Raw genomic sequence first — 71,939 nt, 5'->3', positions numbered from 1 at the left:
TCTTTAGATGCTGTTCAATGCTTTGAGCACATGAGCATGATGTTAAATCTGAAGGCTGGCTATAACCTAATTCTCAGTTATTTTATCCTTGAAGACCAAGAAAACTGGAGAAGGCTGTCCCATAGAACTCTATAAAGATGGGAAATACATTTCACCAAATGTAAGTGTGACAGAGTTGTAGTCTCTTTCCACTTATCTGTGTTTTCTGGTTCTGAGACAGTTGGAACTGGCCCCTTTGAGTTGCCCATAGGTCTAGCAATAATGTGTTTCATTGTTGACATATTTTATTTGCTACTTAATAGAGTATGAAATGCTATCTAAATAGGACTAGAGATTGTGTTGATGTTTAAGACAGCACAATTTTAGTCATAACTAAAAACCAGGCTCTCATTAACAATATAATTTACATGTCTTTCATATGAGGTATCATTTTTCTGGTTTTACTTTATTTTACTAAAAGATTCTTTTTTAAGATTTTTTTTTTCTTTTGGGCTCTCCTAGCAGAGATTTGCAGTAGAGCAAAACCTAGATACATAAGGCCAAACAGTATGACGCTAAATGAAAGGACCTCCAGGATATAGAAACAAAAGCCATATAATGAGTGATTGTTGTCCTTAATGTACTATGTTATCTCTCATCTCTTTTGCTGTCCCTTGGTTATCTCATATTGTTACAGTATCTCAGTTTATTATCTGATATATTGGATATATTTGTATTTGGTTATCTGAAATTGGATAGGGAAGGGGGGAAACAAGATGAGGGGTGGAGGTGGGGGAGGGAAATGGGACCAAGACATGAGAAAGGGTATCAATGTATGTGAAGTAATGCACCTTCTATCTGGTGAATATAATGTAACCCTCCTATTAATTACAATAAAAAATATGTGGAAAAAAGATTCTTTTTTTAAGATTTTTTTCTTTATTAAAGTTGATTTTTATATCATATTTTAAATGACAGGTTTAACAAACAAGTGTTCAAGAAGGGAATCTCTATTTACAATCACTGGGACTTAGTATTTAGAACTTAATCAAAATTAGGCTAAGGGTTTGTTGTCATAGAAACATATTAATTTTAGAAAATAAAACACTATGTCTATAGAGTCATAGGTTTTTATGTCTATATAGTTATGTTTATATTTCCATTACCATGTCCATAGCATTGGGTATGCAGATATTGAGTCCTTGCTCTGGTACTCTTTGGATTTCATAGCCACATATTAAGGATACCATGCGCCTTTTGTTCCTTAGGTCTTGACTTGTCTCACTCAACATGATTCACTCTAGATTCATCCATTTCCCTGCGAATGCCATTATTTTATCTTGTCTGTTGGCTATGTAGAATTCCATTGTGTATATATACCACATTTTCTGTATCCATTCATCTGGATTGTTTCCATCGCCTGGCTATTGCGAATAGTGCAGAGATGAACATAGCTGAGCAGGTGTCCTTATAATATCCTGGGTCATGCTGTTCAGGATAGATGCCCAGAAGTGGTATGGCGGGATCATAGGGAAGGTCTATTTTCAGTTCTTTAAGGAACCTCCACACTGCTTTCCAGAGTGGCTGAACTAGTTTATAATCCCACCAGCAGTGCAGTAGGGAATCCTTTTTCTCCACAACCCCGCCAGCAACTGTCATTGTCTGAGTTCAAAATCTTGGCCATTCTTGTTGGGGTAAGGTGGTATCTTAGGGTTGTTTTTATTTGCATTTCCTTTGTGACCATGGATGATGAACATTTTCTCATATGCTTTTCTGCCATTTTAATCTCTTCTTCTGATAAGTCTCTCTTTCGTTTCCTTGCCCATTTAGTGAATGGTTTATTGGGTTTGGGGGGGATTAGTTTCTTGAGTTCCCTGTAGATACTGGATATTAAGCATTTGTCAGATGTATTATTGGTGAATATCTTTCCCCAGTTGGTTGGCTGTCTCTCTACTTTTGCAACTATGTTTTTATCTGTACAGAAACTTTTTATTTTTTGGGAATCCCATTTATTAAGTCTCTCTCCTATCTGTTGTGACCCCGGGATTCTGTTCAGGAATCTTTTGCCTGTGCCTATGAGTTCCAGTGTCTCTCCTACTTTATCATGTAGCAGTTTCACGGTTTCCGGTCTGACGTTGAGGTCTTTGATCCACTGTGAGTTAATGCTTGTGCATGGCGAAAGGCGAGGGTCAATTTTTAGTTTTCTGCATGTGGCTGCCCAGTTTTGCCAGCACTAATAATTGAATAGACTGTGTTTGTTCCACTGTATATCTTTGGCTCCTTTGTCAAATACAAGTTGCCTATAGGTATGTGGTTCTATTTCTGGATCTTCTGTTCTGTTCCATTGATCTTCTGGTCTGTTTTTGTGCCAATACCAAGCAGTTTTTGTTATTATGGCTCTATAGTAGAGTTTGAAGTCTGGTTTGTAATACCTCCAGCATTGCTCTTTTTGCCTAGAATTGTTTTGGCTATTCTAGGTCTTTTCTTGTTCCATATGAATCTTTGAATTATATCTTCTATTTCCCTAAAGAATGTCTTTGGGATTTTGATAGGGATGCATTGAATTTGTATACCAATTTTGGCAGTATAGCCATTTTGTCGGAGATTAAGATTGCTACTCCTGCTTTTTTGCATGGTGCATTGGAGTGGAAAATTCATTTCCATCCTTTCACTTGGAATTTGTTTCTGTCTTTGGCAATGAGGTGGGTCTCTTGGAGGAAACATATGGATGGGTGGTGTTTCTTAATCCAGTCTGCTGCTCTGTGTCTTTTGATTGGATTGTTCAGTCCATTATGGAGAAGTGGTCAGTGTCCATTGTCATTATTTATTTTTACTTCTATGTTTCTTTCTCTCCCTTTTTTTTTTCTGTCCAAGGACAGTGCTCAGGCCCTGAGTTCAAGCCAAGACTGGCAAAAAAAAAAAAAAAAAAAAGATTCCTTTTGGTTTTTCAAGAAATATCTTGGACATGGAAGGTCAAGTATTCTCTTCTTTCTGACCTTTTTATGGTCACTGTTAATAAAAGGAGATTAACTGTTTCTACTAAATGTATTACATGTGAGAAACACAACCCTTTATTCTTTTTAATTTTCTTTTCGTTGGTCATGGGGCTTGAATTCTGGACCTGGGTGCTGTCCCTGAGCTCTTCAACTCAAGGCTACCGTTCTACCCCTGGGCCTGGGTGTTGCCCCTAAGCTCTTCAGCTCAAGACTACTGCCCTACACCTTGAGCCACAGACCCACCTCCTGTTTTCTAGTAGTTAATTGGAGATGAGAGTCTCATGGGCTTTAGTGCCTAGGCTGGCCTCGATCTCAGCCTCCTGAGTAGCTAGGGATCTGAGCCAATGCTCCTGGCTTCCTTTACCATTTTTTAGTAGAATGTCATATAGCTCTTGGGAGTCATATTTTTTAAATAGGGAGGAGTTATATAATGTAAGGAAAAAGTACAGGCTCACATTTTATTCTTGAACGAAACTGGGAGAATGTACACCAAAACCGAAGCCAAATGACTGAATATTTCTTGGCAGTGAAATGGTTTTTCTTGCCTAATGCTTTCAAAATGTTTTCTAGACTTTTAAATATGAATTCTTGGTATTTTTTGCAAGTCCTGGTGCTTGAACTCAGGGCCTGAGCACTGTCCTTAGACTTTCTCAATGCTAGAGCTCTACCACTTGAGCCATAGCACCACTTCTGGCTTTTTCTATATATGTGGTACCGAGGAATTGAACCCAGGTCTTTGTGCATGCTAGGCAAGCACACTACCACTAGGCTAAACTCCTGACCAGTATTTTCTCTATCTTAGACTTTTACATACAAATCCTTATCTTAAGTTGAATCAAAGTTGCCTATATAGTTCAAAATATCATATGTAATATGATAGAATAGAATTCAACTTAATAGATTGGGGTGTGTGTTTGCAGTGCTGAGGGTGGAACCCAGGACTTTTTACATTTGGGGTGTGTTCTACCACTTAGGTATACTCCCAGCCCAATAAATTTTCTTAGGTGAGAGTAAGGATGTTGTGCATAAAGAGTGTAGACTCTGAGACTCAATGCCTACCTGCGGTCTTTTTCTCCATATACTTCCCTTCCTTTATATAGAAAATGGGGCTTGGGAATATGGCTTGGTGGTAGCATGCTTGCCTAGAATGCATGAAGCCCTGGGTTCAATTCTTCAGTACCACATAAGCAGAAAAGGCCAGAAGTGGTACTGTGGCTCAAGGAGTAGAGTGCTAGCCTTAAGCAAAAGAAGCTCAAGGGCAATGCCTAGGCCCTAAGGTCAATCCTCAACACTGTCACAAAAAGAAAAAGCAGGGAGAGGAACATCATAATAATTTACCATATATGATTGTGAAGATTAAATGAATTAATGCATATGGAATGCAAGTGATACTTGGAAAATTCCAAATGCCCGTATATATTCATGGTTACATATTACTTCTTTATTGAGAAAGTGCTATGGTGAAAACAACCATCTGTATTCGATTTGGGTAACAGTGCTGGGCCTGGAACCCAGAACTTCAATGTGCCTAGCCTGGTGCCGTATTACTGAGTGACATCTCCAGCCCAGACCTATTCTTCACCGGGAGAAGAGATCTGGTTTATACTAAGCAACTGAGAGGCAGGAGAGCATTTATGTTTGCTTTTGGACCACAGCTCTTCTTTCTCTTTCTAGTATGACCCTTCTATTGGCTGCTCAGAATATGTGTTAGTTCAACATGATAGGGAATGAAAAAAAAGGAGACAAAGAAAGGAAGTAACCTACAAGGATTAATCAGTAGACTGTGGTATAGAACTTAGCAGTGGAGCACTTGAGTTGCACAGACAAGGCCCTGGGCTCTATCCCCAGCACTGCATATAAATTAATAACTAAATACATTCAGAAAGACTAAGTTACATTTTACCCAATCCACTGTTTGGTTTTTATTAGAAATAAACAATGTTTGGCCTTTAGCAGGCTTTTTTTTTCAATTTTCCCAGAATAATTCCCATACTAATTAACTGAATTGAGCTATAAAAACAATGATCATCTCAGGTACTAATAAAGTTTTAATTTGTATAGAAAGATTGCATTTTCTTTATTTCTTACAGAGCTTGTTATATTCAGTAAATATCATGACTAATACCATAATTTCTCCATTTCTGTTCACCATTTGCTAAGTTTTCTTCTCCTGTTCAAAATAATCTATCCTCGAGGCTGAGAGAATGGCCTAGTGGTAGAGTACTTGCCTAGCATGTATGAAGCTCTGGGTTCAATTCCTCAGTATCACATACACAGAAAAAAGCCAGAAGAGGTGCTGTGTCTCAAGTGGTAGAGCCTTAGCCTTGAGAAAGCTCAAGGAGCTGGCCGCGGTGGTTTATGCCTGCAATCCTAGCTGCTCAGGAGGCAGAGATCTGAGGACCAAGGTTCAAAGCCAGCCCTGGCGCAAAATGATCTGACTCTCATCTCCAGTTTTAACCTCTAGAAAATGGGAAGTGGGGTTTGGCTCAAGGGTAGGGCTTTGAGGTGAAGAGCTCAGGGACAGTGCCCAGGCCAAGTTCAAGCCCCACGACCAAAAAATAAATAAAAAGAAAGAAATGAAAGCTCAAACACAGTAGCTCAGTCCTTGAGTTCAGTCCCCAGAATTGGCAAAAAAAAAAAAAAACTTACCCTCATACTGCTTTCAGTTATTTTTATTAAATATTCTTACTATTTTTCTGTAACTCGTGCCTCCTACATTTGGTACAATACCAGAATCCTGTGTATATTATGTTTACTGCTCTCTTGAGTATTTTTGTTTTGACTCCCAATTAATCATCAAGTATTAGAGAAAAAAATGTGTTTTCTGTTTTCCTCTCTCTAATGTGATGCTAAAATCCATTTCTAATTCTGATATCAAATGGATGGATCATCCCACACTAGGACCAAATTATCAAGCTCTCTGGACATTGAATGTTGATTAATTGATTTAGCTGTGTTGAGCTAATCTTACATCCCTGGAAAGAAACCAACTTGATCACAGTGTATGATTTTTTTTTCAATGTGTTGTTGAATTTGATTTGTAAGCATTTTATTGAGAATTTTGAATCTCTAATTCAGCAAAATGTCTTGTCATTGTTTGGTCTGGGAACAAGGGTGATAATACTGGCTTCAGAAAATAACTCTGGTAGAGATTCATCCCTTTCTTGTTCAAGAAAATAAAGTTCAAGAAATAGTGCAGTCGGTTCATCTGCAAAAGTACAATGTGGCAGAGAATTGTTGTATCCTGGGATTTTCTTGGTTGAGATACTATTACTCCATCAGTCTCATTGCTTGTGATCTGTTTAGATGGATTAATTTTAGGTGATATGTATTTAGAAAGGAATCTATTGCTTTTAGATTTTCTCGTTCATTTTAGTGTTGATTTTCAAAGTATTTCCTCATGATCCGGATTTTGTTGGCATTTGTTGTGATACTGATCTTTTCTCTCTTCTTTAGCTAGATTGGTTAAGGTTTTATGAATCTTATTTACCTTTTCAAAGATCTACCTTTGTGTTCTGTCATTCCTTTTTTTTTTTTTTTTTTTTTTGGGTAGTCCTGGGGCTTGAACTCAGGGTATGAGGCACTGTCCTTGGGCCTTCTCAAGGGTATCACTCTACCACTGAGCCACAGCACCCATTCTGGCTTCTTCTGTGTATGTGGTACCAAGGAATCTAAGTCAGGGCTTCGTGTGTGCTAGACTAGCACTCATGAGGCCATGCTCCCGGCTGTGATTTGTCAATTCTTTCTATAGATTTTTTAGTTTCTCACTCAATCATTTCTGCCTCTATCTTTTTTCTTCTTTCTTTCTTTTCTTTTCTTTTTGATAGTCCTGGGACTTGAACACAGAGCACGCTGTCTCTGGTCTTTTCATTCATGGCTAGTGCTCTACCACTTTGAGCCACAGCACCACTCCAGCTTTTTGTTTTTTTTTTGAGATAAGAGTCTCAGGAACAGGGAAATGGGGACAAAAACATGAGAAAGAGTATCAATGTATGTGAAGTAATGCACCTTCTATCTGGTGAATGTAACAGTAACCCTTCTATTAATTACAATTTTAAAAAAAGAGGAAAAAAAGAGTCTCACTAACTCTTCTGCCTGAGCTGGCTTTGAAGCTCGGTCCTCAGATCTCAGCCTCTTGAGTAGCTAGGATTACAGGTGTGAGCCACCACACCCAGCTTTGCCTCTATCTTTAATATGTCTTTCCACCTGTTAGTTTGGAGGATATCTGGTTCATTTTTTCTAGTTCATTTCATTCTGTTAGGTTGTGTTTCCATTTTCATTACATTTTTTTTTTGCCAGTCCTGGGGCTTAAACTCAGGGCCTGAACACTATCCTTGGGCTTTCCTCAAGGCTAGAGCTCCACCCCTTGAGCCATAGCACCACTTCCAGCTTTTTCTATGTATGTGGTACCAAGGAATCGAACCCAGGTCTTTGGTAATGCTAGGCAAGCACTCTACTGCTAGGCCAAACTCCCGACCCATTTTCATTAGATTTTATGATTAGTTTTATATCCTTCCTATTTCTTTTTTTTTTTTTTTTGCCAGTCCTGGGCTTGAGCTCAGGGCCTGAGCACTGTCCTTGGACTTTCTCAAAGCTAGAGCTCTACCACTTGAGCCTCAGCACCACTTCCGGCTTTTTTCTATATATGTGGTACCGAGGAATCGAACCCGGGTCTTCATGCATGCTAGGCAAGCACTTTAACCACTAGGCCAAACTCCCGGCCCCTATCCTTCCTATTTCTTCAGTCATTCACTGAAGTGCTGCTCTGTCCTCTTGTGTTTGAATATATTTTGTGGTTTCTTTTATGGCTTAGTTCTAGTTTTATTCTGGTCAGGTAGAATACAGAGAGTTGATTTTAATGTAATGTTTGAATATGTGCTAGCTTATTTTGCATCCGAAAGCATATTGCTTTGGGGGAAAGTTCCATAGCTTCTGAGTTCTACAATATGTCTTTTAAGGCTGCTTGACAAAATACTCTGTAGATGTATGCTAAGTCCATTTTGTTATGTAGACCTGAGGTTTCCTTGATGCCTTTTACCTCTTTTTTGGTCTGGATGATTTATCTGTTGTTTAAAGTAGGGTATTAGCATTTCCCACTATGTGCTTTTAAGTCTAGAAGTATACATGCATAGTTTTCATGAAATAGGGTGCACTGATCCACAGCACACGAGTGTAATTTCCTCTTCATGGATTGTTCTATTTATCAACATGAAATGACCTTCTTTGTCTCTCCTGATTAATTTCGGTTCCGAAGGCTATTCTGTCAGATATGAATGTAGCTACTTCTGCCAGCTTTCACAGTCTATTTTCTTGGGAGCTCTTTTTACACACTTTCACACCAATTTGACATTTGCTGTCAGCAGGATATGTTTTTGTAGGCAACAAATGTTTAGGTCTTGCCTTTTAATTTAATTCTTTATTCTATGTCTTTTGATTAGAAAATTGAGAACATTAACATTTACAGATCTTATTAAAATGTATGTGATAGTGGAGCCTATAATCATAGTTCAAATCCAGCCTGAGCAGGATAACATATAAGAATCTTTTCTCTAGGCCAGGAGTTTGGCCTAGTGGTTAAAGTGTTTGCCTAGCATGCATGAAGACCCGGGTTAGATTTCTCGGTACCACATATAGAAAAAAAGCCAGAAGTGGTGCTGAGGCTCACGTAGTAGAGCTCTAGCCTTGAGAAAAATCCAAGGACAGTGCTCAGGCCCTGAGCTCAAGCCCAGGACCTGCAAAAAAAAAAAAAGAATCTTTTCTCTAACTAATCATCAAAAAAAAATGCTCCAAGTGAAGCTGTGGCACAAGTGGTAGAGTGCTAGCCTTGAGCCAAATAAAAGCACAGGGACAGCACCAAGGCTTTGAGTTCAAGCCCAAAGAACTGGTGCACACACATATACAAACACACAAAATGTACATTATAGAAGTTCCTGCCATTGTTAAAAATAATTTATTTACTTTATTGTTATTATAAAGGCACTGTTAGAAGCATTATAATTACTTGAGTCAGGTAATGAGGACATCTCCTTTCATACAGCATCTTCTGTCTGTCACTCTCTCCCAAGCTGCTCCTTCCTGTCTTCACCCACAATTTGTATAGTTCACTTTCTCCCAAGTCTAGCTAGCATCACTGCCACTTATTTTCAGCCCTTTTCCCTAGAGTTCTGTTCCCTCCCCAAAATATACACTTGAATATACCAGATATAAAGAAGCCAGAATCAGCAAGCATTAAAATTTAAAAAAGAGAGATCTCTTGTTTCCATATCTTGGAGTTTGTTTTGAGATGTGTGTCTCTATATAATTTTATAGAAATATAAAGAGGCATGTAGACATTGCACCTTTTTGTTTCTCTCCTAAGAGTATACTCTTTGGGTCTCCCTGTGTATGAATATCTAGAATCCTATATAATTGGTCATATCTCAGTGTGCCATTTTGTTTTATTTTGACATTCTCACTCTTTGGTGATTTATGCTCCTGAAGAGATGTATTTTCCTCTCCTGCTTTCATGGTGTGTGTGTGTGTGTGTGTGTGTGTGTGTGTGCATTCATGGTTTGTGTCTTCTGTGCTGGGTTTGAACTCAAGATTTAGGCCTGTCCCCGAGTCTTTTTGTACTCTACCAAGGCTTGTACTCTGCCACTTGAGCCATAGCTCCACTTCTCATCTTTTACTGGTTGTTTGGAGATAAAAGTCTCAGGGACCTTTTTGCTCGGGCTATTTTCAAGCTGCAATCCTCAGATCTCAGCCTCCTGAGTAGTTAGAATTATAGATATAAGTCAGCTTAAGCAGAAAAGTCTATTAAGCTCCATCTCCAAAACAACCAGTGAAAAGCAGGGCTGAAGATATGGTTCAAGTGGTAGAATACAGTGTAGCAAGCTGATCGAGCATAAGGCCCTGAGTTCAAACCACAGTAGCACCATGAAAAAAAAAGACAATAACTCAAAAAGTGGAAGAGATCGGAATAGACATATATGTAAATGTACAATTAGTACTTGAAAAAGATAGTCAACTTCAGTAGTTAGGGAAATAAAACTCAGAATTACAGTGACACCCACTAGTAGAGCTATAATTAAAAAGAGAAGTTTTGGTGAGAACGTGGAGGAAAATGGTATCTCCTCATGTGTGGATGATGAGAATATAAAATATTTTGGAATACAGTCTTTAAGTTCCTACAAAGGTTATACATAAATTTACCATATGACCCAGCAGTTTCATTTCAAGCTATGTACTCTGGAGAGTTGTATACTCTAAAGTTCCTATGACAGCATGGACACAAATGTCTCTTGTGGCATTATTTATATTACCCCCAAATTAGAACTTTACAAGTATCCAACTTAAGAATACATATATAAAATATGTTATGTTAGTACAATGGAATCCACGCTGTCATGCAGAAGTCCTCAAAACTTGATGAGGAGAAGACACCAGTCACTAAAGGCCATGTGACAGATATGAATCAGGCCAATCTTTAAAAATTGAAAATATGGATTAGTGGTTGGTCCAAAACAACACGGTGTGTGCTAGTGTGTACTGGGTTCTCTTAAGGGTGTTGAAAATGTCCTAACATGATTGTAGTGATTGTTCCCCAAATCCATAAATACATTTAAATTAGCGAGTCACAGACCTCATCGGATGAATTGTATGTTTATGGATTATATCATCCTGAAGCTATTTTTAGAGATATTTTTGGAAAGGGACAGGAAGTGGTATTGAGGGGTTGAAATTGATTAGTGTAAATGTGTGTGGAGAGGTAGCAATGAAATTCCACCCCTCCCATAAATTTTAAAAGATTTATTAGCATGCATGAATGTACAAAAGGTTTCAGAATCATTTCTACACACATGTATAATGTGTCCAGTCAAACTTCCTCCCTCCAGGTCTCTTTCTCTGCATTTCCTGCTTTTATAATTTTGTTCTGTACCAATACTGGTTCTTGAGCTCAGAACCTTGTACTCTTGTTTGACTTGTTCCACTCATAGCTAGGACTCTACCACTTGAGCCACAACAGCACATAAGGCTTTTTGCCTTAAGAATCTCGTGGGCTTGAAAGTGGCACTGTGGCTAACAGTGGAAGAGCTGAAGAGCTCAGGGATAGCGCCCAGCCCTAGCATTCAAGCCTCATAACTGATTTTTTTTAAAGAAAGTTAGAATCTCACTTCATGGACTTGTCTTCCTGGGTTGGCTTCATACCAGAATCCTTAGAGCTCAGCCTCCTGAGTAGCTAGGTGTGAGCCACGGTGCCTGGCAGCTCCTCCTCCTCCTCCTCCTCCTCCTCCTCCTCCTCCTCCTCCTCCTCCTTCTTGCTTCTTCTTCTTTTGCCAGTCCTGGGGCTTGAACTCAGGGTCTGACATTGTCCTTGAGCTTTCTCAAGCCTAGCACTCTACTACTTGAGCCACTGCACCACTTCCGGCGTTTTCTGTGTATGTGGTAGAAACCCAGGGCTCTTGCACGCTAGACAAGCACTCCACCACTAAGCTCCACTGCCAGCCTCATTCCTTGCTTCTGAACAGAGTTTTAACGTATTTTGTTCTGCTTTTATACGTGTATGTAAAGTATTTCAACCATGCTCACTTTCAGCCTTCTTTCCTCCTGCAGGTTCATCCTCCCCCACACAGCCTGTTTACTTTCCAGTCATTCACTCTTTTCTATTAATTATACAAAGCAATTTCACCATGGCAATTCATACTGTTGCTTTCTTAAATCAGGAACATGCTTTTAAAAAAATGTATTGTCAGGATAATGTATAGAGGGGTTACAGTTACATTAATCAGGTAATAGGTGCATTACTTCTTGCACATTAATACCCCTTCTCATGTTTTTGTCCTTGTTTCCCTCCCCTACCCTCTCCCAATCATCGTGTTTCCCACCTTCCCTTCCCTATTACAAATAAACAAACATATATACAATATACCAGGTAACAAAATCAGATACAGTAACAATATGAGATTAACCATAAAGGCAAAAAAAGAAGAAAAATAACATAGTACATCAAGAACAACAATCACAAAGATAAAGCTCTTGTTTCCATATCCTAGAGTTCATTTCATTTAGTCTCATCCTATATGACCTTATGTACATAGGTTTTGAGCTAGTATAACAGGAACATACTTTTAAAAATCATACCCCATGACTAAGTTGGGTTTATTCGGGTAATACAAGGTTGGCTCATTATTTGAAAAGTTCATCAGTTTAATCCACCATATTAGCAAGTTAAAGAAAATTATTACATTTAAACAAATCCAAACATTTCCCTCCATTCCTACTTTTACTTTTTGGGGGTGTACTTATTCTGAACATGTGTTAAATTTTGTTATTGCTTTTTTCTGCATCATTGATATGTCAAGTGGAATATTAGTCGGCAACAAAAAGGGATGAACTATTGATAGTAACAATTAATGTAGACCTGACTGAAATTGCCTAATGATTATAGTCATCCCCAAATACTATATGTGGCCCCCATTCACATTATATTAAGTTTGAGGGAGGGTTGTAGGGCTTGAATTCAGGGCCTGAGCATTGTTCCTGAACTTCTTTGCTCAAGGCTAGTGCTTTACTACTTTGAGCCACAGCATCACTTACATTTTCTGGTGGTTAATTGGAGATAAGAATCTCACAGACTTTCTTGCCTGCACTAGCTTGGAACCCAATCCTCAGGACTCAGACTCCTGGGTAGCTAGCATTACAGGTGTAAGCCCTCATGCTCAACTGCATATTATCACGAGGACAAGATTATAGAAATGGAGATTAGTTTGGTGGTGTCAGGAAGCCGAGAAAGGATTGAAGAGGTTGGAATCACACAGCCTATGATGATGCACTGGAGGTTGGGGAATTGAAGTGAAAGGTACAAACGCATGTGAATCTACAGTCTCAAAAGAAAAAGGCTCAATTATAAGAAAATTACCAAGTTAGTATTTTATGACTTGAAAAGATACTACTTCATATCAGTACAGCAAATTAAGTGTGAAGAACAGATTATAAAATACTTTGTACACTTGAATCCAGTTTAAGAACTACTATGTATGTAGTAAATCAGTTTTACTGTTTCATACCATTTATTTCCTTTTATATGTTTTTTAGATTTTTATCCTTGTATGGGGGGGGGCGGTTCAGTGTGAGATACCCTGATCAAATTCACTCCCTTGGTCCAGGAGTCTGGCCTAGGGATAGAGTGCATGAAGCCCTGGGTTCAATTCCTTGTTCCACATACACAGAAGACCTGAAAGTGGTGCTGTGGCTCAAGTCGTAGAGCTCTAGCCTGGAGAAAGCCCAAGGACAGTGCCCAGGTCCTGAGTTCAAGCCCTAGGACTGGCAAAACACCCTTTCTTAAGACAATTTCAGCTGGCTTTATTATTTTGTTTCCATACACGAACACAAAGCAACTGACTGTAGTCAACTTCATTCAGGCTCAGTGCTGCAGGGGCCGAGGAGAACATGGAGGACATGGAGTTTGGGCAGAGAACACAGAGCCACTCACTTCAAGACAGCATTATCATTCAAACCTGGAGACTGGAGAAGTCATTCACAAGAACTTCACTGGTTGCGCTTGGCAGTCAAAATGTTTTCTAGAAAGATCTTATCTGGCCAGGTACAGGAGGCTCATCCCTATAATCCTAGCTACTCAGGAGGCTGAGACCCTGAGGATCACAGTTCAAAGCCAGCCTGGGCACAAAAGTCCAAGAGACTCTTAGCTCCAATTAATCACCAGAAAACCAGAAGTGGTGCTGTGGCTCAAATGGTAGAGCACTAACCCTGAGGTGAAAAGCTCAGAGACACCACCCAGGCCCAGAGTTCAAGCCCCATGACCAAAATAAAATAAAATAAAACAGATCTTGTCTATTCATTGTGATCATCTTACAATGTCTGGTTAATATGGCTGCCATCTCAGGAAGACCTGCCAAAGTATTTTTTTTAATGAGGTCTTTTTTTATTTTATTTTTGCCAGTGGAGACTTTCTCAAGGCTAGAGCTCTACCACTTGAGCCTCAGCACCACTTTCCGCTTTTTTTCTATGTATGTGGTACCTAGCAATTGAACCTGGGTCTTTGTGCATGCTAGGCAAGCACTCTACCACTAGGCCAAACTCCCGGCCCCTGCCAAAGTATTTGATCAAAGTCTGTAGGGAACTTGGACTTTGTTTGGACTTTGCCTGAGTTGCCGTCTTCACTCTCAAAACAATAAGGGAGCCAGTTATTCTCACAAACCCTGTTTTGTCTCTGATTGTAACAATAGTATATAAGCTTTGTTTTCTGCAAATACCCCTGATGACCTTCCCTGTACTAAACCAAATAGATAAGCTTGCTTAGAGGAACCGGTGAGCCTTGGCCGGGTCCCTGCTGGGTCCCTGCTGCTTCTCTCTGTATGTTTTCCTCATTCTTCAGCTCTGGCATCCTGTCACACTGCTTTGGGTTAGAGTTAGCAGCAAAAGTCAATTTGTTATTTTTTTCTACTTGAGCAAAATGAAGTTTCCCAAGCCAGCAACTCTTTAAATTTAGCCGTGAGCTCTGGCAAGTATAACCCATCGGCCCTTACTAATAAAGAAAATACGGTTTCTGCAAATGGTGATCACCAGAAGCCTGCTGAATTCTACAAAGAGCCTCTATGAAACAATTCTGCTTGAGCTGAAGCACTTTGCAATTTATGGTCCTTTCCTCTTTTGTAAACTACTTCCTTCTTAAAAACATTGAAGTCTGATGCCTCTCACATTCTGGATAATTCTAAATGGAATTAATGCACTAGAAGTTATGCACATACAAAAATGAGTCACCTTCTTATCCAAAAAGGCTTTCCCCATTACTTGTTTTACTTTTCTGTTTTTTCTATATTGGGATGAATCCAGGGCCTCCCCCGTGCTAAGTAAGTGCTCTACAACTTGAGTCATACCCTAATTCTTCTATTTCTACTTCTATCGGTATGTAAGACTGACTGATTTCCCAAATTCTTGCCGATAAACATATACTTTTAACTCCTCCCAAACTAATAAACAGAAAAACACTCATTCTCTTTCTGCTTAACTAGAAACAATTTACAAAACACATAAAGACAAAAATAAATATTTCTGAATATTACCTTAACATAGCACATTTCACCATTGTACAACATGTACTTTACATATGTTTTTGTTGTTACTTTATGCTGCTAGCAGGACTTGAACTCAGGGGCATAAACTTAGGGCCTTTTGATCCCATTTTGGCTTTCTTGCTCACGACTGGTGCTTTACCACTTGAACTTTACCTCCAGTCTGGCATTTTGTTGGTTAGATAGAGATGGAGTCTCTTAGACTTTTCATCTGGGGCTGGCTTCAACCTCAGTCCTCCAGGTCTCAGCCTCTTGAGTAGTTAGTATTATAGGGGTGACCTTCTTCAGGAAGTTTGGAGAAAGAACACAGTATAGACATGAAGCCTCCTCATTCCCTTCTCTGCCTTTCAGAGGTTGCCTGAATGACAGCCTTGCTCCCTGGCATGAGTTTACAGAGTAGCCAACCCACAGGCACCTGTGGGATGCTGGGCAGGTCTGGTGCTTGTCCAGGTTTGCCTCTGGGTGTAATTTTTGTTGCTCTTTGTCCCTTCGTGATCTTTTCAAGTTGTAACCTTCCCTCTCAGGTTTGCTGCTCCTGGGCCGTGTGTTGTCATTAGGAATTTGTAGGTAGAAGCTGAATAGAATGTGGGCGCAGGAGTGAGGCCTGTTTAGTTGGGGATCTGCCAGGAGTTTTGCCCAGTGGTAGTGTGCTCACCTAGCATGCATGAAGCCCTGAGTTTGATTCCCTGGTTCCATATACATAGAAAAAGCCAGAAGTGGTGCTGGGGCTCAAGTGACAGAGTGCTAGCCTTGAGCAAAAAGTGTTCAAGGACAGTGCCCAGGACCTCAGTTCAAGCCCCAGGACTGACAAAAAAAAAAAATCTGTTGGATTTGTCTACCTGGACTGATTTCAAACCATGATCCTCATAGCTCAGCCACGAGTATTAAAGATTATAAATGCTAACCATTAGCACTCTACTAAAAATTTCAGATTCTAGAACATTAGGGATACTCAATATGTACTTTTTCTCTATTTTGGAGTTTTGATTAGGGCACTATCCTTGTTAGGATATGTCAATACTGTTCAGCCCTGCCTCTGAGCCCTGTTCTGTTTGTATTATCAGCACATTAGTCATACATGAGGGCTTTACATTGTGACATCTCTACATGTGTATATAGTATATTACTCTCCTCATCCTACTTCTAAAAAGAAAGCTCAGCAGGTCTGTTTTTCCACTTTTATACAAGTAAATAAGCTGTTTGGGCCACATTCCTCCCCTCTGCCCTCTTCCTTAGCCCTTTCCCCTCGCACAGGCTCGCACCCTCCCATCAGCCTGTTTTCTTTCCAGTCATCCAATGGTTTTAGGGTTCCTCTTATACCAGGAAATTTCACTGTGGATTGCAAACATCCAAATATTGTGTTTTGCTCAGAATAACTCCTCTCTTGCTTTTGCTTCCCCCCACATCCTCAATTTCCTATTAAACACCTTTCATTGACGTTTCTTATTCCTCCTTTGCCCCTCATTTAGAAAAGATTCATCTTCCCATATGGCTCCATTCTTGAGTCATGTTCTACATATCTAGAAGTCATATTCTACACATATGTAAGTTTATGTTTATAGGAATATATTCATAGGTACATATAGCTTAGTAGGTGTACACATATATATTACATGTGTATATTATTTATACAATATAGATCCAAACATATTGTATATAAGATATACATATGCACACATATATTGTATATGTTACATAAGCTTGTATGCATATTATATATATCTTTTAAGTATGTCTAGCTTCCACATATGTGTGAAAACTTTTGGTTTATCTCATGCAACCCACTATTCTCCAGCTCCATCCATTTTCCAGAAAATGACATGATTTCATTTTTCTTTTTTTTTTTTTTGCCAGTCATGGGCTTGAGCTCAGGGCCTGAGCACTGTCCTTGGACTTTCTCAAGGTCAGAGCTCTACCACTTGAGCCTCAGCACCACTTCAGGCTTTTTTCTATGTATGTGGTACCGAGGAATCGAACCCGGGTCTTCATGAATGCTAGGCAAGCACTTTAACCACTAGGCCAAACTCCCGGCCCCATGATTTCATTTTTCTTTCTGGCTTTGTAAAATTCTGTGACCTCACCAAGTGCCAGTGGCTCATACCTACAATCCAAGGTTCAAAGGATGGTGAGATCTGAGCACCATGGTTCAAAGCCACCCTGGACAGGTAAGGTTGTGAGACTCTTACCACTAATTAACCACCAAGAAAAGCTGTGGAGCTTGGCTCATGTGGTAGAGGACCAGCCTTGAAAAAAAAAGTTCAGAACAGTACCCAGGCCTTGAGGTCAAGCCCCAGTGCATGTGCGTGCTCGCGCACGCGCGCGCGCGCGCGCACACACACACACACACACACACACACACACACTTCTATGATCTATGGATGCTAGATGTACCAGATCATCTTCATTCATTTTTTCTTGGACACCTCACCTGATTTTATTGCTTGTGAACAAAGCTACAATAAGCTACACTAAGCAGGTACCTTTCTTTGAGTATATGCCTAATAGTGGTATGTCACTATGATAAGATGGGTCTATGTTTAGTTTTTTCATGAACTTCCATATTGATTTCTAAGGTAGTCACACTAGTTTTTATTCCTGCTAATGGTATCTGTAGAGGGTTTCCTTTTCTCCACATTCTTGTCAGAATTTGTTATTGTTTGTTTTCTTAGTAATTGATATTTTGACTCAGGAAAGATAGATAGAATGTCAATAATGTTTTGACTTGAGAGACCCCAGGTCAGAACCATAGTGCTGTCATCTTAAAGTTTAACTCATGCTTTTGCTAACTAAGGAACTGTGGCCAGCTGGCCATAGATTAAGGGAGCCGGCAAGCAACTTGTTCACTCACACCTCAAAGCAGTGATGCTGTGAGGTGCAGGGGAGAGGCTGACAGTCAGGGTTTACACAGTCTCCTCAAAGGCAAATGTCACAGATTTACACCCATCAGGTGGCTGGATGAGATAAGATGGGGATTGGGGAGCTTCCCAGGCTGGTGGAAAACAACGGGAAGTTCTCAGACACGGGGTCCCATTCAACTGTCAGAGAGTAGTTTTATGGTTTGGGAAACTAATGTTATACAATGCTATACGTGCAGTCTAATTTTGACACCAAATAGGTTGGTTCCTGGAGCTTATGGACATCTGTGTGAACAATGGCTGACTAGGGCTCAGAAGCTCCTGTTTGTGCAGCCTCTGGGTCCTTGGGGATTTTCATTCTGCTTACTGATGGGGAATAATTTTGGGTCTGGGGGTAGTTATTTTTCATGTCCATACCCTGGGCAGCTTAATGGACAACAAGACGGTTGCTGCTTCAGAATGAGGGCGCTTTTTAATAGTTTGTAAGCACGCCTTACTAATACCCGTACCTCTCATAACTGGGCAGGAACTTGTGTAAAACCCGACCCTGCCCCTTCCCCATGGTAGTAGTTTTTACAAGCTTAGCCCACGTCCTGCTTGTTCTGTTATCTGTAACGTCCCGTTTGCTCTGCTATCTGTAATCAACAACTAGCCGGCAGTAGCACCATCCAGGCCTTGAAAGGAGCTAATTCTATAACAGGACAAGGGACATTTTCCCCAGGACCCGGGCCCATTGGAATGTGCTACTCAGAGCGAAGACCCTGCTAACCCATATAGTTAAGGAGCAGACTTCTGTGCCTGACCAAGCTGTTTCTGGCCTCTGTAAACCCCGCCATGTAACACTTTCCCTGGGAGGTTGCTTGGAAGACCCCTCCTCCTCCTCGAGGCCTGGGATTAGGGCAAAGGGCAACTGCCCATGGCCTGTTATCTGAATCCTGCAGCTAACCAGCATCCTGGGCCACCTTGAAAAGAATAAACAACTAAACAACATGTGTTAACTAAATTAGGGTTGTTTTCCCATACCAGGGGCCGGAGATGTGTAACTCAGCACGTACACTCTATTGTACTCTATCTAAATGATAATTGGTCAGAATGTATAATTTGTTTCACAAGGATTGGCTGCCTGCGTGCAGACCTGGTTGTAATACTTTAAACTTATTGGCTGTAAAAGCGCGGACTCTGCTATAACGGACTGTAGAACTGTATAAAAAGTCACTCCCGAGACAGATCGGGGCTCTCAGCCACTGGCCCGAACCTCACGGATCTCGAGGTCACGTGTAACTGAGAAGCCCGAGCATATGCCCGAATAAAATCCTCTTGCCTATTGCATCCAGTGGTCCCTGTGTGCGTCCTTGGGTGCGGGTCTCCGCGGGTCTTTCAGACTTACATTTTTTTGTGCCTAAGGATGTTGGCATTTCTTCGTAAATCTCTTAGCCATTTGTGTTTCTTCAAAGGGCAGTTCAATTTGCTTGTCCATTCATTCACTGGATAGTTTATTCATTGGATGTACTTTTTTTTTTTTTTTTTTTTGCCAGTTCTGGGCTTGAGCTCAGGGCCTGAGCACTGTCCTTGGACTTTGTCAAGGCTAGAGCTCTACCACTTGAGCCTCAGCACCACTTCTGGCTTTTTTCTATGTATGTGGTACTGTGGAATTGAACCCGGGTCTTCGTGCATGCTAGGCAAACACTTTAACCACTAGGCCACACTCCTGGCCCAGTATTAGGGATTTAACTCAGCCTCACACTTGCTAGTCAATAACTTACTGAGTGATCACTCACTATAGTTGAGTTCATTTCTGAAGTTTTTTTATACTCTTAATCTTCTTTGCTATTCCTGCCCCAACTTTTAAAACTGACTGAAGTTTTATAGCATATTTTATCTCTAGTGGAGAATATTCATTCCCCATGGTCCTTCTTAAAAAAATCTCTATTCACAAGACAATATGTTGGAAATGAGCTTTACAATTTGGGGGTGCAGGTGGGAAGAGGGAAAGGGGAGAAAAACATGGGGAGGTAACAATGTTTGAGAAGAAATGTACTCACTTCCTTATGTAACTTTTCTGTACACCACCCCGACAATCATTTTTTTAAGCCTCAATTCATCTTTATTTTCCCTCCTGGATTAACATTTACACATATTTAAACATTTATACTGTGGCTTTGAGTAAATTTCTAGTAATAATGCTTCCTAAGTTTTATTTTCATTTTCTCTTCTTTAAGGCCTTGCCTCTCGGAAGCTAAATTGGCTAGATGAAGCTTTGCACTTTCAAGCAAATTTCAAGCAATCTTTTTTTTTTTTCAAGCAATCTTGAAAAGGGATACTGAAGATCTTTACCAAATAGCAAATGTGCATCTCCTTTCAAAACTTAAAGATAGGTATTTATGCATTAACTTGGTAATTAGTGTCAATTAAATGAGCTTAGCCATTAAAGTAAATGATGAGAAGATCTAACTAGCAGATTAGCATGTGATAAAAATATTCTTTAAGTGAATCTTTTCAAAGATCAATTGTGTTGTGAGATGCATTAGTTAACAATTACTTAGTAATCTTTTTAAAATAAAGAAATTAAGTAGAAGATGTTGACTATAATAAACCATTCATTGAAAATAAGTTATATAATTTTGAATATTCTGTGAATTCTGATTCATGTAGGGCATTATTGGAGCAGTAACTGATTAAAAGAAAAATATCACTCATTACTGATCCATACTATTGACTGAGTTTGGATAACATTTATTTTAGCTAATGTGCAGATGCAATAAATACAGCTCTCCAAAGAAGCTCACCCTCTTAAATTATACAGTGCTTTATGGAAACTCAATCATTCCATTCATTCTACTCTTTATATGTGCACTGTATGAGCCAGCACTATGTTTTGAAGCTATAAAATATTGCTCTCATGTCGCTTTCTTCAATAAATCTTAGCTTTCTTTAGTTGTTGCTTTCTCACCTGCTGTTTGAAAAGCAGATATTTGCTAATGTTTTTAAGGCCTTTCACACAATTTGACTTTTAATTTTTCTAATTTTATTAATCTCTGGTCACAACACAGTGGACAGTGAAAATGTTAGGTTTTTACATTATTGCTATTTTGATATAAATTTCATGTAAATCTGTTGAGAAATAAAGTACATTGGATGGGCCTGGGAGTTTGGCCTAGTGGTAGTGCTTGCCTAGCATGCATGAGTCCCAGGTTCCATTCCTTGGTACCATATACATAAAAAAAGCTGGAAATGATGCTGTGGCTCAATTGGTAGAGTTCTAGCCTTAAGAAAGCCCAAGGACAGTGCTCAGGCCCTGAGTTCAAGTCCCATAATTGGCAATAATAAAAATAAAAAAGTACATTGCTGTACAGGAAATATAAACACAACTACATTGACATAAAAACTTATGACTCTATAGACATAATGTTTTATTACATTGATTGATACGTATCTATGATATACAAACCCTTAGCCTAATTTTGATTATGTTTTAAAAATTAAGTGCCTGTGATTGTATATAGAGATTCCATTCCTGAATACTTGTTTGTTAAACATGTCATTTGAAATATGATGTAAAAATCAATGTTAATAAATTCTTTAATTCAAAAAAAAAAGTACATTGCTGACTAATGCTTCAATGAACATGGTTGTGCTGGTAGCTTTAGTATGGCCTTGTTTCTGGACACTTGGGTAAATGCCCAGGAGTGGGATTGCTGGGTCATAGGGAAACTCTATATGTAGTCTTTTGAGGAATTGCCATGCAGCTTTCCAGAGTGGCTGAACAAGTTTATACTCCCACCAACGGTGTAGTAGTGATCCCTCCTGGCCACATCCCTGCCAGCATCTGTTGTTATTAGATTTCTTGATCATGGCCATTCTAACTGGAGTGAGATGGAATCTTAGAGTTGTTTTGATTTGCGTTTCTTTTATAGCCAGAGATGTTGAGCATTTCTTCATGTGTCTATAGGCCATTCTTATTTCCTCTTCAGAGAAGACTCTAAGTCCTTAGGCCACCTTTTAATAGGATGCTTGTTTCTTTGAGGATTTCTTTTTGAGAGGTTTAATTTTTTTGAGCTTCAGGTATATTTTAGACATGAAGCTCTTATCTGTTGTATGGCTAGTGAAGATCTCCCATTCTGTGGGCTTTCTATTTATCTTGCTGGCTATGTTCTTTTCCATACAGAAGCTCTACAGTTTAATGCAGAGCTTCTTTGTTCAACTTTTCTCTTGATTTGTTATGTTTCTGGATCTTTATTAAGAAAGTTTCAGAGCCGGGCAAGGTGTCTCATGCCTGTAATCCTAGTTACTCAAGAGGCTGTGATCTGAGGATCATGGTTCTAAGCCAGTCCAGACACTAAAATCTGTGAGACTCTTATCACCAATTAACCACTAGAAAACCAGAAGTGGCACTGTAGCTCAGGGGTATGGCAGTAGCCTTGAGCTGAAGAGTTCAGGGACAGTGCCCAGGCCCAGAGTTCAAGACCCACAATCACAAAAGAAAGAAAGAAAGAAAGAAAGAAAGAAAGAAAGAAAGAAAGAAAGAAAGAAAGAAAGAAAGAAGAAAGAAAGAAAGAAAGAAAGAAAGAAAGAAAGGAAGAAAGAAAGGAAGGAAGAAAGGAAGTTTCAGCTAGATCTCAGTGGCTTTCGCCTGTAATCCTAGCTATGCAGGAAGCTGCGATTTGAGGACTGAAGTTCAAAGCCAGCCTGGCCACGAAAGTCCATGAGACTCTTATCTCCAATTAACCACCAGAATACCAGAAGTGGCTCAAGTGGTAGAGTGATAGCCTTGAGCTGAAGAGCTCAGGGACAGCACCTAGGCCCAGAGTTCCAGCCCCACAACTGACAAAAAAAAAAAAAGAAAGAAAAGAAAAAGAAAGTTTTGACCTGTGCCAAGGGTCCCAAGTGTGTCTCCTATTTCTTCCTGCAAAATTTCTAGGGTAACTGCTTTTACCTCAAGTTTTTTTTTTATCTATTTGGATTTGATTCTGGTGCAGGATGACAAATTAGTTTTCTGCAGGTATTTATTGTTCACCATAGCTAAGATGTGGAACCAACCCAGGTGTCCCTCAGTAGATGAATGGATCAAGAAGATGTGGTATTTATACACAATGAAATTCTATGCTGCTGTCAGAAAGAATGACATTGCCCCATTTGTAAGGAAATGGGAAGATTTGGAAAAAATAACATCGAGTGAAGTAAAAAAGTGGGGGTGAAATTTGGGAAGGGGTAACAATATTCAAGAAGTAATGTATTTGCTACCTAGTGAATGTAAATGTAACTGTAACCCCTCTATGCATCACTCTGCCAATAAAAAAAAATCAAGAAAATGTCTTATGTTAATAGTACATGATAATGAGTTATATCGATCCTAGGGCTAGAACTTAGAGTTTGGACACTGTCGCTGAGCATTTTTCCTCAAGGCTAGCACTCTTCTACTTGAGCCACAGCTCCATTTCTGGCTTTTTCATGGTTAAATGGAGATTAGAGGTTCATGGACTTTTCTGCCCAAGCTGGCTTTGAACCTCAATCCTCAGATCTTAGCCTTCTAAGTAGCTAGGAGTGTTGGTGTCAGCCACTGATGCTCAGTGTAATTCTGGTAGAATAAATTGGTTTTTAATTATTAATTACAACTTTTAGATTTATAAAGGGGCAAGAAAAATGTAGATTGATGTAGCTTTTCCAGCATGCACAAAACTGGGGGTTCAATTTTCACCACTGCAAAGTTAAAAGTTTAAAATATTTTAGCTTTGCAGCAGATAGTATCATAATTATTTCTTTTAGTCGTTTTGTTCTGCTTCATCCATTTAATTTCTGTGAAACTACTGCCTAATTATAAAGACATTGCTAATTTTTGAAGATATTTGTATAGATAGCTTTAGTTTTTTGTCTTGTGCTATCACATTTGTCATTGCTATAAAAAAGAGTCCCAGCTTGATGACACAAACCTGTAATACCAGTTACTGGGGGACCATAGGCAGGAGAATCTAGAGTTGGGGACATTAGCCTGAGCAATGGAGACCTTATATCAACCCCCCTCCACACACACACAGAAAGAATGGGGGCGGGAGGGAGGCAGGCAGGCAGGCAAACATAAGAGAACATTTTTTAAAAATTGTATTTTATTGTTGGGATAATGTATAGAGGGGTTACAGTTACATTCGTCAGGTCGTGGGTGCATTATTTCTCGAAACTTGATACCCCTTCTCATGTTTTTGTCCCCCTTTTCCTCCCCCTTGTTTTCTCCCCTTCCCTTCCCTATTTCATATAAGCAAAAAGATGCTTCACAAGTTTGCGTGTCATCTTTGCGCAGGGGCCATGCTAATCTTCTCTGTATCATTCCAAGTTTAGTATATGTGCTGCAGAAAAGTGTACCTTTTTTTTTTTTTTTTTTGCCAGTCCTGGGTTTGAGCTCAGGGCCTGAGCACTGTCCTTGGACTTTCTTAAGGCTAGAGCTCTACCACTTGAGCCTCAGCATCACTTCTGGCTTTTTCTATGTATGTGGAACCATGGAATCGAACCTGGGTCTTCATGCATGTTAGGCAAGCACTCTACCACTAGGCCACACCCCTGGCCCACAAGATACCATTTTTAAAATAAACTTTGGCACCGGAATATTTTTATTTCATTGAAACTGAAGCAAAAATAAATAAAAAGTTCACAGCAAACAGCCTCAACCCACCAGAACAGGCAGTAATAGAGATGGGACCATAGAAGTGAGTTTTGCAGTGCCAGGGGATCAGCAGCCTTTCACCAGCTGCAGGGCCCAAGGTTCCATTTATGAACGTTTTTGGTGTGTTTTGTATAGGAAAGTATGTGTAGAAAGCAAAGTATAAGTGTCAACATGTGACAATATACAAAATACTGTATACAAGTATATGTACAATGTGAATAAGAGTGGTAGAAGATTTTCTTATCTTGGAAACTAAGGCTAAACAGTAATTAGCCTACAATTTGCATAAACCTTAATTCTACACCCATGTTCCCAGGCAATTTAGAGTGGAATTAGTCCACATTCAGGATAGAAATCTGAATTTCTGTTAAGACAGGACGTATTGACTTTTCCAGGGAACTCTCAGCGTTCTGAGACTTTTTACTGCAAGAACAGCCTTCCAGCCTTCAAGTCCTTTTGGGTCTCACAGCTCCGTTTTGTGGGCTCTTACAGTAATTAAATAGTGATATGAGCAAATTATTGGAGTAAAGAGGAATTATTAGGTACTAAAAGAAGCTACAAAATGAAATTTCCCACCCTTGACCTTATTTTATGAATGAATTAGGGCAAAGCCACAGGAAAAATACCTAAAAAATAATTCCCTTCATGAGCTAAGCACATTAAAAGAAACAGTGAACAAACATTCAGGAAGCTTTTGAAGAAGCAATTTTGGATGAATGCATAGAATAATTCTACTAGAAACTTGGGTTTTAATTATGGTGGATAATAATGGAGGAAAAGAAATACACAGAGGGGCTGGGAATGTGGCCTAGTGGTGGAATGCTTGTGTAGCATGCACGAAGTCCTGAGTTTGATTCCTTGATACCACATACACAGAAAAAGCCAGAAGTTCTGCTTTGGCTCAAGTGGTAGAGCGCTGCTCTTAACCAAGAGTCTCAAGGATTGTGCTCAGGCCCTGAGTTCAAGCCCCAGGACTATAAAAAAAATTATTTGGCAAAAGTGATACTTAGAAATCTAAGCTCATAGTCATAGTCCACAAATAGGAATGACTCAAGTGTCTGCCAGCAATCAACACACAAACAAAATATGATAGATACATGTTCAGTTGAACGTTATTTGGCCATGAAAAGGAAGTTCTAGTACCTGATGCATTATAAAGGGTCCTTAAAAATATGCCGAGTAAAACAATCCAGACAACAAAATAACAAATGCTTATATTACACTTTCGTTTCCTTTGTCTCAAATAGGAAAATTCAGAGGCGGAAAGTCAATGAGAGATTGTCATAAGTTGTAAGGAGAAGAATGAGGAGTTATTTCTTCACAGCTTCAAGATTTCTGCTCGGTGGCAGTGAAATGCTTTGGGACGTGATCATGGTCATGTTTGAACAATATTGTGAATATAATTAATGCCACTGAAGGGTACAACTAATGATGACAAAACGGCCAATTTTATATTGTATATATTGTGTGAGTTGTCTAACACCTAATTTTCATTCTAGTAATTTAAGTACAAAAATACATTAGATAATTTTATTCATGTTAAAGTTCAAAACCAGCCAAGGCTGACAGTATTAGAAATCAGGATGTATCCACACCCAGAAGGGAGCAATGTTGTTATTCAGAAGCACAAATGGTTGTTGTAGATTATGTGCCACACTGAGAGGTTCTAGAATGTTCCATGGAGTATAAAAACCACTCAGCTTTAGTGTGGTGTAAAAAGATAGACACAGGTGGAATGAGCCTCCAAGCACAGATGAGGAAACCAGGAGGCCAGCAGAGGTGGCCAGGTGCGGATTTGCTGAAACATAAAATGTGAGACAAGGGCTGGTGGAAGAGCAAGTGGAGAGGTAGAAAAGGACTAGAAAGTAGAGAAACCGGGCTTGAATCCTGGCTCTTACATGTGGGTGGAGGAGATGACATTTGAAGGAGGAAAGTAATGGATTGATAGATCCACTGTGATAGATTACAGTGGGTGTGTGTGTAGGCAATGTTCTGAGATTTAAATTCAGGTGCCTGGTTCCACAGCTGGTAGTTTACCATCTTATTGGGGGGAACTGAGGTTCCTTTGAAGCCACTAAGTGAACAGAAGGAAGACTTTGAAAAATATGAGAGTGGGGTGCATCGAATAGTTTATTTGCCTGTCATTTCTTCAAATCTCACATTTTCAGACATTTTTTTTTGCCAGTCCTGGGCCTTGAACTCAGGGCCTGAGCACTGTCCTTGGGCTTTCTCAAGGCTAGAGCTCTACCACTTGAGCCTCAGCACCACTTCCGGCTATGTTTTTCTATGTATGTGGTATCAAGGAATGGAACCCGGGTCTGTCTGGAGAATGAATGGGCCAATCAGTGTCTACATGGCACATGACGGCATGGAGTCAGGTGTCAGGACATGTACCTATCACCCCAGCTACTTGAGAGGGGGAAATAGGAGGATCCCAAGTTCAAGTGTAGCCCCGGCAGAGAGGTAGATCTATTTTAACAGTAAAGGAGAAAAGAGCCAAGGACCTAATTCAACCTGTGGAATGCTTTTGTGGCATACATGTGGCCCTGTCTTCAAACCAGGAAAGGAAAGAGGGAGGGAGAGTAGAAGGGAGGAAGAGAAAATGAGGGAGGGGGGGAAGGGAGAGAGGGAGGCAGGAAATCAAAGTATTTGCATTCAAGTGATAGCCGTGGAGGTGGTGACGTGTGGTTAGATTCAGATGTGTTTGGAAAATACTGGTGAGAGAACTTTGGGCTATTTTGCCATACAAGAGGGGAGTCGGGGTGCCCTCACACATAGATCTAGGGCAGAGCAAGTTTTCACTGAGATACAGAAGGCTGAGGAGGGAGCGCATTTTGAAGGGAAGAGTCAAAAGTTTGTGTTTGGGATGTGCTACCCAAGAGGATGTGTTTATTAGGGAGTTGTAGACATATATGTAAGTAGATTTCAGCATGTTTTCTTAAATGGTGATAAATGTTCCAAATGTTAATTTTTTTTAAAGTTGTTCACTTTAAGACTTCACTGTTTGTTTAACTCTTCTTGTTCCCCAACTATTTCTTTTACATAGGGACACAACTGTTGCTGTTAAGTACTTGCTTCTGCCCCAGAGAACTCACTAACACATAAGTGATATGGTATAACAAGTGAGATAATGAAAAAGCATCCGAAGTGTGATGGACTTTGCATGGGATCAGGAGATACTTGCCTTAGCAATAGAATACCAACATTCATAAGAAAAAGAGACAGAGCTGAGCAGCCTAGTTAAGATGCCACCTATTTTGCAATATATCGATTGGAACATGTGTTTTCTTTTTATACAGAGAAAGTGAGGGGGGAGGGAGAGAGAGAGAGATTTCCTGTAAGCTCACAAGGACAAAGATCTACTTAAATTTTGGGAAATTTGGGGGTGGTTTTCTATATAGCAGATGAGACAAAGCTAAAGGGGAAGTAGATATAAGTGAACAAGAAACAAAGCAGATGGGAGGGAAGGGCTGTAAGAGAGGGAGGGAGGGAAGGATGAGAAAACACGGTATGGAAGGAGATGCATTCATTACCTGACTCATAATTGTAATCCCTCTGTAATCACCTCTAGAATAACAATAAAGTAATTTAATTTAAACAAAAATGAAGAAAAACAAAACATCCAGGCATGGTCTTGCCTGCCTATAACCCAGCATTCAAGAGGTAGAGGTGGGTGGGATCTTGAAATGGAGGCCACCATGAGCTATGTAAGCAGCAACGCCCTGCTAGAAAAAGATAAAAGGCAAAACATTTCAGGACATAAAACCCCAGGAAACCTCGGGATTGCCAAGATTTGAGGAGTCCACGGGGGAGAGCTGTGCCAAGGCTCACTGGAAGCAGGAGGCTGGGCTGAGACTGTGGGTGGAACACAGCTGTTCCTCCAGATCCCGCCACCCTGTGCAGCAGGAATCCAGGCAAAAGTCAGTGAACTGCTCGTGTTTGCTGTACAGAATTTGACTTAAAAGATATTTAATATGAAGTGGCACTGTAGCTCAAGTGGTAGAGTGGTAGCCTTGAGCTGAAGTGGTCAGGGACAGTGCCCAGGTCTAGAGTTCCCAGTCCCACGACTGACAAAAAAATATATATTTAATAAAGCTGGGTGCCAAAGGCTTATGCCTATAATTTTTGCTACTCAGGAGACTGAAATCTGAGGATCATGGTTAGAAGCTCTCCTGGGCAGGCAAGTGTGTGACTCTTATCTCATAGATCCTACCAAAAAAGCCAGAAGTGGAGCTATGGTTCAGGTGGTAGAATACTAGCTGAGAGATAGTGATCAAGCCCTTAGTGCAAGCCCCAGGACACACACACACACACACACACACACACACACACACACACACACACAGATAATAAAAAGCTATTTAAGAAAGACTAAGTAGCAATGGCCCATGCCTGGGATTACCCAGTTACTCAGGAGGCTGAGATGCGAGAATCATGGTTCAAAGCCAGCAAGGGCAGACAAATCCATGAGACTCGTATCTCCAATTAACCACCAAAAAATCAGAAGTGGAGCTGTAGCTGGAGTGCTAGAGTACTATTCTTGAGTAAGAACACCAAAGGACAATGCCCAGGCCCTGAGTTCAAACCCAATAGGGATGTTAATTTATAGGTGCTTATTTCCATCCTCTTTGGTAGTTATCTTGTGTATGTTTGGTGTTGAACGTCAAGCCTGGCTATAAAATGTGTTCCTTCTTATATTCCCAGTGTTTTGCATATAAATGACCATTTATTGACAGAATTATTTAATGACACTGTAAGGACATTTATTGGTAATTCTGGAAAGAAGGAAAGAAGAAAGGAAGGGAGGGAGGGAGGGAGGGAGGGAGGGAGGGAGGGAAGGAAGACAGAAGACAACATGAAGACCCTAACTCACTTGTTCTTGACAATGTTAGCACTCTTTTATGCATCTTTCCTCTTTTGTTTTTGTTGTTGTTGTTGTTTTTTTCCAGTCCTGGGACTTGAATTCAGGGCCTGAGCACTGTCCTTTGGTTTTCAAGAGGTTAGAGCTCTGCCATTTAAGCCACAACACCACTTCCAGCTTTTTCTACGTATGTGGTACCGAGGAATCAAACTCGGGCCTTCGTGCATGCGAGGCAAGCATTCAACCACTAGGCCCAACTCCTGGCCCCATGCATCTTTCCCCTTAGCTCCACTTTAGTACTAAAATTGCTAACAGTGAGTACTTCGTATGTGGCTCAGTGGCAGATCCTCTATAGGTTCTATCCTCAGCACTACAGAAATCAGCAGCATCAGCTTATGCAGGCGGGGTATAAGGTACCGTGCAGGCTCTGTTCTAAGCACCTGACTCGATCATCTCATTAATGCTGTGATGCTGGAGATGGTGCCATTATTTCTGCTTTTTTTATCCTTGAGATAATGAGACTCATGGAGTTTCATAACATGCTACAGGCCACACAGCTATTTAGGGACCAGATGTGAGCTACAAAAACAACACTAGACAATCTGGCTCCCACCTCTATGCTTTACCACTTTATGTTTGGAAGAGAAACAGAAGGACATGTGCGGATTTTTAGGTAAATTAAGTCCTTACTCTATCTACATCTAGAAAAGTTAGTAACTTATACCAGGAATCCCATCAAATGCTCTTTGCCACCAGCCTGCCATGATGAGATTAGGAGTCGTGTCTTGGAATTCTGCCACTTAAAGCATGGTTTATGGCCAGTGAACTTCAGAAACCTCCAGTCACCTGAGAGCTTAGTGTTGCAAGACCTTGGCTGCTAGCCCATACCCCATGCCAGAAATTAAAGTTTTGGCTATAGGGACCAGAAATGTATCCATAGAGCGTGTGTGTGTGTGTGTGTGTGTTCAACAAGTTTTCCAAGTGATCTTTATACTCACTGAAGTTTGAAAAACACTCAACTTTTGTACTTCTCAAAGTTACCTTGCATCTGATTAATATATAGAACCTCATTTAAGACTGGAAAATAGACATAAATCAAACTATAGCTTTATAAAAATTGTTAAAGGGAAAAATATTGTATTTGGATTATACAGATTTCAGAACGAATGATAAGCCAGACCTGGTTTATTTGGGTCAGGATAATGCCTCTCCCTAAACTCAGGATTCTTGATTTCTAGTGTCAGAGCTAGACATTTAATAGAGTTGATTTTCCAGAGGAACTGTTCTCCTCCCTGGAACTGTTACAGAAAGGAAGACTGGTCTGTCCCTGTTCTTGGCCAGTCCAAATTCCTGAGTAAGAAGAAAACTACACATTCTGCATTCATTAGTCCAGAGGATGCGTGTTGGATGTGGGCAAGGCTCCTCGCCTGCCATGATGGTCACCAGAAGCCCCTGGAATCTGTGAGCCCCTTAGAAGTGCTGTTTTCAGAAAAACATCGTGCTCTTTTACTTTACCAAAAGGTAAACTATTAACTGCAAGAAAGACAGTCAAAGCTGCACTATATACAAAGAAAAGTGCAAGATGCAAAGAGAAGAATAGAGAAAATGGCTTCAAATATGAAAAGAGAAGGAAGAGAAGAGAAAAATAGCAAAAAATATCAAAGAGGCCTGGAAAATATAAGGAAGCTATCAGGAAGAAAAACAAAGATGGATAAATAATATACAAAATACGGTTTTTTTATTGTTCATCTACTAGTGGACGTAGATTAGTTTTAATGTTTTAAATGTCAAATTGGCAAGTTTTAAATATTCAGGTAGAATGTATTTTAAAATTTGCCATTCTTCCTCCCCAAAAGAAATCACGAAACAGTTTCATGAAATGTTTCCTTCAGCTAGTTTGACAAAAATATCACATGACAGTCAAAATTAATACAGTATGGCCAGGAGCTGGTGGTTCACACCTGTAATCCTGGCTACCCAGGATGTTGAGGTATGAGGATCACGGTTCAAAGTCAGCCTGGGCAGGAAAGTCCGTGAAACTCTTGTCTCCAGTTAACCACTTAAAAACTGGAAACGGAGCTGTGACTCAAAGTGGTAGAGTGCTAGCCTTGAGCAAAAAAGCTCAGGGACAGCACCCAAGCCCTGAATTCAGCCACACAACTGCTAAAATATTTATTTATTTATGTAATTAGTACTTATACCCATGTTTCTAGCTATTGCCAAAAAAATCAAAATATATAATCCAGTCAAACCAAAAAAGCCTGTTTGGTTATATTTCCTTTTTCTTTTTTTCCTTCTTCTTCTTCTTTTTTTTTTTTTTTTTTTGGTTGGTCATAGGGCTTGAACTCTGGATCTGGGCACTGTCCCTGAGCTCTTCAGCTCAAGGCTACCATCCTATCCCTTGAGCCACAGCCACATTTCCTGTTTTCTAGTGACTAATTGGAGATAAGAGTCTCACAGTCTTTGGTGCCTGGGCTGGCTTTGAACAGGGATTCTCAGATCTTAGCCTCCTGAGTAGCTAGGATTACAGGTGTGAGCCACCGCGCCCAGCTGTTTGGTTATATTTCTTAACAGGGAAGAAATTCCATTTTAAGATTCCATAGAGTCATAGCTTAAAATTGTACTGGAAAGATTCAACTATTTTGAAGTCTGTATATGTGTGGACTTCTGTGTATGCATGACTACACTGAGATAATTCTGCAAAAATGCTGAATAGAATGCATACCCTGAGCACCAAACATGGTGATTTGTGCATTGATTACTTCTGCGATTACCAGTCACTTCTTAAAGGCGGTTGTTGAGGTCAAGGGCTTTCGCACTGTCATGCTTTGCATTGAGTCCTTCGTTCATTCACTCAGAAAGCATTTGTCAGGAGTCTGCTGTGAATTACAGAGAGTTCCATGAGTTGAAGAGTTGACCTCAGCATTCAAGAAACCTCCGGCATGGTGGGAGGCTAAGAGGAGCGCAGGCTGAGAGGTAAGGCGTTCTGCTCCAGAGGAGAGGAAGTTTCTAGGGCAGCTGCATTAGGAGTGGGTGTACTAGAACCCTTGAAGCTTGGCATAGAGAGAAACAAATGTTGGCAGACATCTGAGGATGGAAAAATTTAAGGCCAGGCTCACGGATTCTCTGAATCTGAATTCTATTTTCTATTGACTCTTAATGGAAGCAAATCTTCCCAGGAAATATTACCTAGGTTGGGGAAGAAAAAAATACCAGTTGTTATGGAATAAAATCATAGATTACAGACTAAAAGTGTCTATCCTTTTCACTCTGTGAAGAAGATTCTAACAGAAAATGAACTCGATTCTGAAGAGAAAAAGCATGGAAGAGAACCAAAATCCACAAAAAGAGGTAGTGGGAAAACAGAATATCACAGAGAAATAAACTCAACAGAGGGAAAACAGTGGGAAATCCCAAGTCCATGCCTACCTTCCCAGAGTTGGTGTGGAAGCTGAAATCTTCATTCTAAGGTAGAAAACACAGCCATGGTGACAGACTGCCCATCTTAGCATCTGAGAAAGTCCACAAAGCCCACAAACCATAATCGCAATTGAGAGAATTATGAGACTGCACCTACCCTGGCTTGAGAAAAAGAAATGCACTGTTTTGCACTCTTCTTTCAGAGCGGAATTATAAAATAACCCTTGAGAGAGTGCCTATTGATGGAGACTGAAGTTTCTCAGGGGACCTGAAAATATACAATCACAGCTCAAGGAGTCTCTGGATGCTTCACTATAGAATCTGAGTGTGAGTTGTCACAGGCTGTGATTGAGGAGGGAAGTACCCATGTCTCAGGCCTGTAAGCCTAGCCACTCAAGAAGCCAAGATCTGGTCAGCCCAGGCAAAACAAAATAAAGAAGTGGAGGAGAGGTGGGGTATCTAGCAAGGTCCTGCAGAGACATTTGAGCTCTGAGGGGCTACACTGGCAGCTTAGATGCTGGGGGCAGTTGCTGGAGATGCCTGGAAGAGGTGGGCTACTGAGACTTGGGGCTTTCTGCTGAGGCAAGCAGCAGAGCCATGACTATGCGAGTTACTCTAGTCCTCAAAGGAAAACATCCCTGCCAGGTTTCATTAGAGGTAGCTGCCACAGTGAAGGCTTGGGCCCTGGAGTTGTTGTAGGCCTCACCCGCCCTGGCATAGCCTTATTCCTATAGCTTGAAACCACAACAGCAATAAAAAGAAATGCTGAGCGAAAAGAGGACAATGAAAATGAGTGCCTGAGGTTCTTCTGCCAGCAGATCACAGTCGTAAGCACCCAGGCCAGGCCTCGGACACTTTATAGAAATGGGATTCTGATGACACTGAAGATATCACCATTCTTCTAGTAGTGTCAGCGATAGACTGGGGAAAGAATCACCACCATAAATAGTCTGAGAATGAAGAAGGATATAAATATTCTCCAAGGTTCTATCTAGCATTCTATGCTTTTGTTTTTATCCATCCATAATAAAAAATAGCATGGCTGGATTTCTTAATCTAGGCTGATAATTATTATCCCTGTGGGTCTGGATTCTACTACATGAGTTTCTGGAAACACTTCAAAATCACCCCCAAAGTGTCCTTTATATGTTTATGTATTTATACATTCATTTATCTGCTTGTTAGTTTGGTAACTAGCCACTTTGATACGGATGTTTGGAAATGTTATCATATTTTAGTTCTCTAGTAGCACACCTGTTTCTGCTAATGCATTCAATGAGTACAGGCTGGACAAGTCATCATAAATGAGCATAAAAATGAGATCTTACTGCGTTTGTGTTTGACATTGCAATTTTAAGGAGTTATCATGGCAGGAGGATGCTCACAGAACGCAGAATTCCAGATCTTTGGTCTCAGGTTCAAATGTAGCGATGATGACACATGGCTAGAATCCTGGGGTTCATCTTGACAAGTGTCTATCTTTCTGGGGTCCAGCCTTATAAATGTTCTTATAAATGTTCTAAAGTTCTTGGCATGTCTAACACTCCTTGATTCTGCTCTTTAAGGTATTATTTCTTTTCTTTTTTTGGTTGGTCCCAGGGCTTGAACTCAGAGCCTAGTAGCTCTTTTTGAACTCTTCTGCTCCATGCCACTTTGAGCCACAGCACCACTTCTGGTTTTCTGGGGGTTAATTGGAGATAGAAGTCTCATAGCCTTTCCTTCCCGGGCTGACTTTGAACCATGATCCTCATATCTCAGCCTCCTGGGTAGCTAGGATTATAAGCATGAGCCACCAGTGCTCAGCTGAGACAACATTTCTTAGTAAGTTTTCTGAAGTTTTTCATTCCTCTGTCCCACAAAGGAAAGTTTCCTTTCCTTCTCCACTTCTAGCAGATAGAAGAAGTGAATGTTAGTAGAACTTTGGTGGAATTAAAAACATAATGCTAAACTGGTAGCTATAAATACGTATAATCTCTCCTACCGTCGCTTATCTCTAACCTGCACTTGGCCCTGGCCCCAGGTAACCGTACAGCTGAGTTCTGTTACAGCTGTTCTCATCCAGGAATATAACAGAAAAATGTAGCTTTTATTTTGGCTTCTTCTTTCATTGGTCCATAGCATTTCTTGGATCTATGCTCTATGCCAGACACCATACAGAGAGCCAAGGAAGTTGTTGGAAAGATAGACACACAGGTGAATGCTGCTGCCAGTGCTGCCTTGAAGGTGTTGTCTGACTTCCCCAGGAAGAAAAAGATTTCTCCTTGAAATAGCTCAACTGTGCCAACTATATCTATACATCTAGCTCTTCCCAGTCTGTCTTCTCCACCTTAACCTCACGCTCCTGGCCTGTTACCCTTAGGCCACAAAAGCCATAACTTAGAGCTTGAGCAATTGGTAGAAGCAGCATGGAGCACAAGTCCTAGGAGTGCTAAAGATAGTCTGCCACACTTTCCCCTCCGTAGTCTAAACAGGACTGCTGGCTCCCAGCCATCTCCAGCCCTCAGCTATCTCCTTACCTCCTCTCCGCTCCAACCCCGGCTTAACGATATGGCTGACCAATGAGGTTGTATCAGGCTGAGGCTTGGGTCTGAGAGTTCTGTGCTAACAGTTCTTCATAAGCCGGAGGAGATATACAAGTCCTCTATCCTCTTCATCAAAAACCACTGGGATTAGACAGGTTGTAGAATCCCGAACTTTTGGAAGAGTAGGAAAAATAACATGGTGCATTAGCCTAACACCGAATAGTCAAACCCAGGATTTCTTGCTAATTCAGGATCAGTTGTAAGTATCAACACTAGGAGAAACAGAGATAATAGCTTCAAATCAAGACATATGCCCAAATGAAACGTAGTTTTTAAGACCCTAGGCCCTAAATCTAGGAAACCCAAATTAGGTCACTTATCTCTCCAGCCCCCCTTCCATAGGCCAAATAAATAAAATGGTGAAGGACAGAGAAAAGAGATTCATTCCATGACAGCCACAGGAGACGGCACTTCCATATGTCTCCAGCAATCTTCCAAAGTAAGACATTGGCTTTAGGTTAAATAGGGAAAATAGATGGTAAGGGCTATGAGCAAGATATACCTAGTTCAACAGTTCCAAGTTTGCCTGTGGAGGAGTTCTGCAGAAGTTATCACTTTGTTACTTGAACAGAACAGGAACATGATGGTCTCTTGAAGCTTTGGCGGTTTGCTTTAGGATAATAAGAAAAAACACATTGCTTGCGTGAGGAGCAGTTTCCCTTCCTTGGTATCTGAATCTTTACTTCTACAAAGAGCCTGAAGTAGAGAATAGCTCAGATCAAAGAGCACAGATACAAAGTTGGGGATTTTTAGTTAATTTACTAGACTCAAGAAAAGCACCTTTGGGGCCAGGAGTTTGGCCTAGTGGTAGAGTGCTTGCCTAGCATGCACAAAGATCCGGGTTCGATTCCTCAGTACCACATACATAGAAAAACGCTGGAAGTAGTGCTAAGGCTCAAGTGGTAGAGCTCTAGCCTTGAGAAAGTCCAAGGACAGTGCTCAGGCCCTGAGCTCAAGTCCAGGACTGATAAAAAAAAAAAAGAAGAAGAAGAAGAAGGAGAAGGAGAAGGAGGAGGAGGAGGAGGAGAAGAACCTATTAATTAGCCTACCTGAAAACTTAGCTTCTACAGCTCTTAGGAGTTTGGAGTTGTAGGTAGGAGATTGCGGATCTCAAAAACAGTTATTAACAGTCAAGAAGTTGGAGCCAGGTACTGGTGGCTCATGCCTGTAATCCTAGCTACTCAGGAAGCTGAGATCTGAGGACCAAGGATCAAAGCCAGCCCAGGCACCAAAGTCCGTGACTCTTATCTCTAATTAACCACCAGAAAACCAGAAGTGGCACTATGGTTCAAAGTGGTAGAACACTAGCCTTGAGCTGAAGAGCTCAGAGACCCAGAGTTCAAGCCCCATGACTGACAAAAAATTGCCAGACTAGGAAGACATTGTTCATCAGTTAAAAGAAACTCTAGGCTAGGTGCTGGTGGTTCACATCTATAACCCTAGCTACTTAGGAAGTTGAGATCTGAGGATTGTGGTTTGAAGCCAGCCTAGGCAGGAAAGTCCATGAGGCTCTTATCCCCAATAAATCACTCCAAAAAAAACTGGAATTGGTACTGTGGCTCAAGTGGTAGAGCTCTGGCCTTGAGCAAAAGAAGCTCAGGACAACACCCAAATCCTGAGTTCAAGCCCTAGGACTGGCACAAAGAAAGAGGAAAGGGACAGGCCAGGAGCATGGCCTAGTGGCATGCTTCCCTACGTGAAGCCCAGCTTCTTCTCTCTGCAAACCTGCCTTAGAAACCTCAGGGTCTGTGAAGGGCATGCTTCAGCCCTAAGAACTGCTGAGGAGAATGGTGAGTCTCTGAGCCCAGAGGAGGGCGAGCAGGCCTAGTTTTCCTCCATGGTTGGAGGGGAGGGAGAAAAGACCCCAGCAGCAGGAACAGCAGTAAAGGCTGCTCCACTGCGAGGGAGAGACATTTCTTTTGAAAGTTGTTTCCTGGCTCAGCCTTGCTGAGGCTGCTGCATCCCTTTAAACCAGTTTTTCCTTCCAGTCCTTCTCAGTCCAACATGAATAGCTCTTATGCACCAGTGAGCTTTAATCTCACACAAGGGGCTTTGCAGGCAGAGAATGAAGCCATTTTCCAATCAGGGTGTCATGTTGCTTGGTTGACTTGGCACAAGTCTAAAGTATCAAACAGGGCTTTCCTGATGTGCTTGCGTATTGGATTTGTTTTCTTTTCCTTCTTTCCTCCTCCCATTTACTTTTATTTCTTATACCTCAAGCATAAGTCACCTTTAACTTCTTGCTTCATCCTGTAGTCAGATTTGATTGTCTCTGTCAGCAGCCAAACAAACTGCTAGACTTTCTTCAGTTCTAGGCACAGAGCTTTGGAGAGCTGGCCCTGACTTTGAAATGGGAACAAAGTAGTCTTGACATCTTCTTCCCCTCCCTTCTTCCCCTCTGGGTTGTGTAGCTCTCACTCAGCAGAGCACCTGACTCTATAGTACACCGCCAGGCAAGGTGAGAGCACTTCCTCCCAATCCCTTCCGTTCCCCACTTAGAAGTTCCTCGTACCAAACTACAGAGAAAGAGATCAATAACCTAATTCCCAAGGTGAACCACAATATGTCTCTTCCCATAGCCACACGAACATGCGTGCTCTGGGCTGAAGCCACAAAGGAGATAAGGAGAGATATTCATGTGTCTCTGCATAAGACCTACCAACTTCTAGCCTAAGTATAAAACATTCAAACATAGATGGGTGCCAGTGGCTCACACCTTCAATCCTAGCTACTCAGGAGACTGAGATCTGAGGAATGTGGTTTGAAGCCAGCCTGGGCAGGAGAATACCTTATCACTCATAAACTCCTCAGAAAGAGCTGGAAGTGGCACTGTGACTCAAGTGAGAGCATCAGAATTGAAAGAAGCTCAGGGACAGCACCTAGGCCCTGAGTTCAAGCCCCAGGACAGATAGATAGATAGATAGATAGATAGATAGATAGATAGATAGATAGATAGATAGATAGATAGGTGTTCAAACAATGCCTCCAACTCAGTTTTAAAAGGTTTACCTAGGAGAAGGACCATAGGGAACAGTAACGTATCAGAAATGTTTTTAAAAATGGTATAGCTCTTTCTAAACTGCTGGAAAGGCCTTGAAAAAAATGTTTTCTTTGTTTTATTTTAGTGTTTGAATCAGCCTACTGTCATCGGATGTTGATTTGTTTAGTGACCCCTCAGCGTCTGTCCTCTCAGTGGTTCTCAGCCTCAGAATCACATGGAAAGCTTGTGACGTGGACTACTGAAGCCACTCAGGGCTTCAGAATCAGTCATCTAGGCTGGGGCCAAGGAAAGCCCAGTCCAAAGAACTTCCAATGGAGTTGCTATGTCCTGAGCCCCTGGAAGCCCTGTGACTCTGCTGTGAGTGCTTTGTGCAAAGGCCACTGCCACTATTACCACCTTAGCCAGGAACCCAGTGTAACAGTCTAGATGGCCTCACCTAGACAGACCTCGTTCCAGTCATGTTGCAAGTGACACACACCACCTATGGTGGTGTCTGCCTGTCCTGTCCTGGAGGCATGCTAGTTGATGGTAACTGTTGTTGAATCTGGATTTTAGACCCCAACCCCAAAGTTCAGAAGTCCCATACAGAAAGCTCATTTATTTAGTACATGGCAGCTATGGTAAGATAGAACTTCAGTACATGTTCAGCCATCTTCAGTGGTTCAGACATTATCTTCAGCTTAAGTAGGGAATATGAGAGGATGAGAAAAGTATGAACAAAGGGTCTGGTCTGGTTGACCATTAGCTCGGTCTTTTTCTCTGGGATAGTTCTGGAGAAGTTATTGCTTTAGTACTGGAACAGAGCAAGAACAATCTGTAGCTGTTTTCTTTAAGGTAATAAAACATTGTTAATTTGAGGCACAATTTGTTTATCTGAATCTCTCCTCCTGCAAACAAAATGGTTACCAAGGGACTGCAGTAGACTAGCTCAGTAGAGATTAGCTCAGATGCAAGCAGCATAGGTACAAAGTTGGGGGGACTTGTTAATTCATGGGATGCAGCAAAAGCATATTTTTTTATTAAAAGATTTTATTAACACTGATTTTTACATCATATTTCAAATGCCATGTTTAACAAACAAGTATTCAAGAAGGGAATTTCTACATGCAATCACTGGCACATAAATTTTAGAACATAATTAAAAATAAGCTGAGCCATCGTATGTCATAGATACATATCGATCTATATAATATCACATTATGTCTATAGAGTATATAGCCCATCCTAGATTAGCAAAAGCATATTTTAATTTGCCTCTTATATTGCTGTTAAGTGAAGTATTTGGTTTCGAATTTTCATTATCCATTGCAGGATTTTCAGCATTTTATTTTTACAGAACTGATTTTAAAATGAAGTAAGTTTATTTTAATTACTTGATGTAGAAATTCTTTGCTCATTTATGAGCAGAACTTGGATGTCTGGTTAATTAAATCAAGGCACTCTGAAAGTCAGCATCTGAATAAGGGCCAAAGTCTATGATTTCATAGTCTTGAGAATCAACAGTATTTAATACTTCATGGATAAACCACAGAGGGGAACAGCTCTAATTCTGTCTGAACACAACTATGTCTCCTGTGTGCCTCTTCTCTACATGATACATGGCACTCTGAATGGCATATGATTTTCATGTGTTACTAATTCTTTTTTATCATAAATTTTTTTTGCCAGTCTGAGGGCTTGAACTCAGGGCCTGGGCACTGTCCCTGAGCTTCTTTTCCTCAAGGCAAGAACTCTGCCACTTGAGCCATAGCACTACTTCTGGCTTTTTCTATTCATGTGGTACTGAGGAATCAAACCCAGAGCTTCATGCATGCTAGGCAAGCACTCTACCACAAAGCCATATTCCCAGCCATTTTTAAATGTGCGAAGCATTCTTGGCTCAGTGAGTATACAAACACAGGTATTGGCCAGAATGGACCCATAGACCAGTCCCTTCTGAAAGCCAAGCTCTCAAGGAATATTCTTGATAATGATCTAGAAACTATCTTTATGGACAGAGCACTGGGTAAAGCCATTTAGTAGTGGGTATAGCTTGAGGAGTAAAATCTTTATCCGTGACTTCAGCCATCTCCAAACGCGTGCTCCCATCTCTCAATAGCACGTGCAGAGCTGCGTCTTCAGCAGAATATATGTCATTCCTGACATGTGGCCTGGGCCAGTTTTGAGGTCACTAGGATCAATTCCTCAATCCTGGCATTCATTCAGCATCCAGGACCCCATCACACCTCAACTGACATTAAATAGTGTGTCTTAACCTCTGTCAGTCTCTTCCTCAGTAAAATGAGAGTGACATTAGGATCTATGCCACTGGACTGTTGAGATGCAAATGAGATTTATGATCACAGCTGGCATGGGCAAGCACTGGTGAGGGTATTGAGATACTCCACGTGTCCCCACACAAGGCTCGTGGGTGGCACCTACGACACTTGTGTCCACCCTGTGTCTGGCTGTGTTCTCATGAACTGGAGGTTTGTTCATATCTGTTGTCTTATCATTGTGGGTCCTGCTTCACCACAGGTGAAAGTGCACGTGAACAAATGTTCCTCTGGCTTCACTATATTGTGTACTGTTTTTAGACAAGAACTAAATTAATTTTGAAATTATCTATGAAAATAAATTTTTTGAAGTTACTAATTTAGAAAACTGAATATTTATTCCAATAATACTATACAAGAAAATCAACCCTTTTTTTGTCAGGGGGGCTTGAACTCTTGGCTTGGCACTGTCCCTGAGCTCTTCAGCTCAAGGCTAGTACTCTACCACTTGAGCCCCAGAGCTGTTTCTGGTTTTCTGGTAGTTAATTGGAGATAAGAATCTCACAGACTTTCCTACCTGGACTGGCTTTGAACAGAAATCCTCAGATCTCAGCCTCCTGAGTAGCTAAGATCACGGGTGTCAGCTACTAGTACATGGTTTTAGAACTTTTATAGACAGACAGACAGACAGAGATACATATGCATACACATACATATCTGTCTGAAAAATATATTACAAATTCTGTGAAATGTAAGCATGCACAGGCATATACACACAAACCTATTTTGTCAGTTCCCTGTTTCCCTTGCTACCTTTTTTCCTTTGTTTTCTTTTTATTCTTTTGGCTTTTTTTGGTTTTGTTTTGCAAATTGAAATAAGCTCTTGCCAGACAGAGCAGTTTAAATTCAAACTTGGGGTCCCCCCTGCCTCACTACTGGGACTGTATAATCTAATCTGCAGGCACATGCCACTAGGCCCAGCCCTACCCTTCTGCCTTGTTACCTACACACAAGCATTTGGCAAATTCCCAGCCATGCTAGGTGTCAATATCCTTCCAGCTTATCCTCCTGTATCCTCTCCACAAGCCAGATATCAAAGTAAGCATTGAAACTGAGTGCAATGGCGCATCTAGCTACTTAGGAAGCTGAGATCTGAAGATCATGGCTCAAAACCAGCCTGGGTGGGAAAGATGAGGCTTTCATCTCCAACTAACTTCCAAAACCATTTAGGGTGTGAAGAGTTTGAAGTCTGTGTTGCTTTAATATAGCTGACAATTCTCAAAGATACAAAAACAGAGCAGCTCAAAATGGAATTGAGGAAGTTAAAACTCAGCAATAACTGGGGGCTTCCAGAATTGCTATCTTGGCTTTGGCCCCTTCTGGGCCCAATAGCTTCTATTTTAGGGATTGTTCTGCTGGCTCTCTGCTTCTTTCAATGTTTATCCTCCAGCATTCAGAGTGTGTTAGCACAAACAGAAATGAGAATCATGCTGTCTCAGTGAACAGAAAAGGGGGAATTGTGAGGAGCCTGATGCCAAACTATGAGGTCTGAAGGGGCTGAAAACCTGGAAAGATCAAATGGTCCTTGCATAACAAAGGCTCAGCCCTCCTCCCCCCCCCAAAGGCTGAGCTCTTAGGGTTAAGACAAAGGCTTTGTGCAAATCACTGACATGTTTACTGCTTGCCTCCACTTCCTAATAAAAGGAATTCATTTACCACTCGTATACAAAAATATGTTACACGTTGATGTTTGTAACTGCAAATATATTGCTTCCTAGTTCCCTGCACATATCTGTAACCCTCTCCCATGCACTGTACTAATAAAAAGATTTGTTAGTGGCCCCCAACTTTCCTGTCCTCTCTGAGTTCTTGGTTCTTTGGCCCAGTACCCTGTCGCCATATTGTTCTACAGTCACCTGGGATTGTGAACCTCTATCACTTGAGTCACAGTTCCACTTGTAGATTTTTGGTAGTTATTAGTGATCTGAGACTATAAGACTTTCCTGTCCTGGCTGGCTTCAAACCACGATCGTCATATGTGAGCCTCTGCACAGCTCGTATTGCACAGGCAAGCCGCCAGTACCCAGCAACACTACACTTTTTTTTCTTGCCAGCCCTGGACCTTGAACTCAGGGCCTGGGCACTGTCCTTGAACTTTCTCAAAGTTAGAGCTCTACCACTTGAGCCGCAGTGCCATTTCTGGCTTTTTTCTATGTATGTGGTACTGAGGAATCAAACCCAGGGCTTCATGCATGCTGGGCAAGCACTCTACCACTAGGCCAAACTTGCGGCCTCAACACTCTACTTTTGATTATCATATACATGGTACTTTTTTTTTTTTATTTAATCTGTTTTGAGGAATGGTGGTCTCACTATATAGTCCAGTTTGGCCTTGAACTCATAATCCTCTTGTCTTTGCTTCTCAAGTACTGGGATTGCAGGAATGTTCCACCATGCCTGGCTCAGTATCCTGTCACTCCCAGCCTACATATGCCTTTATGTCAAAAGTTTCTTGTAGGCTACATAGAATTGCATCTTGTTTGTTACTGTTTCATCCATTTACCCATTTTATCTTTAGATTGGGACACTGAATCTCCTTATACCTAAAGCATATATAAGATATAAGGGTCAAGGAAAATGGCTGCCAGGAATTCAACAACTCAAGCTTAAAGCTAGTCCATCAGTTTTCATTAAGATTAAGGGAACAGTCATTTTAGGGGATATGAAGCCATATAAATGAGGCGAAATGAGATATAGTCAGCTGACAGCAGCTACAGGAGCTTTTCCTTCCGATACTCCCTTTAAGATTAAAGGACCAAAGTCATTTAGGGGAAAATGAAACAGAATAACCTGAGGGAAAGGAGGCCTGATGAAGGCAACTCAGAAATATGCTATGTAGAAACATAGAAGAGCTAGCTTTCCTACAAAGATAGACAACAGGCCACATCCCTTCCTTCCTGAGGGGTGCATTCCTCACCCCAAGAATTAATGCTTATCTGACAGGATGTCTGTCTACCTGATAAAAATCTTCCCCAAACTTAAGCAATCTACAGCCCCAAAATGCAGATAGCAGGACAGCTCCTTATCTCGAGGATAAGGATCTGTTTCATGGCCAAATGAATTATCTGGAAACCCAGAAAGTAATATCAAGTGTGATTAGAGGGAAGACAAAACAACTATCCTTACATAACTTTGGAACCAGATCCCTGTCTTTATCCTATAAATACCCCAACAGCCCAAGGAGCTGTGTGTCTTACTGTGTCTCCCTCTCTCTCCCTCTCTAACTCCCTCTCCCTCCCCTCTCTCTCCCTCCCTCCCCCCTCTCTTTCTCTCTCTCTTTCTCCCTCCCTCTCTCTCCCTCTTTCCCTACCAGAGCCCCCACACTCTGTTAGTGTGCCCCTGCCCTTCTGCTTGTCTGTTTGTCTGCTTTTTGTCTGTTTTCTTGCCTATTTACTTAATAAAGTTCTAACAAGTTTTCTTACCATTGTGACTTGTCCAAAAACTCATATTCTACCATCAAAGTCAAGTGTAAGTGAAGAGTTCTACCTTTGAAAGGAAACTTCACTAAACCTCACCTACATCCAGTTTGATGAGTCTTTCACTCTTCTTTTGTGCTACCTTCTAGTTTTTTATGTGTAGGTACCATATTCTTTAAAGCTCCATTTTGTTATTGCCTCCACAGATTTTTTTCTTTTCATGTCTCGTATCTATCACACAATTTTATAATTATTTGATGCTTCATTTGATGCTTTCATCTCTTTTATTCCAGTGCTTGGAACCAAATTCAGGGACTTGAAGACTGGAGGTGTGTTTCAGGTGGTTAAAAACCAGCCAATAAGCAAAATAGTCAGATACAAAGTTTGAGTCCCAGCTTCAATAAAAATAAAATTTAATTTAATTTAATTTAAAAAGTCAGGGCCCTTAGCATTTTAGGCAAGCACGGGGCCCTAGAGCTACATCTCTAGCTTTTATCTTGAAATTCTGTCCATAAATTTAAAATTATTTGTGTATTACATGACATTGTTCCAGGATCTTTCTCTGTCTCTGTATGCATCTTATCCAAGAGCTGTCCTTTTCATTGTTTTCATGATGATCTCACTTCGGCTTACAAGAGGCCTTTGGTAATTCTTGATAGGCACAGCTAGTTTGGACAAAGTGCTTCAGCCTCTATTCATCTACACGTGCTAAGGTCGTCTTCATTGTCTGAGGTGCTGGTGGCTCATGAATAGAGGAAGTGTAGTGTCAATGTGGACTTTCAATGTTGAGTTCATTGGCCCATTGTAGAAGGCAGAATTTAGAACTATGGATGTCGCCCAGCACAGGGCACTTATGTAGCACAGCAGGGCTCTGGCTTTTCATCAGCCCTGAAAAATGTAGGGATTTAAAAGACCATCTTGTTTTGATATATTTCCAGAGACAATATCTATAAAATATAAAGTATACTTAGAAATGGTGAGTGTGGCCTAGTGGTAGAGTGCTTGCCTTGAATGCACAAACACCAGGTTTGATTCCTCAGTACCACATACACAGAAGAAGAAAAAGAGCTGGAAATGGTGCTGTGCCTCAAGTGGTAGAGCTCTAGCCTTGAGAAAACCCAAGGACAGTGCTCAGGCCCTGAGCTCAAGGCCTAGATGTTTCCTAAGTGGACCCATTTGTCCCACAAATAGAAAGATCAGACCTGTCAGTCCAGTACCTGGGACAGGGAGTTTCCTGTGACCCTGACCCCTGACCTGAACCTATTTAGGCCTGGACCAGCTCAGGTGCCAGGATTCCATGCCACGTGTCTCTATGTTCCTGTCCTGTGTCCTTTCTCCTGGCTGTTCTCCCGTCACCATGGAGTCCCAGTTGAGCTCTCCATCTAAACTGAATTTGCTTGTTGGTATTGTATTTGTTTTTGTCATCTCTGGCCTGTTTCCTAACTGTATTAAGTGTGTTTTCTGGCTGCTGGACTTTGAGATGGGAGTCTGCCATGCAGTCACTGGCCTCTTAATAAAGACTGGAACCCACAAAATGTGGCTTCCCTATATTCTTTTTTTTTTTTTTTTTTTTTTGCCAGTCCTGGGGCTTGAACTCAGGGTCTGGGCACTGTCCTTGGACACTTTTTGGTCAAGGCTAGCGCTCTGCCACTTGAGCCATGGTGCCACTTCTGGCTTTTTCTGTGTATGCGGTACCAAGGAATCAAACCCTGGGCTTCATGCATGCTAGGTGAGCACTCTACCACTAGGCCACACGCCCAAACTTCCCTGTATTCTTACTTAGAACACAGATCCCACACCCATGATGCCAATCACCTATGACAGTGTGTCTATACCAGCAGAAAGAATACTCATCCCCTGGGGAATACATTGCCCCCTTCAGGTGGTGATGGCGCTGAGAATGTCTCCACAACCCTCAGAGAGCCACAACTGAGATAATGATCAGTCAGCCTGTTGGCCTGCTCAGGTTTATGCTCTGTCAGCAATGCATACCCCAACAGCTCCTTTGTCTCTCTTTTCTAAGGTCTCCTTCATTGGTCTCACTTTAGTTGGTGTAGTGGGATGAGTACTTTGCTTTAGTCTGTTGGGATTCTCAGAGATTTAGATTTTGCCCGAAAAATCCAATCATAATTTGATAGTTGAAAGGAGATTGGAAAAAAATATGACTAGAGGGCCGGGAGTTTGGCTTAGTGGTTAAAATGCTTGTCTAGCATCCACGAAGACCCAGATTCGATTCCTCAGTACCACATACATAGAAAAACAAAAGCTGGAAGTGGTGCTGAGGCTCAGGTGGTAGAGCTCTAGCCTTGAGAAACTCCAAGGACAGTGCTCAGGCTCTGAGCTCAAGCCCAGGACTGGCATAAAAAAAATTAAAAAAAATATGATTAGAGTTCAAATACAGTCATCTCTCACTTTAGCATAGTTTGCTTATTGCAGCTTCACTGTGTCAGGGTTTTTTTTGTTTTTTAATGTTTTTTTTTTTTTAAACTGCAGCCACTTTTTTATTTATTTATTTATTTTTTTTTTGCCAGTCCTGGGCTTGAGCTCAGGGCCTGAGCCCTGTCCTTGGACTTTCTCAAGGCTAGAGCTCTACCACTTGAGCCTCAGCACCACTTCCGGCTTTTTTCTATGTATGTGGTACCGAGGAATCCAACCTGGGTCTTCATGCATGCTAGGAAAGCACTTTAATCGCTAGGCCAAACTCCCGGCCCTGTGTCAGGGCTTTTAAATATAAACATTTATATATCTAATTCTGTATTGTGAAGTTTTTGTTACATCTCAAGATGTTGTGATACATAGATAATTACATAATGTTCATGGATCTTAATTAATTTTGCCCCCAAATTTAAAACAGTATAGCAATGTTAATTCAAACATTAAAAGAATATTAAATCAAAATAAAATATAGTGTATATTTTATCAGTGGATGAATACTGTAATGTACACATTAGAAATGCAGTATGCCCCTATTGCTTGCACAAGTTTGCCAATATGAAATCGTACACAGCACCCTATTGGCTGATGGGATGGAAGGTGACCAATCACAGCACTGTGTTGTATTCTGAGCACTGATTGGCCCAGTAACCAATCCGTTTGCTCTCCCACACAGTGCCCATGCATTCAGCATCTCTCCTTGTCCACTTTACAGCAGTGTCTGTTGTGCATAGGATTGCTCTGCAGAGTTGTATTTTTGTGACAAGTTCATAAAAGTTTGAATTTATATCAAGTTCAATCAAGTTTGAATTTGTATCAATGCCACTCAAACATTCTTCACCTTCTCAGGATTCTGGCCATGAACCCAAGCACCAGAGGAAGGTCCTTACCATCAAAGAAAAGGTGGAACTTCTACACAGGTTAAAGGAGGCAAAGTCTGTGCAGCTGTAGGCCACTATTATGGGATCAACAAGTCTATTGTTGGTTACATAAAGAGTAGAATATTGGGTCTATAGCAACAATGACTTTTAACAAGACTGCAAAGAGGGGAGTCACCTCTGGCCAAGAGACCATTAAGGCTGGAGTCTGCATTGGCTCCGCGGCTAAATGACTGCAGGAAGAAGAATACATATCTCGCTGGAGATTCCAACACCATCTGGACCAAGGCCAAGAAATTTCCATGTGGAGAAACACTCCTGTGTCAGCAAGGGCTGGTTTGGCAAATTTCAAAGGCACTTTGGACACACGAGTGCTTCTCCACATGGAAAAGCTGCCTCTGCAGATAAAGCTGGAACCAAGGAATACATGAACATGTTCAAATCCATCATTGAGGAAAGGGGCTACAAGCCCAAACATGTTGTTTTGCTTGTTTTTGTTTTGTTCTAGTTTGTTGCCAGTCCTGGGCTTACACTCAGGACCTGAGCACTGTTCTTGGGCTTTCTCAAGGCTAGAGCTCTACCACTTGAACCACAGCACCACTTCCAGCTTTTTCTGGATATGTGATACTGAGGAATGGAACCCAGAGCCTCATTCATGCTAGGCAAGCACTAGGCCACTCTCTCGGCCCCCGAACATGTTTTTAACATGAATGAGACTGGCTTATTTTGGAAACACATGCCATCTTGTGCTATTATGAAGGACAAAGCCAAAGCCATTGGCTTTAAGGCCCCAAAAGATAGGGTAACTCTAATTGTGTGTGGGAATGCTGCAAACTTCAAAAATCAAGGCTTACAAATAAGTTAATTTTTAAAAAACCTAGGGCCCTAAAAAACAAAAATAAGAATGCGTTGCCTGTGTACTAGATGCACAACCCCCAGGTCTGGATCTTGAAACATCTCATGGCTGACTGATTCCACCTATCCTGGAGGTTAAGCTTTATCTGGCAGAGAAAAACCTTGAGTTCAAAGTGCTTGTGATCATGGACAAATGCTGGAGGCCGTGCTGTCGATCTGACCTATAATGGTATCCAGATAGGGATACCAAACACCACATTGCTCATTCAGCCCTGGATCCAGGTGTTACTACTGCTTTTAAGGAGCTCTGTGCACAAAACACCCTGCAAAACCTGGTTGAAGCTATGGACTTGGATGACAACTTCTCGCTAAAGGCATACAGGTGTGAATGTATCATTCCATCAAATTACTGGAAGGAGATGGTGTCAATATAGGATTTCTGATGCCATGAATGACCTGACATATGTCCACTGAGAACCACTGACAGAGGAAGACCTGACGGAGATGACGAAGTCAGCAAGTGGAGAAGAGGATGAGGAACATGACGAACTATAGGCTAGAGAAGAGGAAGAGGCTGTTCCCAGGGTCAGAATGGCCACAGGACTTCAGCCAGTGGCTGACGAATGGGACCCCCAGATGCTTCCTTCTTTGCACTTCATAAATACAAACTCATGCAGAAGAAAAAGCAGTGCCAGCAACTCCCATAACTATGTTCAGCACTTGGATAGTTACACTTATGCCTTTAGCAGAATAGAAGTTATGGCCCAGGGTAAAGACATTGAGCTCTCCTTGGCTATATGTAGTACATTCTTCTCCTCGTCATCACCTTCATTGCCAACAGTATTGACTGCACAGCTCCATAATTCATGATCTTCTTCAAGTTGTTAACATGATGTAGGTTTAAGCGTCTTGAAAGTTTAAGTGTCTAGAAAGTGTTTAAGAATAGCTAGATGCTGGCGGCTCATGCCTGTAGTCCTAGCTATTCAGGAGACTGGGATCTGAGGATCATGGTTCAAAGACGGCCCAGGCATGCAAGTCTGTGAGACTTTTTTTAAAAAAATTTTAAATATTTTTTTCTGGGAGACTTTTATCTCCAATGAACCACCAGGAAACTGGAAATGGTGCTGTGGCACAAAGTTGTAGAGCACTAGCCTTGAGCTGAAGAGCTCAGGGACAGCGTCTAGGCCCAGAGTTCAAGCCCCACAAATGACCAAAAAAAATCTTTAAAAAGTGTTTAAAAGCACATGAAGTGTTTGAGTGTAGGAAAGGTTAATAAGAGAGTGGGAAAGGTTTATAAAAGAATGGGGATGGGCTTATAAAGACTGGAAAACACACAAATAAGAAATATTATGCTGTTGCTTCTTAGATTATTTCCTATCGTTAACTCCCACAATAGGTGGAGGACCAGTACAGTTAAGTTGTATGTGCAGATATTAGAAGTGTTGGGGAAAAGATAAATCCAGTGTTAGAACCATCAGTAAATAAAAGGAAGACCAGCAATGTGATATACAGGAGGAACAGATAAGGACAGCCCTTTAAAGGAGAAAGGCTTGCTTGGGTAGGTATGTACCCAAAGAAAAATAACCCAAGAAGATAAGTATGGATTTAGCTAAGTGGATCTGGGAGTTATATAGCTTAAAAATGATTTATTTTTTAAAAAGAATGATTTATAAGAGCTTTTCCCCCAAAAGCTTGCCTCACACTAAGAGATCTTGAAGCTGCACTAGTCTTAGTATAGCTGAGAAGAACCAGAGAGGGTCCAGTCAGCTGCACCAGTCTTAGGACAGCTGAGAAGAACCAGAGAGGGTCCAGTGAGCTGCACCAGTCTTAGGACAGCTGAGGAGAACCAGAGAGGGTCCAGTCAGCTGCACCAGTCTTAGGACAGCTGAGAAGAACCAGAGAGGATGAAATTAGGCTCAAATGATTCCCAAATGAAACATCCAATACCGACTACCTCAGGGACATTACAATTTGTGGGAAAACAAACCCCAAGTATTTTGGTACTATTTTCTTCATAAATTTTCTTGCATAAATTTTGGCTATTTACTTTGTATTTAAATTTTCATAAATATGTTGAACTTTGGGGGGAATTATTTTTCTTAAAAAGCACTAGACACCTCCTTTTAATACCAGCTACTCAAGAGGATCACAGTTCGAAGCCAGCCAGGGAAGGAAGTCCATGAGACTTTAATCTCCACTTAACCACCAAAAAGCCAAAAGTGGAGTTGTCTCAAGTGGTAAGACTGCCAGTGTTGAACAAAAAAAAGCTAAGGGACAGCACCTAGGTCCTGAGTTCGAGCCCTGGTTCCCACACAGGCAAAAAACAATTTCTCCTGTTTGTATGACTTTTTCTTCTATTTAGTCTCACAGATGAATTTTATGTCCTAACAATAGAGGAGTGGTTTCAAAGCTGTTTGAAAGAAAATATTTTCTCTCCCACTTTCAAGGTAATCTGAGAGAAGTGAGAAGTTGCCTGATGATTAGCCAGTGGGAGGTATTTTGTTGACTACTGAGCAAAACCAACAGTCTGGCACGTGTCACCAAACACATGAAAAGATGCTGTAGTCACTCATGCAGTGATAATCTTTCTCCTAAAAGACTCCTACACCGTTTTATTTTTTTCAAATAGAAAATAAGCAGTGTGTGCCAATGTCTTTATTCCCATTTTACTACAAAGGAAATAACATGAACAATTTATCTGCTAGTCAGCAAGCGTTTTATAACCCAAAACAAACATTTACTCACTGAGAACTGTAACTTGCTTGGAGGATTCAAAGAGATTTTGAGCAATAACTACTAACACAGCTTCTCAGTTCTGAACACTCCTATTGTTTCTCGACACCGAACTGTTAGCAGCCAGTGGTTTACAAGTTAGTCAAATGCCAAAGCTGCAAGCCACTTAGGGAATCGCTATAAATGAAAAAAACAAAACAAAAAAACGTACTTTAAAAAGCTGCCAGCTGTTATCGTTTATTTGTATTTTTAAAATAAAATAACCATATTCATTAGCCCACCAGCTAGCAGGAATTAAACGACAAATGAGCAGGGCTCTCGTGTGCTCTGAAACACAGCCTGTCACTTCACTGTGTGGAGTGTATTCACTGGGCTCGTGTCGCCAGGCTGCTCGCACGTGGGATGCCCATTTCCAGCCATCAGCGAGGCAGACGGGGGATTTTTTTAGTCCTCTCTCTCTCCGGCACAGGATCGTTTTCCGGGTGTTTAGGCGAAGGGGGGAGCCACTCCCCTCTTCCTGAAACACCTTTATTTTTACTTTTCCTTTAGCCCTCTCTTCCTCTCCGGCACCCCTTCTTCTCCGCTCTCGCATGGCGCTAACCCCCCGCGGTCGGCTCGGCCCCCGGTCCGCCCTTCGGCCCTGCGCTCGCCGCCGTCGCCCCCTCCTCCAGCCGGCGGGGCCCGGCGCCGACCCGGCACCGCCACATCCACTCCGACAGGCGGCGGCCGCCCAGCCCGGCGCTCCAGGACCCCGCGGCTCGCAGCCCCGCGCTGGTGCGGACCCCGGGCTTTCCTCCGCTCGGGAGCCGCTCGCCACCCCGGCCTCACGACACAGGAAGGCGCCCCGGGACGTGCGGGGGACGCGATGCTGGGGATGCCGGTGAGGACAATCGGATGCACGACGCTCCCGGGGCCGACGCGTGCCCAGCCCCGGACGTCCTCCGGGGCCGCGGGGGCTTCGTGCGGGGCGTCGGATCGCGGGCGCCGGGGGCGGGCGGATGACGAGGCGGCGGGGCGGCGGCGGCGGCGGCGGTCCACGCAGGCCGGCCGGCCGCAGGGCCGGGATGGCGCGCGCCGGGGTGAGCGGGAGCGGCGTCGGGTCACAGGCACTCGCAGCCCGCCGCGCAGCAGCCCGGCAGACACACGCACACGTGCACGCGCGCCCCGCACCCGCCCCCCGCGCGGGCTCCGGCCCGGGGCGGCGGCGGCGGCGGCAGCGGCCGGGGGCGCGCGGCTTGGGGGCGGCCGGGGCCGCGGGGCCCCCGCGGGCAGCGGGCTGGCGGGGACGGCGCTCGGGGGCCCGTCCGCGCGGCACCCATGCTTCCCGGCGGGCCTCGAGGTCGGCGGCGGCGCTGCGGGAGGCGCCCGCGGGGTTCGAGGGGGCCGGGGCGGGGTGGGGCGGGGCGCCGGCGGGCGGGCGGGCTTCTCGGCGGGCTCTGGCGCTGAGTGCGGCCTGTCCCGCAGGTCTGGATGTTCGTGGCCGGCTTCCTGCTGGCGCTGGCGCCCGGTAGGGCTGCGGGCGCGCCGAGGGCGGGCCGGCGCCCGACGCGGCCGCGGGGCTGCGCGGACCGGCCCGAGGAGCTCCTGGAACAGCTGTACGGGCGCCTGGCGGCCGGGGTGCTCAGCGCCTTCCACCACACGCTGCAGCTCGGGCCGCGCGAGCAGGCGCGCAACGCGAGCTGCCCGGCAGGGGGCAGGCCCGCCGACCGCCGCTTCCAGACGCCCACCAACCTGCGCAGCGTGTCCCCCTGGGCATACAGGTGAGCCGGCCTCGCGGGGCCGCGGGGCGGGCGCCGCCGGGTGGGGCGGGCGGGGCGGGGCCGGGGTGGGCGTGGCCGGGCGGAGCCACAGGGGAGGGGCGGGGCCGGTGGGACGAGTAGGGCGGGGCGGGGGCGGGGCCCGTGGAAGCTAGTGGAGCCAGGTGGGTTGGCAGAGTGGGGCGGGCGTATGGACCTGTCCGAGCGAGGCAAGGGGGGCGGGGCGGGGCGGGGCGCCAGGAGAGGGACCCAGTGTGGAGACTCGGGCAGGATGGGCAGAGAACAGGTGCGGGGGAGGTGGACAGGCAAGGCAGGTCGTTGTGATGTTGGGTGGGTAAAGCAGATGGGGGCATTGAGCTAAGCAGGTGGAATAGAACTGGGTAGTAGCAATTCATTAGTTCATTCCTGGACAAGCCAGTCTCTTTTCCTTGAAGGAGCCCTGCTTCTCTTTATTTGCTTTTCCATTAATTCAAATGAGCCCCAGTTCTTTGTTAGATGACTGGTTAAGTGGATTCTTTCTGCCGAAGTTTGAGGAATCCAACCAAGTGATCTGTTTGTGTGGAGCTTTTTACAGGAGACATACTAAGTACTGATGTGGAAGCTCTGGGAGGCAAGATTCCACTGTGTGGTAGTTTACAGTGCAGATGGGTAGATGGCATTTGAAGAGGATGAAAATTGCATGAGATCCTGATGCCAGTGGCTCACGCCGGTAATTCCAGCTACTCAGGAGGCTGAGATCTGAGGACTGGGCTTTGAAGGCAGCCCAGGCAGGAAAAAATCTGTGAAAATTTTATCTCCAATTAACCAGCAAAATGCCAGACACAGAGGTGTGTCTAAAGTGGTAGAATGTTAATCTTGAGTGGAAAAAGCTTAAGAACAGTGCCCAGGCCCTGCATCCAAGCCCAATACTGCAACCACAACAAACCACACCTGGGCTTCCCGGATGCCTTGGCATCCAGGGAATGTGAGCCCACCTTTCACTCTGATCTCATTCCAGTTCTCTTGCTTTCCTCTCTTCCTATCTTTTTTTCTACTTCATGCTAGACCTTGGCTAATTTCTCTCTCCAGCCTCATCTTATGCTTTTGATGCTCTTTAATAGGATAGGGGAGAGAGTTCTAAGACCCAAGTCTCAGACGGGTGGGGTGGCTCACGGCTGTAATCCTAGCTACTCAGGAGGCTGAGATCTGAGGGTTGCAGTTCAAAGCCAGCCTGGGCACTAAAGTCTGTGAGACTCTTTATCTCCAGTTAACCACTAGAAAACGGGAAGTAGCAATGTGGCTCAAGGGGTAGGGCTGTAGCCTTGAGTTGAAGAGCTCAGGGATAACGCCCAGGCCTAGAGTTCAAGTCCCACGACTGACCCCCCCCCCCCAAAAAAAAGACCCAAGTCTCGTTTTCTTTGGGTAGAAGCTGCTGCCTGGCTGGGACTAAAGTCCTGCATGCTGAATGGCATAACCTCAGTGCACAGCAGCATCTCAAGCCTTGTGGGCACAGGGCCCATGTTTTTGGCTTAGGTTATTCAGTGAGGAGGGAAACAGAATGTGAAGTGTTTTAAGAGGAAGCAAGGAGTTCACTGTTGGGCCTGTCTGCCTGCGAGGCACAGGGAAAAAAGGCAGCCCTGTGTGTGGACTCGGGAGGGAGCAAGGCTGGGCAGCACGGCGCCTTCAGGTAGATTCAACTGCCCTCTATAGGCACTGCTGCCAGTGTCCCAGTGGGTAAGACCAGTGGGCAGGGTTAGTTAGGCTTGGTAGAGGCTGTTGTCTCACTTGTCCTGTGTGCAACCTCCATGCTGGGTGGTCCCAGGAGCAGAGATACATGAGGGGACTTGAGGAATCTCCTGTAGCCTGGTTCACACTTTAGCTAAAATCTGGAGCTTACGCTGGAGACAGTCTTCAGGAGATGGTGCTGGGCCAGGGTTGCACACCGGAGTGTGCACGAACAGATGGGCCGGTGTTTCAGCCACTGCGTCCCTCAGCCCTTCTCACCTCCTGGATCACGTGGGAAGATTAGGAAAACTGAGGCCTAACACAAAAGCATGATGCCTAGGTGGGTCTGATCGTGGAAATGGAAACAAGGTTGTTGATTTTTTTTCTTTGTTGATTTTTTTTTTTTGGTGGGTTGTAGGGCTTGAACTCTGGGCCTGGGCGTTGTCTCTGAGCTCTTCAGCTCAAGGTTATTGTCCTACCCCTGGAGCCACAGCCCCACTTCCCATTTTTTAGTGGTTAATTGGAGATAAGAGTCTTTCTGACTTTAGTGCCCAGGATGGCTTTGAACCCTTATCCTCAGATCTCAGCCTCCTGAGTAGCTAGGCTTACAGGGGTGAGCCAGCACGCTCTCGGCTTTGTTTTCTTTTTGTCTTGTTTGTTCAGTGGTCTGTCTTGGGGAGGTTAAGAGGGGCACAGAAATGGAGGGACAAAGGGTGAACAAATGTAGCAGTGATACAAGATACTTGTGAATGGGGATGGGAGGGACAAATTAGGAGAGAGCAAGGGCATAGGATGGCATTGTCCAAAAAGAAATGTACTCAATGCCTGACTTATGTAACTGTAACCCCTCTTCTGTACATCATTTCTATAATAACAACAGAAAAATTTTAATGGAAAAGTGAAGCCAGAGGCCAGTGGTTCATGCTTATAATCCTAGCTACTCAGGAGGCTGAGACCCGATGATTACAGTTCAAAGCCAGCCCAGGCAGTAAAATCTGTGAGACTCTTAATTCCAATTAACCACCAGGAAAATCAAAGTGTCTGTGTGGCTCAAAGTAGTCGAGCACTATCCTTGAGCAAAAGAGCTCAAGGATAGTGCCCAGGTCCTGAGTTCAAACCCCACAATTAATAATAATAATAACCCACAATGTGTAGAGCCTCTTCTGCTAGAGGTGGTGGAACCACCTCCTTGGAAGGAGTTGTTTTCCAGCTCAAGGGTAGAGGGGTTGCATTAGCCCTACTGGATCTGCAGGTTCCACTCTCACACATCCAACTAACAGCATATCCAAAGCCCTGGAAAGTCAAGCATTGGTGGCTCATGCCTGTATCCCTAGCTACGCCACAGGCTAAGATATGAGGATCATGTTTTGAAGCTGGCCCAAATAAAATCAATGGGATTTTTTTTTTTTCTGCACCATCCTGGGGCTTGAACTCGGGCCAGAGCTCTGTCCCTGGACTTTCTCAAGACTAATGCTCTACCACTTGAGCCACATTATCATTTCCAGCTTTTCCTATGTATGTGGTACCAAGGAATCAAACCCAGGTCTTCGTGCATGCTAAGCAAGCACTCTACCACCAAGCCAAACTCATGGCCCCTCAATGTGACTTGGTGGGTCATGGGGCTTGTACTCAGCCTGGGCGCTGTCCCTGAGCTCTTCAGCTCAAGGCTACTGCCCTACCCTGGAGCCAAGCCCCACTTCCCATTTTCTAGAGGTTAATTGGAGATAAGAGTCTCAGGTCCTTTTATGCCCAAGCTGGCTTTGAACCTTGATCCTCAGATCTCAGCCTCCTGAGTAGCTAGGATTACAGGCGTGAGCCACCGTGCCCAGTTCAATGAGACTCTTCTAACTCCCCTCCAAAAAGCTGGAAGTAGAATTGTGGCTCAAGCGGTAGAGCACTATCCTTGAGCAAATTCCGCCCCTCCCCCCCAAAAAAACTCAGGAACAGTACCCAGTTCCTGAGTTTAAGCCCCAGTTACCAAAAGAAAAAAAATCTCGGAAAACAAGACAATATACATATATATATATATATATATATATATATATATATATATATATATATGCTCATAAGTTGTACAAAGGAGTTGCCACTCAACAAAGTAGTTTCTGAAAGCAGTATATCTTGAGCAATACCATCTTTCATCCAATCCCACCTCTTATCTCAATCTTGTAGGATATGCGTTGAATTTTATGATTGTATTCTACTTCCCTTCCTGTCTTCTTTCTCCACCTTCTTTTCCTTGCCACCTCCCCCCGCCATCATCTTTCCAATGCCAACTTCCTGGTGTTTATTTTGGTGTATGCTGAGGTAGCTTTTCCAAGATATTACACAGTTTGAATTCTCTTTGAATCACCCATACTTTGGTTAATACATTTTTCTACACTTGCATACCATTCCAAAGTGTTTACTCAATATATTTATAAATTTAGCTCCAATATAAGAGAAAAAACATAATGTCCTTTTCCTTTCTGAGCCTAACATAATTTTTTTGCCCTCGTTTCCCAAACAACACAGCACACAACACACAGGACATGCGCACATAGTAGGAACTGTGAGTCATCTGGGAGTTGTTCAAGTCTTCATGATACATTTTATATAAGGGACCTAAAAGCCTAGGAGAATTTGGCATTTTGTTTTAGAAGTCTTAAGCCCTTCCCCTGTGGTACCAAGGAACGAGATAAACATATTTCTTGTCTTGTAGGCAAGACAAGTTGGCAAGAACTCAAAGGAGACTGGATAGGGAAACAGATTGCAAGTTAGAAATACCAATGCATATGGGAAGAGTCACTTTAGGTGGTAAGATGACTTTTAAAATAGGCATTTGGAACTGGGTGCTGGTACCTCACACCTGTACTAACTACTCAAGAGGCTGAAATCGGAGGATCCAGGTTTGAAGCCAGCCCAGCACAGGCAGGAAAGTCCATGAGATTCTTATTTCTAATAACCACTAAAAATATAGAAGTAGAGTAGAGCACTAGCCTTGAGCACAAGGACAGTACTGAGGCCCTGAGCTCAAAGCCCCAAAACAAAAAGCCCCCCAAAACAAGACTAGCTATTGGAAATGTCAGGAGGCTTTCCAGGTATTTGGGGAAGAAATGTATTGGCATCATCTGTCGGCACAACTGGGTTGCCAGCTGGGAAAAGTATAGTTGGATCTCACACCTGTGTGAGAATACAATTCTAGATGACTTAAAGATTTAAATCTAAAAAAAAAGCCATAAATATAGAGGAAAACCAACATGAGTTACATTGTTACATTTGTAATCTTGGGGTGGAGGAGGCTCTTTAGCAGCTCACAGTCCCCAAATGTTATAAAAGATAAGAGTGAAAACTGCAATTATATAACTGTGTGCTGGTTTATGCTAGGAGAGGAAGGGAGGAGGGGAGGGGAGAGAGAGAGAGAGAAACCAGGAGGAAATAATTGCAACCTCTATCACAAAGTCTTCATTTGCTAAAGAGCTCCAGCAAAGCCATGAGACCAGTGATAGGCCAGAAGGTAAGTGAAGATCCAGGCAGTTCTGTGGAAGGAAGTTCACATGAATGACACATGAATTCCCCATTGCAGGCAGTACATACTGAAACCATACTGAGACTTTTCTTTCTTCCTTTCTTTTTTAGGGTGCGGGGGTGGGACAGTGCCCAGGGCATGAGTTCAAGCCCAAGGACTGGCAAAAAAAAAAAAAGAGGGGGGAGAGGGAGAGAAAGAGAATGAGACTCAAGGCAGACAGGATACATTGAGAGCTTGGGTGTGAAAAGGCCTGGGGACACGCGGTGGGGGGACATGCGGGGTGGAGGGGGGTGGAGGGGGGGAGGTCTGCCCTGAAACCGCATGTCAGGGGTGGGCTGGGATGAAGGACGTCTTCAGGTGACAGGTCCAGAGTGGCAAGAGCCAGAATCCTTGTCCTGAACTTTCTGCATCCATCCAGCTGGACTCGTGCCCAGGTTGCTCTTAGGAAACTAACAGCCACTCCCAGAATAGGAAAATATTTTCTCATTTATTTTGTGGCATGATGTTTATTTCTCTGTTGCTTGAAAAACAACAACAAAAAAGGTGCTAAAAATAAAATGAATTTACTTGCTTGGTCAGTTGTAAAGGCACCTTAATGAGTATATTAAGAAACATATCCTGTATTGCAAGACAGGAGTTTACTGAGAGTTAAGAACATGGGTGCTGTGATGACATGTGAATTGTAGATTGCTTACATTTTCCAATTTGGAGTGGCGATCTAAAGATATCTTTTCTCTAGGATAGGAAGAATATATAATATTTTCTGGGCTTATTTGTTACCTTCTGTTTTTCCTTCAGGGAGTCTTAAGAGACTATGCCTAAATGTCTTTTACAGTAAACAGCTTCTTGGCTGGCAGTAACAAGTGGGGAAATGGAAAAGAAAGCAAGGAACCAGGGACAGGAGAGGAGGAGAGTGCGGACAGGACAGGGGACTTAAAAATAGATGCTCAGGCCACCAGAGAGTTGGGTGTAGAAGCTGGGAACAGGATCCCTTCCTAAGGGCCACTGAGGCACCTTGACTTTGGGAAGAGGGAAAGTCAGAGGCACATGAGACAGTGAGTGACAGCAGGGCGCTGGAGGCCGTCTCAGAGCCCACCAGGGGACAGTGATGGTTGGGAAGAGGAAAGGGGTCACTCACTCCCTGTGCCTGGGAATGTTCTGCTTGCTAATTGGGTCCCTGGGTGACAGTTTCCAGTTCTCACTGGGCCAGGGAGGTCCCCACTGCCTCAGCCGTGGCCATCCATGGGGTGACTGTATGCCGTGACAAATCGTGTGGCATGTCCATTTCCTCAGCTGAGCACGGGTGGCCTCCTCCTCAAGAGGCTGAGATCTGAGGGTCAAATTTTGAAGCCAGCCAGAATGGTAGAGTGCTAGTCCTGAGCACAAACGCTAAGGGACGACAGCCTGGTCGTGAGTTCAAAATCCACTATGGACAATAACTAGTTTCTTTGGTTGGTAAAAGGCTGGGTTATACAAAAGATGAGTTTTGCTAACTGCATCCCAAGACACCCAGTTTCCTGTGTTAGGTCCTTGAGCGATTTCACTTTGCTCATATGTAAACCCGTATAGGCCCTGAGTGACTAGAACCACCCGAGCACAGTGGAGCCACTGGGCCTCCGCTCTCCCCCAGCCTCAGGCACCGTCCTGCTGTTTTCTCCTCCTTCACAAATGAGCTGGACATCAACAGCTCACTGCTGTAATCCTAGTTACTCAGGAGGCTGAAATCTGAGGATCCCAGTTCAAAGCCAGCCTGGGTTGGAAAACCCACAAGACTCTTATCTCCAATGAACTAGTAAAGAGCTGCCAATAATGCTGTGGCTCAACGTGGTAGAGCATTAACCCTGAGCACAAAAGCTCAGAGACAGCGCCTAGGCCCCGAGTTCAAGCCCCAGGACTGGTGCAAAATAATAATTGTGTGTGTGTATATATGTATATTATATATGTATATAGCATATACATATATAAATTATCAGAGGCCAGTGAGGTTGGTGGTACCTGCAACCTCAGCGTTTGAAGCAGGAAGATGGTGAGTTGGAGGCCACCAGCTGGGCTGCTGGGAACTCCTGTCCCAGACAAAACCTATGAAAGGAATGTAACAGAGAAATCAAGGAGCACCGGTGTCTGCCTCTATCCCCAATTCTGTTTTCTGTGGTTTCACTCACCCAAGCCAACTGTTCTCTACACTATTAAATGTGGAATTCCAGGGCTAATCCATGAGTTTTATTTGCATGCTGTTCTGAGGAGTGCTCTTAAGTCCTCTGCTGTAGCGCTCTGTCCTGACTAGATTGTGCAGCGCCGCTCTCTCCATGGCTGCGTGCTCAGGGTGTCAGTCACGTAGTGCCACCAAGCCTGTAATCACATCACATGCTGCCTCCCTCATACGCTCCCACCACCTCCTCCTGCCTGCTTTTCATCTCCCAAGGGGGAGCACTGTACACTGAGATGTTTGGAGAGAGAACACGGTCCCATAGCTTTTTTAATGGTGTTATAAATGTCCTAACCGATTGATTTTATTTTTTAGACTATTTATTTATTACCAGCCCTAGGGCTTGAACTCAGGGCCTCATGTTGTCCCTTGGCCTTTTCACTCAAGACTGGTTCTCCATGCCGGGCACCGGTGGCTCCCACCTGTTATCCTCGCTGCTCAGGAGGCTGAGATCTGAGGATTGAAGCTTGAAGCAGAAAAGTCCACCTGAGCTTCTTACCTCCAGCTAACTAATCAAAAACTGGAAATGCAGTTGTAGCTTGAAGTGAGGGAGCACTAACCTTAAGCAAAAAGAGCTCAAGGACAGCGCCCAGACCCTGAATTCAATCCCCATGGTTGACCACAAAAAGTAATAATAATAATAATAAAAATTTGGTTTTCCACAACTCCACTTCAATCCCCACATAACAGCCTTCTGAGCATCTAGAATTCTAGGCTGTGAGCCACAATGCCCTGCCTAGGGTGCTTGATTTACAAACTAAAGGGTTTTTGTTTTGCTGGTCATGGGACTTGAACTCAGGGCTTGGGCACTGTCCCTGAGCTTTCTTGCTCAAGGCTAGCACTCTACCACGTTAGGCCAATTCTGGTTTTGTTTTGTTTTGTTTTGTTGAGTGGTTAATTGAAGATAAGAGTCTCAACGACTTTCCTTTCTGGGCTGGCTTCCAACTGTGATCCTCAGACTTCAGCTTCCTGAGCAGCTAGGATTACAGGGGTGAGCCGTGCCTGGCCAAGTTAAATTGGATTGTAGGTGTGTATGTACCAGAAGAAAAACATATTTGGAAAGAAAAAGATCCTGGAAAGCGTAGCATAATAGTATGCAGGGAAACAAACTCCACTTCCTCCCTCTCTGGTGAGGTAGACTGTACTATAACTTCAGGGACATGTCCATACTTCAGTTCTCCTTCAAAAAATTCCCAGCCAGCCAGGTGCCAGTAGCTCACACCTTGCAACTCAGGAGGCCGGAATCTGATTATTGTAGTTCAAAGCCAGCCCAAGCAGAATAGCCCTCAAGACTCTCCAGTTAACTGCCAAAAGGCCAGAAGTGGTACTGTAGCTCAAGTGGTAGAGCATTAGCCTTGGGCAAAAAAAAAAAAAATCTCAGGACAGTGTCCAGGCCCTGAGTTCAAGTCCCAGTACCAGCACCATTAATTAGTTTAATAAAATTCCCACTCACTTGTTTTGAAGTGTTTTCAAGTTCGTGTGCCAGCACTAAGAACAAAGTGGCCCCGGAGACTGGGCGGTCCTGGAGCGTATCCCTCCAGCTGGGCTTCTCCACCCTCCCTGGCTCTGGATCAGGTCTGCCCAGGCAGTTATCACTGTCACCAACAGGGGGCAGCACCATGCCAGCGTCCACGCCAGATCTGCCACGCTGGGTAGGCCATCCTTGCAGTATTTAGAATTTGACAAAGGAGTCCCTTTCTTATTGAGTAGTGGTTTGTAGTCATGTTTTTCTTAGGAACTTGCTCTGTGTGAGTTCTTCTAATGACTTTGGGGTCAACTAATAATCAATCTTCAGGGGAAACCTGTCTCATTGCAGTATAGCTACGTATCCTATCTGGGCAGGGGTGTGTGTGTGTGGTGTCATACTGGCACCACTGTCCTTTCTGTGCTGCCCTGATGACATTCTGGTAAGAAAATCAAGGGTGTCAGGATGGGGAGTGAGCAGAGGCACAGCCTGGCGGGGAGCTGCAGCCCCACTCGTCTCTATTTATTACCGTAGGTTTAAAGCAGCTTAGGTAAGAAATGTTGGTATTTTGTCCCCTCAGAATATTTTTATGGAGGAGTGACCTTGGAAGGGACTTGTCCCCTGTGGGCTTCTCAAAAGCCAGCGGCTCTGCTGTACCTATCAGCATTTCAGAGTAAAAATAAAAGCATTGTCATGGAGCATTGTGGAGGGATTACCGGTTTGCTTTGATAGCTAGTCCTCCCCACGACCAGGCTTAGGCCTGGCTTTACCTCAGTGAGCTACAGTCGCCAGGGAAGGGACATATTTCATTCCCTGGACATCTCTTTGAGCACTCCTCACCTGAATAGAATGTGTATGCCCCTTCTTGCCAACAGAAAGGCTTGGGCAGATGCACCCAGGCGCATTCTTGCGGTGTTCATCTTCCAGAGGTGACACACACCAGTGGGGAGGGAGGACCACGAGGACATTGTTCCTCACATTACTAAGCAGTGGAGAGAAAGCAGCAGACACTCCTCTAGAATTAGAAGAAGCTAGTTTACAGGCTGACGCCTGTAATCCTGACAGTTCAGCATGCAGAGATCTGAGGGTCACAGTTGGAAGGCTAGTCTGGGCAGAAAAGTCAGTGTGAGACTCTGATCTCCAATTAACCAGCAAAAAGCTGGAAGCAGAACTGGGACTATAGTGGTAGAGTCCTAGCCTTGAGCAGAAAAAGCTCAAGGACTGTGCCCAGGCCCTGAGTTCAATCCCCATTCCTGGGGCTAGATGGATCTGGTAACTTGTCTTTTTGTCTGATGTGGTGACAGCTGATTCAGGGGCCAGGTGGGCCTCTCGCCCACACAGGTACCCTCCCCTACACCCCAAGGACAGGACAGGCACATCAGAGATGGCTCTGAACACACAGCTTCCCCGAGAGAGCCCAGCCATCCCTTCCCATCCTTCACAGGCATGTGGGTTTTTCCTTTGAAGAGCTGTGTCCTCAGCTGTGGCATCAGCCATGACAAAGGATCAACACCCTTTGAGAAATCTGGGATCTCCTCCCCTCTTCTCTTCTGCTAGACGAACTCTCCACCTCCGGAAGAATCATCTTTCACATTCTTTTCCGAAGCCACAGTCTCCTCTTCTTCCCAAAGGAGCAAAGTTGGGTTTTTTGTGTTCCCACTATCTGCCTCACCAGTCACTCCATGTCCACAGATGAAAGCTCTCTCAGAAGGCTACAGGGTGGGCTGGGAGGGTTTGCACAAGATCCTTCCTCATTGGTGCCTCAGTTTCTCCTAAGTGAGAGGAGGATCAAGACTGAGGCTTCTTGCCTCTTTGGCAGCAAAGTGGGGTTCACCCTGGTGCAGCTTCACTGAGCTCTCAGCCTGGTGTCTGCCCGGGCTGAATTTTTCCATGCGTTCTTTCATGGGAAATGTATAACGAGTGTTTTCTTGTAGGGGCAGAGGAGCCGTTTGCAGCGTGTCTTGGCAGTACATGTTGGAGTCTTTGACTCCCTGGGGCCTGAGCAAATGGAAGGAGGTTATGTCAGATGGGCCTCCTGGCCACTGACTTCCCCCAGAGGGAAGCTGTGTGTGGCTTCCTGTGTCCCCAGTTACCCCCTGGTGCCCCTGCAGGGCCCACAGCTACTGGCCCTGCCGCCCGGGCTCTTAGGGATTGGAGCCAGCCCCACCCCATGCAGGGGTTTCTCTGCCCAGGTAACAGAAGACTGGAGAGTTAAACCCTCTTTCCTCTCTTTCTCTCACTTACTCGCACTCTCTCTTGTCCTGGGAAAAGAACTTAGGACATCTCTCAGGAGACAAGTGCTGTACCACCGACCACACCAGGCCATGAAGCTGGGTCTTAATGACTAATTCATGACCTGTCACAGTCGTGGAGACCACAGGGCCTATACAGGACCATCTATGAGAATTATCAGGGGAGCTTTAAATAAAATACCAACCTTTTGGCCCCATTCCAGAGTAATTAATTCAGATCTCTAGGGGTGGAAAATAGTCTCACTATTTTTATAGATCATATTTATGTGCCTCCGTAGAAGAGCCCCAAAGCCATCCTGTTGACAGTGTGAGCTCTGGTGGAGTTCACAGTGACCTTGGCATGAGTGAGACTCAGATGCATGGGACAGGCCTGACATCTAAGCACTGGAAAAAATGCAATCATCCGACTTGTTTGCCACTAGCTGCGGTCACTGTGTCCGGGGGAAGCAGCGGTGATGTCCCTTAGCACTGCTGTGGACAGGGAGTGGGGAGGGAGGGGTTTCTGTTGACTGATGTCAGGGCTCTCAGGTCACATGAACAGAAGTCACTTGGGCAGGGACAGTTTGGGAGTCTGGACAATGGGAATTGCCACCATTCTTCTAAAGTACTACTTCATTACTGACACAATATTTGTACATAATTTGTGGGGTATGATATATGGCTCATACCCTATGGAGGATAATCGACATACCTGTCGTTTTGTATTCTCTCTCCTCCCTCCCTTTTCCCTCTCTCCATTACTTTTTGTTCCAGTACTAAGGCTTGAACTCAGGGCCTCCTACTCTCACTTACCTTGTCACTCAAGGCTGGTTCTTTACCACTTGAATCTCAGTTCAACTTCTTTGTTTTTTGCTGGTAAATTGGAGATAGGAGTCTCATGGACTCCGATGCCTAGGCTGGTTTTAAATCCCAATCTTTACAGCTCAGTCTCTTGAACAGCTAGGATTATAGATGTGAGCCACCAGTGCATAGCTCATTATTTCTTTAAGAATATATTTTTGGGGGGGCCAGGAGTTTTGCCTAGTGGTAGAGTGCTTGCCCAGCATGCACGAAGACTTGGGTTCGACTCCTTGGTACCACATAAATAGATAAAAGCCAGAAATGGTGCTGAGGCTCAAGTGGTAGAGCTCTAGCCTTGAGAAAGTCCAAGAACAGTGCTCAGGCTCTGAGCTCAAGCCCAGAACTGGCAAAACAAACAAAATAAAACAAAAAAAGAATATATTTTTTTGGAGTTTTTTGTTTTGTTCTTTGAGATGAGGTCTTACTGTGTAACCCAGGAAAGCCTTGAACTCACCATCTTCCTTTGTCATCTCTCCCCCCTCCCTGCCCCATGATAGGAGTTAGTAGAAAGGCAGGCAGTTCAAGGAACTATAAGCCTGTAGAACTTGCAGACAGCAAGATAAGTTGATAAACTAAAACTTGCCTGTCAAAGAAATAGAGGCCCAGGCCCCCCGAGTACATGAGACTTATCTCCAGTTAACCACCAGAATACTGGAAGTGGCATTGTGGCTCAAGTGGTAGAGTGGTAGCCTTGAACTGCAGAGCTCAAGGACAATACCTGCGCTCAGAGTTCAAGCCCCACAACTGAACGACAAAGAGAGAGACAGAGACAGACAGAGAGACCTAGCCCATGGAAAAGCAGTCTTCAAGGATGCCAATTCTCCCCATTTAACTTAAGGCCAAGCTCTGGGATGCTGGGATGCTGGATAGCTGAGATATGTGAAGTACTGACTTCCCATGACATATATTTAAGCCACATGTTCTCTTTTTCTACCATAATTTATCTCTCCTCCCCTTTCTTTTCTTTCTTTCTTTCTTTCTTTCTTTCTTTCTTTCTTTCTTTCTTTCTTGTCAGTCATGGGGCTTGAACTCTGGGCCTGGGCACTGTCCCTGAGCTCTTCAGCTTGAGCCACAGCGCCACTTCCAGTTTTCTGGTGGTTTACTGGAGATAAGAGCCATGGATTTTTGTGCCCAGGCTGTGGACTTTTGTGTTCGGGCTGGCCTTGAACCTCAATCCTCGGGTCTCAGCCACCTGAGTAGCTAAGATTACAGATGTAAACTACTAGCGCCCAGCTCCATATTTGTTTTCTTACAGACTTTCCGTTCACTTGTAGTATATTTGAATCTTGCCCGAATTCTCTTGCCACTGCAAAGATCCAGGTCAATTCAGTGGCCAGTGCATTAGCCTGGAGGTTAGGGATTAAGTATGTCTTTTTCTGACTTGGATTCAGGGAAGGTAACAACATCATCTTATCTACCCCGCTAAAATATGATTTCTTTTTTCTTTTTTCTTGCTTGCTTGCTGCTTTCTTTTTTCTCAGAACTGTTCTGAAAAACACTTTGGAAATCTTGCTTGTGCTGCCTTCCTATCTCTCTCCAGTGAAAGGGTCTCAGAGGATCTCTGCTCTTGGCAAGCCAAGCTGCCTGACTCTCAGTGTTGCCAGCAGGTTTTCAGACACTGGGTCTTCCATAGTTTTCTTTTCTTGCAGCATCGTGATATGTGGTATGTGATCAAGGGAGTCCTCCCTCATTCTTCTTCAAAACTGTCTTGAGCCAGGTGGGTTGGGGGGATTTATCCAAAATTGATAGTTGGTATCTAGATTGCAGCCAGCTCTAGGTTTTAGGTTCAGGACTGAATGGCTGTGTCCTGCCTTTTCCCCCACCTTTTTCATAACATCTCCTGGGCTGAGTTCAGGGACCCCGTGCTGGCGAACCAGGCTAGTTGAGGCTATTTTGTCCCCATCCTCCAGCGGGCACCTTGCGGGCTCCTAAGGGCAGCAGGGAAGGGGCTTCGTCCCTGGGGGTGGGGGTGGGGAATCTTTGGATGGCTGTGAGGAAAACAGACTCAGCCTCTGCTGCTTTAAGTGGAAATACTTTCATGTTTTACAAAGTGGGAGGATGAGCCACTCGAGTCTGTGCCAACAAATGCCCAGCTATACTTGGGCATCAGACACAGCACTTAGGTGGCCCATGCCTCCTGGGAACGCGCGCGTGTGCATTGTTCTAGCTGGTCATCCGGAACCGCTTGGAATTGTTTCCGACCCGGCCGGGCCCCAGGGCCAGCGCGCTTTTTCTGTCTCTGCTGTCACTTACATTCCTCCCTGAGCTCAGATTCCATCACCTCTAATCATCCCTGGACCACGACTTCTTTGTTCTTGGATTAAGCAAGGCCAGCTGACACTCACTCAGGCCAAGGTTTCACACGTGGCCCCGGGCCACTTCTGAGCTCCGTTTCAGGCGGGTCTCCCGTGCCAAGTGTGTGCAAGGGAGCATGCAGAAAATGTGGAGACAAAAGGAATGGTTGCTTCCAGGGAAGCCAGGCCGGCTCACACTGGGCAGTCTTTCCATGTTTGGGAATACAAAGGTTCTCAGATGGAGGTCCTGCTGTTCTCGCCAATGGTGGCTTCCTTTAGCCAAAAGGCACTGCTGACTCCAGGCCTGCGGGGGCAGAGGAGGCTGAGCTCGGTGTCCCCCTGGCTCTGCAGAGTTCCCAGGGCTTTCCTTACCATCACTTGCCCCCAACTATCCTTCTGAACACACTGGAGCAGATCACTCTGGTACCGGGGCCCTCTGGCATTGGTGCCACCGCCTCAGGTGGCATGCCATTCCTGTAGGCCTCCCGGGGGCTAAGAGCCACAGGATGTCCTTACCCAGGGTGGCATGGACGGGCCAGCCTGCCCTGATCCAGAGAAAGAAGAATAGATTCATAACAGAGTCACCATGTTTAGATGGGTAGATGGGTACAAAGAAATTTAGGGCCACGGGTGTCTCATGAGAAGTAGGGACAAAGGGGGCTGGGAAGTTTGGCCTAGTGCTAAAGTGCTTGCCTAGCGTGCACGAAGACCCAGGTACCAGGGATGTAGAAAACGGCGGAGGAGGTGCTGTGGCTCAAGTGGCAGAGCCCTGGAGAAGCTCTTCTCCACCCAGGCACGTTCGGGGGCGTCCAGGCTGGGTTCCCAGGTTGTGGCCTGGGCTCGCTGTCCCCTCCAGAGCCATCTGGCCCAGACAACGTGTGGCCTCCCCCAGCCCCAGCCCAGGGCCGCTGCGGACACTTGGCGTTTTGCTGGGCTTGGAGGAGGAGCACTCTGGGTCCCAGAGGCTGGCCAGTCCCCCCTCTGGAGCCGGAGCCGGGCTTCCCCGGGCCCGGGGGTAGGAGGCAGGGCTTCCCCGCAGGTCCTGGCGTCAGCTCCCCGCTCTCTCCCTCCGGCAGGATCTCCTACGACCCGGCGCGGTTTCCCAGGTACCTGCCCGAGGCCTACTGCCTGTGCCGGGGCTGCCTGCTGGGGCTCCTCGGGGAGGAGGACTTCCGCTTCCGCAGCACGCCCGTGTTCGTGCCGGCCGTGGTCCTGCGCCGGACCCCGGCCTGCGCCGGAGGCCGCGCCGTCTACGCCGAGGACTACGTCACCATCCCGGTGGGCTGCACCTGCGTCCCCGAGCCCCCCGGGGACCAGCCGGCCGCCGCGCCCTGGCTGGGCCCCAGCCGCCAGCCGGCCGGGGGCCTCCGGGCTCCTGGACGTGGGGCTTGAACTCAGGGCCTGGGCACGGTCCCTGAGCTTGTGTGTTTCTCTGTCTCTCTCTCTCTCCTCCCTCCTCATTCCCCCCCTCCCTCCCCCCTCCCCCCTCTCCCCTCTCCCCTCGGCTGGTGCTCTACCACCTCGCCTTGATCCTTAGATCTCAGCCTCCCGAGTGTCTGGGGTAACAGACATGAGCTCCCAGCACCCAGCTGTAGAAGCTTTTTAAAAAACTATTTTTTCTTAAAAAAAAATACAAGTGGTTTTGAATAGGGACAGAAACTATTTTTATAGTAAAATGTAGAGCAACTATATTAAAATTTTACTGGATCTATTCGTAATTTACAAACATTCAGGTCTGCTATGATAGGAATTTTAGACACATACATGAAATCCTGACATGAGCTCCTTTTACCTGGCACCAGGCCCAGGTCTCAGGACTCGACCTGTCATCCCAGCTGACAGGAGAGAAAGGCACACATCTGCCTTTTTGTTTGGGGGGGGGGGGGTGTTAGTCATGGAGCTTGAACGCTGACCCTGAGCTCTGACACTTCGACCCACAGCACTACTTCCAGTTTCTGGTGAGTAACTGGAGATAAGAGTCTCACAGACATTCCTGCTCAGGCAGGCTTTGAACCATAATCCTTAGACCTCAGCCTCCTGAGTGGCAGCTAAGATTACAGGTGTGAGCCACCTGTGCCTCATATCTCCATTTTAATCCATTCTCCTTTCTCCCAAGACCACACAGGCCAACAGAGGCTCATGGAGTTCCAGAAATCTAAATAGTGTTGTTCCTGGTATAGAAATGAATTGAAGAGAATTTAAATTTTAGGGTTCCCCCTGCCTTGAAAGCTGCTTGGGTGAGAAGTGCAATGTGCCATCTTTGCTAAATTTCCGGAGGAATCCAGACTCCTATTGGCTTAGTTTTAAGAACTTCAGGATTGGGCCAAATAGGAGAAAGTGTGCCAAAACTATTTCCAGAAATCACTCTTGAGCCCTCCCCTTCCTACAGAGTACAATAACTGCTAAATCTACTCTTTTCTTCAGACTCAAAGTCTGTTCTTGATCTCAAGTATTTGTAAAAGACACTATTCTGAAATCATTAAAAACAATGATAGATGAAAGTATGTTGGTGGTGTGCATTTTATTTATTTATTTTTTTTTTGCCAGTCTTGGGCTTGAACTCATGGCCTGAGCCCTGTCTTTGGGCTTTCTCAAGGATAGAGCTCTACTCTTTGAGCAACAGCACCACTTCCCAGCTTTTTTTTTTATGTATGTGGTACTGAGGAATTGAACCCAGGTCTTTGTGCATGCCAGGCAAGCACTCTACTACTAGGCCAAGCTCCCAGCCCTTCTTTTCTGGTTCTTGGACTGGCTTGAATATTTTTTTCTGAGGGGAGGAGTGATGAAATAGAACTTGAATTCAAGGGCTTTCGGTAAAACATGTGATCTGCCGTGGAGCTACACACCCAGTGCTCTTTGGAGGAAACAGGATGGTTGTGGAACACTTCAGTTGATGGTTGACATTGAATCAAGATTTAATTTGATCCTGGAAGGATCAGTAAGTCATGTAAAGTCAATGTCCCCTATCAAACCAAGAAATATATCTTTCATTTAATATTCCATTCCTTTTTCTTTCTTTTTTTTTTTTTTTGGTCACTGTGACAAATTTGAGGAATGGTTTATTTGGGCTCATGAAGTTTTAGTCCACAGTGTTGGGCTGTGTTCTGAGCCTGCGGTGAAGCAGAGACAGTATCATGGCTTCAGGCTCATCGTCTCATGGTAAAGAGGGAACAGAGAGCAAGAAAGGGACCAGGTACACCTTCAACCTTCCTGTCTCCAGACCTGCTTCCTAAACATAGATTCATCTCTTCATTTCTACTTCCTCCCAAAATAGTGCCACCAGCAGGGAACCAAGCCTTTCCCACCGGAACCTGTGAGGGACATTTCCTACTCATACCGTAATAATCTGCAAGCTTTCCAGGCTACTCCCCAAACATAAATATTGGAATTAGGAACAGGTAATGTGGGGGAAAGGGTAACTGTTTTACACATTTCGTTATGTAAACTTGTTACATTTCTGACAAGCTCATACCTATTCATCTGAGCTACTCAGGAGCTTGGCTTATTGTAAAGCCAGTCTGGACAGACAAGTCCTCAGTACTCCATTTCTAATTAACCAGAAAATTATTGGACTAGAGCTGTGGCTCAGGTAGTAGAGCACCAACTGTGAGCAAGCTAAGCAGGAGTTCCTGAGTTCAAACCTTGATAACAGAATAATACATATATATTAAATCACTTTTTCCAAATATTCATGTATCTCTATTCATTATTTATACTCTATCTGTCTATTATCTATAAAGTCAAATCTAGCACTTTCATTAGGCGACAGCAGTTAGATATATCAAGTTAAAACAGAGGTAACTATGGGTGGGGACAAGTTCTTTCAATGAAAAAAATGCAGTTTTATTCTTTCATAGCTAGAGAAGCGATGGCAGCCCTGGTTCAATGGTGTCTTGTCTTCCTCAATTTCGCTTTGTATCTTATGTCACATGGTGAACACAGCTGTACTTGTGGGGCTTTTTTTTGTTTGTTTTGCTCCGTTTTGTTTTTGCCAGTCCTGTGGCTTGAGCTCAGGGTCTGAGCACTGTCCTTGGGCTTTCTCAAGGCTAGCACTCTACCACTTGAGCCACATCACCACTTCTGGACTTTTCTATGTATGTGGGGTGCTGAGGAATCGAACCCAGGTCTTCATGCATGCTAGGCAAACACTCTTACCACTAGGCCAAACTCCCAGCCTCACAGCTATACTTGTTTACACAGACATCACTGATTCCTGGCACTGCACATCTCATAGCTGTGTCCTGTTTCCTGAAGAGTGCCACATTGTATGTTTCTTTCAAATGCTATCTTAAGGATTTTGGAATGGAGGTACTGTTGTTTTTCTCCACCTTTTAACCAATGAGTAAAACAGTATCTTTGAAATTTTTTTAAATCTGTGATCAACCAAGGCCCATAATTATTAAATAGCAGATTTGGGGGGTGTTAAGGGGAGTTGCTAAGGCATAAGCTGAGGGCCTGAGTGCTATTCCTGAGTATTTTTGCTCAAAGATAGCACTTTACCTCTTGAGCCACAGCTCCACTTCTGTTTTTTTTTTTGCTGGTTAACTGGAAATAAGAGTCCCCCAAATTTGCCAGGCACTGGTGGCTCACAGCTAAAATCCTAGCTGCTTAGGAGGCTGAGATCTGAGGACCCAGATTCAAAGCCAGCCCTGGCACAAAAGTCTCTAAGACTCTTATCTCCAATTAACCACCTGAAAACCAGAAGTGGAGCTGGGGTTCAAACTGGTAGAGCACTAGCTTTGAGCTGAAGAACTCAGAGGAAGTGCCTAGTCTCAGACATCAAGCCCATGACTGACCAAATTTTCCTTCCTGGGTTGGTTTTGAACCACAATCCTCAGATCTCAGCCTCCTGACTAACTCAGATTA

General features: G+C 43.6%; 1 protein-coding gene and 1 non-coding gene across 2 annotated transcripts; one reads left to right on the top strand and one right to left on the bottom strand.

The window, feature by feature from the left end:
• Positions 1 to 24,148: 24,148 nt before the first annotated feature.
• On the bottom strand, positions 24,149 to 24,255 carry LOC150057273 (U6 spliceosomal RNA). The gene has a single exon (XR_016537198.1). It is a non-coding gene; the product is annotated as a U6 spliceosomal RNA (small nuclear RNA).
• Positions 24,256 to 51,837: 27,582 nt separating this feature from the next.
• Il17d (interleukin 17D) lies at positions 51,838 to 68,493 on the top strand. Its single transcript, XM_090341764.1, has 3 exons — positions 51,838 to 51,927; positions 52,512 to 52,807; positions 68,150 to 68,493. Exons 1-3 carry the CDS (start codon positions 51,913 to 51,915, stop codon positions 68,463 to 68,465), a joined length of 627 nt encoding a protein of 208 aa, XP_090197890.1. The 5' UTR covers positions 51,838 to 51,912; the 3' UTR covers positions 68,466 to 68,493.
• Positions 68,494 to 71,939: the final 3,446 nt, after the last annotated feature.

The sequence above is a fragment of the Megascapheus bottae genome, chromosome 11, assembly GCF_031878675.1.
Source record: "Megascapheus bottae isolate mThoBot1 chromosome 11, mThoBot2.hap1, whole genome shotgun sequence".
Lineage (NCBI taxonomy): Eukaryota > Metazoa > Chordata > Mammalia > Rodentia > Geomyidae > Megascapheus > Megascapheus bottae.
Note: the sequence above shows the minus strand (reverse complement) of the source record. Positions and strands in the feature narration are given on the sequence as shown.

Bases quoted from the DNA above. Each gene is read 5' to 3' on its own strand.
- Il17d (XM_090341764.1), top strand. The intron at 52,808-68,149 runs GTGAGCCGGCCT...TCCCTCCGGCAG, and splicing joins GTGTCCCCCTGGGCATACAG to GATCTCCTACGACCCGGCGC.